The sequence below is a fragment of the Balaenoptera borealis genome (assembly GCF_965194805.1).
Source record: "Balaenoptera borealis genome assembly, chromosome: 6".
Taxonomy (NCBI): Eukaryota; Metazoa; Chordata; class Mammalia; order Artiodactyla; family Balaenopteridae; genus Balaenoptera; species Balaenoptera borealis.
The window spans coordinates 80,147,169-80,219,257 of record NC_138863.1 but is presented as its reverse complement, the minus strand read 5'-3'; the positions used below and the strand labels follow the sequence as shown (position 1 = coordinate 80,219,257).

General features: G+C 40.0%; 1 protein-coding gene across 2 annotated transcripts; it reads right to left on the bottom strand.

Moving 5' to 3' along the window:
• Positions 1-41,971: 41,971 nt before the first annotated feature.
• RND3 (Rho family GTPase 3) lies at positions 41,972-61,802 on the bottom strand. 2 transcript variants are annotated; one of them, XM_082396746.1, is made up of 5 exons: positions 61,397-61,800; positions 60,810-60,897; positions 48,690-48,799; positions 45,640-45,774; positions 41,972-44,004 (listed from the first exon to the last, which is right to left on the bottom strand). In XM_082396746.1, the coding sequence occupies exons 1-5, from the start codon at positions 61,544-61,546 to the stop codon at positions 43,753-43,755; spliced, it is 735 nt and encodes a 244-aa protein (XP_082252872.1). In that variant the 5' UTR covers positions 61,547-61,800; the 3' UTR covers positions 41,972-43,752. The 2 variants fall into 2 exon arrangements, with proteins under 2 accessions (XP_082252872.1, XP_082252873.1); XM_082396747.1 differs by lacking the exon at positions 45,640-45,774 and having other exon boundaries at positions 61,397-61,802.
• Between the last annotated feature and the right edge of the window lie 10,287 nt (positions 61,803-72,089).

Genomic DNA, 72,089 nt, shown 5'->3' with positions numbered 1-72,089 from the left:
CAACCAGAAGTATCACATGTCACTTAAATTCTCAATTCATTGGCCAAAGTAAATCTAGTAAATGTGCCCACTCCTAACTTCAAAAGAGCAGTGTGGTCTTAACATATGTCCCAACATTTGACTAAAACTGATGATTATTACACCCCAAAACACTCTTCCACAAAAGTTAATTGGAATCTCTACCTCTAAAGATAGAAAACCACTTGCAATTCTAAAGGCCATATTCTTCACCCACCTTCTACCTCTCAATATTCCAAAAAACTCAAGAATCAGCATTACCCAGCAACTTGACTTATGGTTGTTAAAACAGTTCAGAGGAAAGAGTGGCCACTGACACAGGGAAAGTTAAGGAAAAGAGAAAGAATATGAATTGGAACTTGAAGGAAGAGGATTTAGATTTCTTAAAAGGAAATGAAAAAAATATGGTGGAAATCACAGACATGAAATCACAGACAAGAGAGTGTGGGGAGCTGTGAGGAGAGAGTTTGCTTTGCTGTGTTGTATATACTTTGTCGTACAGTAATCAGCGACATAAGTCTGGAGTGGCAGTTTGGAAACAGATTGTGGAAGGCCACGATTAAGAATTTGGTCTTTGTTCTACAGAAAATGGTAGCCATTAAAGATTTTGAGACGAGGTGATGATTGCAATGTGAGAAGATAAATCTGTTCATGGAGAAGTTGATGGATTGGAAGAGGGAAGCCTGATAGAAGAAACTAATTAGTCTACTACTGCCATCATCAAGGGCTAGACAAGGATGGTGACAGCAGGAATGGTGGGGAAAAACAGCTGGGGAAAATTAACAGGGGAAGATTTTAATAGGATTGGTTGTATGACTAAAGGAAAGGAGAAAGGGAGAGTAACCAGGTCCATGCCTACTTATTCTTCTGGTTAACACTGCCAGGATTGACAGCAATCTCTCAATACACTCTGTGTGTGTGTGTGTGTGTGTGTGAGAGAGAGAGAGAGAGAGAGAGAGAGTTGGAGGAGGAACAGTGTGGGGGAATGGATGTCTGTGGATGCCCCATAAGACTTTCTTTTGCATCTAGCTGCATGCATTAACTTGGCCCTAGGTACCATTAAGAGAGATTCAGTGTCCAATAAACTGGGTAGTGTTATGATGATGGGTGCCTACTATTTTTAGGATAAATGGTGATTTTGCTTGTTAAATAGTATATATTGCTGAACTAGTAGGACCATTTTGTGATTTCAGTGTTTTACTCTTAAAAATCCTTCTCTTGGACTTTGCAATCCACATTGCCCTAAAACACAAACTAGGTTTGGCTTTTCAGTTAATTGGTGCCAACAAGCTCTTCTTGACGAGTTCAAATCATACCTTCGAACATTTTTATCCCCCTACACAGCCCCTCGATCAGACTTCCCTTGTAGAATCAGAGTCTGTGCCTTAAGTTTTACCATATTTTGCCTGCTGACACATTTCCAGCAACATAATATTAATATTTGTAAATATTTTCTTTTAGCTTATTCAAGAGGTTTTGCTCATGGCATTTTTCCAACTGACTGATTCAAAGGATCTACAGGGCCAGCTGTAATTTCTCCAAGTGACTCTACTTTTGTACTCCATCCTCTGCATTTGGCAACTTTGGGCTATAGCAGGTATTGCTGTTCATATAGGATTCAAAGATATGTGTTTTATTCCCAGTCTTCCTCCCTTTCTTTAAGAGCTGCCCACAGAAATAGAGACACAGATGTAGAGAACAAACGTATGGACACCAAAGGGGGAAAGTCGGGGAGGGGGGGGGGACGAACTGGGAGATTGGGATTGACATATATACACTAATACGTATAAAATAGATAACTAATAAGAACCTGCTGTATAAAACATAAATAAATAAAATAAAATAAAATAAAAAGAGCTGCCCACAGTCTGTGCTGCCAGCTATAAACCATGACTCAATATTTGTATTTTATACCTAAGGACTTGAGCTGTAGAGCTAGTTCACAGTGGATAGAGACCGTCACCAGGTTACTGAAGACATTTTTATCTGTAACTTTATTAAAGACACCATTGTGTCCAAGTCAATTATTTCTAAGAAAAAAGATAATTTTTTTTTTATCTCCTATGCTTTATTCTAGATATTGGGTTAATTTAATTTAATTTTTTGGAATTTTTGAATTTTATTTTATTTATTTTTTTATACAGCAGGTTCTTATTAGTTATCCATTTTATACATATTAGTGTACACATGTCAATCCCAATCTCCCAATTCATCCCACCACCACCACCCCCCCGCCACTTTCCCCCCTTGGTGTCCATAAGTTTGTTCTCTACATTCTGTGTCTCTATTGAAAGAAGATAATTTTTTAAAGTGTTTTTTTCTTTTTTTTTTTGCAATTGTTTGACCCCGCAAAAATCATAAGGCGCTAATGGACAGCCAACCCATCCCCATGGTGCCCTGAGTGAATACAAGTCAGCTTAGATATATGATGGACTAAAATCCCACTACTTAAGGCTCCAAGCATTGAGAGGAACAGCCATCAAATAAAGTGGTGTTTTAAAGAATTCCAATATTTTCTTCTTAAAAATAAATTGTTTAATACACATCTATCACTGAAAGTCAACACCAAATCAATTTTTTTTAACATCTTTATTGGAGTATAATTGCTTTACAATGGTGTGTTAGATTCTGTTGTATAACAAAGTGAATCAGCTGTAAGTATACATATATCCCCATATCCCCTCCCTCTTGCGTCTCCCCCCAACCCTCCCCAAATCAATTTTTAATCATAATCAGTACTATAGTATACTGAAAATGGTATCATACTGATGTAAGAGTGCTCTGATCATAAACAGCACTGAGAGTAAATAAATTATTATTCTCCAGAGTTTGGAGTCATATTTGTCCTGACTCCAGTGACTACAATTCTACCCACCACTCTTGGGTTCTCTAGCTTATAAGATGTCAAAGCACCATGCGACTTTAATAAAACAGTGTGGTGCAGCCGTAATAATAGATAAATAGATCACTGGAATAGAAAATAGAGTCCAAAAAAACATATCTATGAGAGAATTTGGTACATCATGATGGTAAGGAAAAGATGAATTATTCAATAAACAGAACACTTTGGGAGAAAAAATTATTGTGATCACACTTCAAACAATATACCAAGATAATTTTGGGATGAATTAAAAAACTAAGTGTAAAAAACCAAAACTAAAAAGCAATAGAAATAATGTGGAATGATTAACATATGATTGTACTTTCATTTCTATCTTGTACAATATTATTCAAGCATTAAAAATAAGATTTATCTATATGTGCTAATATGAAAGGACATCTATTTAAGTAAAAAATAATTTTCCTATAGTATAAATAGTGTTAATTCCTTTCATGTAATAAATGTGTGTATATATAAACACATATACATATATACTCATGTATGTACACACACATGCACACAAGGAAAGAAGTGGGGAAGGATAACCCTCACTGCTAACAGGAGACTGGTAAGGAAAGAGTTTGTGGGTGATTGGAATATTATCTAGTTTTCATCTATATTTTACCTCTATTGCCTACTCTAATTTTTTTTAATTAAGCAGAAATTTCAATTATCTGGAAATAAAATAATCCCTCCGAATAAAAATATAATATTTGCTATTGTTCTATGCTGATGAAATGAGACAAGGACATCGTCAGTTCCTTCCAAAAGCCCTCCCTGTGTCATTAGGTGAGCTATCATTTATCCATGCATCTGAGCAACAGCTTCCTAACTCATCTCCTGCCTGAGTCCAGCACCCATTATTCCCTCCCATCAGTCTTCATAGAGATGACATGTGGAGAGCAATGCTCCAGCCCCCAGCTGTGTCACCTTGGATGTCACTTCTGTGGATTCCCCTATCTAAATTGCTGTGCTGTTTTAAAACATTCTGTGTTTTTTCCTGATACCACATAGCACATTTCTTTATTTACTGTCTGCTTACTACTCTGTCCTGATCATGAGGACAGGCACCAGGTCTGTGTGGTTCCGTACAGAAACTTCATCGTCTGTCACAGTGCCTGGAATGAAGTAGATAAATAAATAATAAGTAAGTATTGAACGAATGAATGAATGAATGAATTGCATGAAAGAGCGAATTGCATGAATAAACAAATATGGATTAAATGAATGAATGAATAACTTATTTAAGACAGAAACCACCAGTTATAAAGTATATCCACCAAGGAGAAAATAGAAACCATAAATATCATCTACACATAACCAGAGAGGATTTAAACACAGGTACCCGGAGAAGAAGTGGGCAGTGAATGAACACTATCTCCTGATTTTCTTAGAGTCTTTTTGAACAAGAAGCATGCCAGGAAGCGCTAAGTGATAAAGGTCAGATTTGTTATTTACAGAGCTGCCTGCATTTTCCGGCTGCATTTCAGGTCAGGACTGGCAAGATAACAGGATACCCAGGAGAGTTCTTCTTTGATTCCGTAAATGAATGTTCTAAAAGAAACATACTGGTGAAAGACACAGCTCTCAGACCCTGGAAGGAGCATAATGCAGGACTGGCCTGAGGGAGGGAAAAAATCAATAGCTTTAACAGAGAATGAGACCAGCTTCTTTATAGCTAATGTTGGCAAAAGGAGAAGCCTCAGGGGCACTGATATTGGCACTGTCTCCATCAATTTCCTCTGGCTCTGCTTGATAGCAGATACCAGCAGGGCTTAGGGATGCACTGGGGTTAACCGAGCCAGGGATGGGTAACTGGGGAAGCCCAGCTGGCTTACAGAGATGATTTCTCCCTGCTCAGTTCCCTCCGCTCAGCCACTGGAAGCCCATGGGGCATCCACTAGGTAAGAGCCTGACCCTGGGAACATTAATTATATGCCTGAATTGAAATTAGGCGTCCAGTCAAGAGCTTTTCCTTCATCAGCCATTGTATTCTAGACACATAATGGAAAAGAAATTAAAAGATTTTAACAATTAAAATCCTACTGTTGAGGCTAGATCATCTCAAACCATGCAAAGAACTAGGCATAGTCCTCAATCCAATTGGTTAATGATGGACAAAGGTTTTAAACGTAAACTTTGTCCTTATCACAGGGGTCTGTGTTCTTTAAGGAAAAGAAAATGGTTTCCCATGACAGTATCCATTAATCAAAATCAATAACCATAAAAGCAATTTTTTTTTTTTTGAGTTAAGGGAGAAGAAACCATCTGGAAAGAGAAACTTGACTCCTCAGAAAGGAAACATCTTCAGCCCAGCTTGCAAACTAAATAATCCCTTTACCAGAAAAGTAAGGTTTTTTTTCTTTTTTTTTAAACAATGATATCATCCAGCGTTAGCCTGTGATATAGTCTTTCTGTTTGGGTTTTTTGGTTTGTTCATTTATTTATTTTTTAATACAGGCATCACTTTAGATTCCAGATTCTCCTTCCTAACTTTAATTATGGCATCTTTCTAAAATTACATTGTTGAGATGGGTGCTCTGACCCATCTCTTCTTGGTCCATCTTTTATAAATAACAAATTTTCATGACCATGCCACTCTCATCACTCTATCTTAACTACTTTGCCCCAATTTTGAGTTTCATGTGCAAATGACATTTACTCATCATTTACTTATAGATTTTAGTATTTATTTAATATATGCTACAGGCAATCTACAGTTATAGAAAAGTAACTTAGAGCAAGTTTGACTATAGGTTTTCGTATTTTAATTTAAGCTGAGAATCAGTAAGACTACCTTGACGTGAGAGGAGAAATGCCCTATTTTTTCATTTTCTAGCACGTAATAGGAAATGTAAGACCTAATTATAAATCAGAAGTCTCTCATTTTACTATTTATAGAGCAAACATTATTACTATTCATGCAACTTTAGTGTAGTTCTGTACCAGCATCTCTATCGGGTTCTTCGGATTTTTCATGGTCACTTGGAGACGACTAAGTGAAACTTGGAGGAAGTCAACCTGGTCCCAGTTCCAGAATCACAGATATCTGCTTCACCAAAGGGGAGAACTTTTGAGTTCTACCTGTGATCCCTACTGATGGCAAGAGAGTTTGAGCCCTACCTGTTTTAAAAGAAGGAATTGCAAAAATTATTCAGCTAACTTCCGTCATTTCTCTCTCATTCTCTTATAACTAAAAATGCATACTAGCATTTTTAAAATGCAGAGCATAAGCTCCCATGGCCTAAGAGACAGGATAGTGCAGTCCTGAAGCTGCTTGGGAATCAAGCAGGTTTGAGTTCAAATACCAAGCTCACAACACATTAGCTGTATAATTTTGCAAAAATACATAAATGCATAAAACAAATACATATATGCATATATATACATAGTAATTAAAGTCAACGGTTGCTATTAATCATTGATAATAGCAGTTATATTTGGATAGTAAGATTGAATGACTATATGAATTGAATGCATATATGTATTTCTCTTCTTTGAGCTTCAGTGTCCCCATTTGAAACCTAACTTAAAGGGTTGAAAAAATGCATGTAGAGCACTTGGCACCTAGTAGATGTTCAGTGATTATTATTTTTAATATATTTGATTTTTATTATATTGAAAAGTACAATGAAAAATAAAAACTTAATAAATATTTTCTAATAACAAAAAGACAATAAACTCCTTTCCTTTTCTGATGAATGTATTTGACCACAGACCATGTTGGCTAATCTGCACATTGAATAGAAGCATCAGTGCATTTTTTTTGTTTTCTAGGCAATTGTGGTTGAATAGTAATGAGTAGTTTAAATTATATTTCCTAATAAAATAATCTTGTGACTTTCTATGCTATAAAATTTGGAGGAATTATCCTTCATTCATGTGCTAAAACGGGCAAGACTTGCATCTTAAGAAGAAATCTAGTCTAACCTGCAGTTTCTTCTTCTACCCATCTTGGTGAGGAGGTGGATGGTCAGAAACCTTCAGACTTTCATTTATTTATTCATAAATGCTGGCCTCATTCATTCAGTAATATGTGAACTTTCATGAGAGAAAAAGTCCTCAAATTGCCTGATCTGCAAGTAGTATAAAATATTTGTTTGAGAGGGGTGATATCTAAAGGTAATTTTGTTACTGTTGTTTCAAGAATTGATTTTCCCTTTATTACACAATAACAATATATTTGTCAAAGGAAACATCAGAAATACAGATTTTAAAAGTCATTCAGGGACTTCCCTGGTGGTGCAGTGGTTAAGAATCCGCCTGACAATGCAGGGAACACGGGTTCAATCCCTGGTCCGGGAAGAGCCCACATGCTGCAGAGCAACCAAGCCCGTGTGCCACAGCTACTGACCCTGCGCTTTAGAGCCTGTGAGCCACAACTACTGAGCCCGCGTGCCACAGCTACTGAAGCCTGCATGCCTAGAGCCCGTGCTCTGCAACAAGAGAAACCACCGCAATGAGAAACCTGTCCACCGCAACGAAGAGTAGCCCCCGCTTGCTGCAACCAGAGAAAGCCGGCGCGCAGCAATGAAGACCCAACGCAGCCAAAAATAAATAAATAAATAAATAAAAATTTTTTAAAATTAAAAGAATTGTTAAAAAAAAAAGTCGTTCAATCCTACTATCTAAAATATAACTGCTATTAACAATGTTTAATAGCAACCACTGAATTTAATCACTGTGTATATGCATATATGTATTGGCTTTTTAAAAATGATATGTAGTTTGGAAACTTTCATTTTCCTTAAAAAATAAGAATCATTAGGACTCCTTCAATCACAAATGCCATATGGCTTAAAAGAGGGAATTTATTGGAGCTTGTACTGAAGGCTGAGGACTGAGACATGAATTAATCTAGTATAATCATTTGGCACTTTAGACAACCCTGTGAGGTGTATGCTGTCAAGGCAAAGGCAGATGTCCATTATGTAATACAAGGTAAATATTTGTACATGTGGTTGAAAATAAATATCTTCACATCAACAAATATGCTTTTATAACATTAAAAGGGAAGATTTTCTATTTTTTAGATGTTTCATGGTTTATTTAATCAATTTCTTATTGTTGAACATGTGTAGTAAGTAACATAGTGATTAAAAAGACAGACTCAAAAACTAGTTTATTTACATTGGGCAAGTTTTTTTTTTTTTTTTTTTTTTTAAACAACAGCTCCTGTTTATTTTTTTTAATTTTTATTTATTTATTTTATTTATGGCTGTGTTGGGTCTTCATTTCTGTGCGAGGGTTTTCTCTAGTTGCGGCAAGTGGGGGCCACTCTTCATCGCGGTGCGCGGGCCTCTCACTATCGCGGCCTCTCTTGTTGCGGAGCACAGGCTCCAGACGCGCAGGCTCAGCAATTGTGGCTCACGGGCCCAGTTGTTCCGCGGCATGTGGGATCTTCCCAGACCAGGGCTCGAACCCGTGTCCCCTGCATTGGCAGGCAGATTCTCAACCACTGCACCACCAGGGAAGCCCTGGGCAAGTTTTTTAACCTCAGTTCTCTCATCTGTAAAATGAGGATAATAATAGCACACACTTAATAGAGTTATTTTAAATTTGAAATGGATTAATTCATGTAAATTGTTCAGAGCAGCTCCTGGCATATAGTAAGTACTCAATGAAAAGTGGTGGTATTATTATTATAATTACTGCTACAGTTTAATGTCGGAGTGAAGAATATATTCCCATACATGAGGTAAGAAATTTAGCACAGTGTTTCTATCCTCTTTTCCTATTTGTTTATATAAGCTTAGATTTGGAATCTATAATAGCGTTTTAGATTTGGAATCCATATCTGTATTATTATGGTATTAATTTTTACCTTACAATTCCTTCACATATTTTGATAATATTTTAACATTTACATTTTGTTTTGTAACTAAACTTATAGCTGTGCTTTGTGTGTGTTTTTAAAATGCTTTAATGTTGAGAACGAGCACCACTTTATAACATGATTTCCTATTTAGCTCTTCATTTTATTTTTTCTCTCATAGTATATATTTAAGAAATGTTTTTCAAGAAAGATATATAGATGTTACATTTTCTGTTCCTACTCATATCTGAGTGTGCATTTCTGATTTCTTTACACATAAAGAACAATTTGACTAAGTATGAAATTCATGACTTAAAATTGTTTCCTTTCAAAACCTTTTAGATCTAATTCTGTTATTGTTGTTGCTGCTTTGGCATTCTATTATGCATATTGAAACTTGCTCATTTTTTGCTTCATTTGTAAGTAAGCCATCTTCCTTGAACTCTGTATGGTTTTACTTCACACTTTGGCCATGATGCATTTAGGCGTAAATCTTTTTCATTGGCCTTAGCTAGAGCATGGTGATACCCTTCAGTGTGGAGCTTCCTAAGGAAATTTTCTTCTATGATATTTTTCATTGTTTTTTCTATTCCTTTTTTTTTTTTTTTTGACATGCATCCTATTTTTCTGCCCTTTCCCTTCCACATAATTCACTGGGTTGGATATTTTCCGTTTGTCCCACAGATATAGTTTCTATCTTTTCCCCTATGTTCTATGTTCTGGGAGTCTGATCTTTATGACTGTATAACTGATTCTCCTGGCCCTCTGCCTTCCAGTTGTCGCTGGCCAATGGGAAGCATCTTCAGAAGATCAGAGGGCAGGAAAATTTGGATATTTATTTCCTCAGCTCTCTCCTCACTGGGTGAAGAAGGATGGGCAGTGCCTGAATCTTTCTAGCTCTAATCACAACTTCTACAGGCCTTCTTTTACTGCCTTCTCCAGGTTTCATTGCTTGCTGCTCCCTCACCCCTTCCAACCTGAGTATTGCTGGTTGTAGATGCTTCATCAGTATTTGTTGGTTTTCCTTAACCCTACCCATACCATTGCTCATAGTTCCTTCTTTAATGCTCAGTTAGTCTACTTGATTATCTATTTAATAATTTCCCACAAGAATGTTTTCTCCTTTACTTGTATAATCATTTTTCTCTAATTTTCCTCATATTTTTGTCCTCCTCTTCATCAGTGAAAGTTTCTCAGTTTTGTTGATCGATAATGGCTTTTTAATGCCTTCATTGGATATGGAGGTATTATGGATAATGAGGCATTAATCTACTATATGTATAATATATATTTAGTACACTTGCATTGATTACTTATTCAGTTTCTTTTTCACTTTATTTAGGTGCTTTAAAAAAAATCTCAACCTGTTTTCTTTTTAATAATTGTCAGTTCTTGCTTTGTAGAAGACATATTTTTCCTTGCTATTTTGTTAGGTTGCCAGATGTTTACTGACATTTTCCCCTTAAGGCTACAGACAATTATTTTCAAAGACAAGATCTTATTCTGAAACTTCTCGTCACTATTCCCTTCTCTTTTCAGCAGTTTTCCCCCCTCCTCATAGGCTCCAGTTTTCTTTCTCTACTTATCCTGGACTGAGGTGTCACAGTATAACCTGCTTGTACCTTTCCCCTCTTTCTTCTCAGCTATCCCTGGGTTGTACGTAATTTGCATACATGCAGAAAGACGCTGACAGCGAGGATGAGCCACCATGGAGAAGCACTCAGGGATGGATAGCGATAGTTGCCCAGTTCTTCGCTATTACAGGTCCTAAGACTTAAAGTAATGAACATGTATCAGGAGAGTTGTGAAGTATTTACCTACTTTTTTCAGGTGAACCCTTTTGTATAAAACAAAGCTGTGGATTATTGGGGAAGATGGCGGAAGAGTAAGACGCGGAGATCACCTTCCTTCCCACAGATACAGTAGAAATACATCTACACGTGGAACTGCTCCTACAGAACACCCACTGAACGCTGGCAGAAAACGTCCGACCTCCAAAAAGGCAAGAAACTCCCCCCGTACTTGGGTAGGGCAAAAGAAAAAAGAAATAACAGAGACAAAAGAATAGGGACGGGACCTGCACCAGTGGGAGGGAGCCATGAAGGAGGAAAGGTTTCCACACACTAGGAAGGCCCTTCGTGGGTGGAGATTGTGGGTGGCAGAGGGGGGAAGCTTCGGAGCCACGGAGGAGAGCGCAGCCACAGGGGTGCGGAGGGCAAAGCGGAGAGATTCCCGCACAGAGGCTCGGCGCCGAGCAGCACTCACCAGCCCGAGAGGCTTGTCTGCTCCCCCGCCGGGGCGGGCGGGGCTGGGAGCGGAGGCTCGGGCTTCGGTCGGATCGCAGGGAGAGGACTGGGGTTGGCGGCGTGAACACAGCCTGAAGGGGTTAGCGCACCACAGCTGGCTGGGAGGGAATCCGGAAAAAAGTCTGCAGCTGCCGAAGAGGCAAGAGACTTTTTCTTGCCTCTTTGTTTCCTGGTGTGCGAGGAGAGGGGATTCAGAGCGCCGCCTAAACGAGCTCCAGAGATGGGCGCGAGCCGAGGCTATCAGCGCAGATCCCACAGCAACAGGGGCGCAGAGGAAAGAACGGAGAGACTCCCGCACAGAGGCTCGGCGCCGAGCAGCGCTCACCAGCCCGAGAGGCTTGTCTGCTCCCCCGCCGGGGCGGGCGGGGCTGGGAGCGGAGGCTCGGGCTTTGGTCGGATCGCAGGGAGAGGACTGGGGTTGGCGGCGTGAACACAGCCTGAAGGAGTTAGCGCACCACAGCTGGCTGGGAGGGAGACCGGGAAAAAGTCTGCAGCTGCCGAAGAGGCAAGAGACTTTTTCTTGCCTCTTTGTTTCGCGGCGCGCAAGGAGAGGGGATTCAGAGCGCCGCCTACACGAACTCCAGAGACGGGCGCGAGCCGCAGCCATCAGCGCGGACCCCAGAGACGGGCGTGAGACGCTAAGGCTGCTGCTGCCACCACCAAAAAGCCTGTGTGCGAGCACAGGTCACTCTCCACACCGCCCCTCCCGGGAGCCCGTGCAGCCCGCCACTGCCAGCGTCCCGTGATCCAGGGACAACTTCCCCGGGAGAACGCACGGTGCGCCTCGGGCTGCTGCAACGTCACGACGCCTCTGACGCCGCAGGCTCGGCCCGCCTCCTCCGTACCCCTCCCTCCCCGCGGCCTGAGTGAGCCAGAGCCCCCGAAGCAGCTGCTCCTTTAACCCCGTTCTGTCTGGGCGGGGAACAGACGCCCTCAGGCGACCTACACGCAGAGGCGGTCTAAATCCAAAGGTGAACCCCAGGAGCTGTGCGAACAGAGAAGAGAAGGGGAAATCTCTCCCAGCAACCTCAGAAGCAGCGGATTAAAACTCCACAAACAACTTGATGTGCCTGCATCTGTTGAATACCTGAATAGACAACGAATCATCCCAAATTCAGGAGGTGGACTTTGGGAGCAGGATATATTAATTTTTCCCCTTTTCCTTTTATCGTGAGTGTATATGTATATGCTTCTGGGTGAGATTTTGTCTGTATAGCTTTGCTTTATAATAGCTTTATTTTACTTCACTATATTATATCCTCTTTCTTTCTTTCTTTCTATTTTTTCTCCCTTTTACTCTGAGCCATGTGGATGAAAGGCTCTTGGTGCTCCAGCCAGGCATCAGGGCCGTGCCTCTGAGGCAGGAGAGCCAACTTCAGGACACTGGTCCACAAGAGACCTCCCAGCTCCACGTAATACCAAATGGCAAAAATCTCTCAGAGATCTCCATCTCAACATCAAGACCCAGCTTCACTCAACGACCAGCAAGCTACAGTGCTGGACACCCTATGCCAAACAACTAGCAAGACAGGAACACAGCCCCATCCGTTAGCAGAGAGGCTGCCTAAAATCATAATAAGGCCACAGACACCCCAAAATACACCACCAGACGTGGACGTGCCCACCAGAAAGACAAGATCCAGCCTCATCCACCAGAACTCAGGCACTAGTTCCCTCCACCAGGAAGCCTACACAACCCACTGAACCAACCTTAGCCACTGGGGACAGATACCAAAAACAACGGGAACTACGAACCTGCAGCCTGTGAAAAGGAGACCCCAAACACAGTAAGATAAGCAAAATGAGACGACAGAAAAACACACAGCAGATGAAGGAGCAGGGTCAAAACACACCAGACCTAACAAATGAAGAGGAAATAGGTAGTCTACCTGAAAAAGAATTCAGAATAATGATAGTAAGGATGATCCAAAATCTTGGAAATAGAATAGACAAAATGCAAGAAACATTTAACAAGGATGTAGAAGAACTAAAGAGGAACCAAGCAACGATGAAAAACACAATAAATGAAATTAAAAATACTCTAGATGGGATCAATAGCAGAATAACTGAGGCAGAAGAACGGATAAGTGACCTGGAAGATAAAATTGTGGAATTAACTACTGCAGAGCAGGATAAAGAAAAAAGAATGAAAAGAACTGAGGACAGTCTCAGAGACCTCTGGGACAACATTAAACGCACCAACATTCGAATTATAGGGGTCCCAGAAGAAGAAGAGAAAAAGAAAGGAACTGAGAAAATATTTGAAGAGATTATAGTTGAAAACTTCCCTAATATGGGAAAGGAAATAGTTAATCAAGTCCTGGAAGCACAGAGAGTCCCATACAGGATAAACCCAAGGAGAAACACGCCAAGACACATATTAATCAAACTGTCAAAAATTAAATATAAAGAAAACATATTAAAAGCAGCAAGGGAAAAACAACAAATAACACACAAGGGAATCCCCATAAGGTTAACAGCTGATCTTTCAGCAGAAACTCTGCAAGCCAGAAGGGAGTGGCAGGATATACTTAAAGTGATGAAGGAGAAAAACCTACAACCAAGATTACTCTACCCAGCAAGGATCTCATTCAGATTTGATGGAGAAATTAAAACCTTTACAGACAAGCAAAAGCTGAGAGAGTTCAGCACCACCAAACCAGCTTTACAACAAATGCTAAAGGAACTTCTCTAGGCAGGAAACACAAGAGAAGGAAAACACTGACAATAACAAACACAACACAATTAACAAAATGGTAATAGGAACATACATATAGATAATTACCTTGAATGTAAATGGATTAAATGCTCCCACCAAAAGACACAGACTGGCTGAATGGATACAAAACCAAGACCCATATATATGCTGTCTACAAGAGACCCACTTCAGACCTAGAGACACATACAGACTGAAAGTGAGGGGATGGAAAAAGATATTCCATGCAAATGGAAATCAAAAGAAAGCTGGAGTAGCAATTCTCATATCAGACAAAATAGACTTTAAAATAAAGACTATTACAAGAGACAAAGAAGGACACTATATAATGATCAAGGGATCGATCCAAGAGGAAGGTATAACAATTGTAAATATTTATGCACCCAACATAGGAGCACCTCAATACATAAGGCAAATACTAACAGCCATAAAAGGAGAAATCGACAGCAACACAACCATAGTAGGGGACTTTAACACCCCACTTTCACCAATGGACAGATCATCCAAAATGAAAATAAATAAGGAAACACAAGCTTTAAATGATACATTAAACAAGATGGACTTAATTGATATTTATAGGACATTCCATCCAAAAACAACAGAATACACATTTTTCTCAAGTGCTCATGGAACATTCTCCAGGATAGATCATATCTTGGGTCACAAATCAAGCCTTGGTAAATTTAAAAAAATTGAAATCGTATCAAGTATCTTTTCCAACCACAACGCTATGAGACTAGATATCAATTACAGGAAAAGATCTGTAAAAAATACAAACACATGGAGGCTACACAATACACTACTTAATAACGAAGTGATCACTGAAGAAATCAAAGGGGAAATCAAAAAATACCTAGAAACAAATGACAATGGAGACACGACGACCCAAAACCTATGGGACACAGCAAAAGCAGTGCTAAGAGGGAAGTTTATAGCAATACAAGCCTACCTCAAGAAACAGGAAACATCTCGAATAAACAACCTAACCTTGCACCTGAAGCAATTAGAGAAAGAAGAACAAAAAAAACCCCAAAGCTAGCAGAAGGAAAGAAATCATAAAGATCAGATCAGAAATAAATGAAAAAGAAATGAAGGAAACAATAGCAAAAATCAATGAAACTAAAAGCTGGTTCTTTCAGAAGATAAACAAAATTGATAAACCATTAGCCAGACTCATCAAGAGAAAAAGGGAGAAGACTCAAATCAATAGAATTAGAAATGAAAAAGGAGAAGTAACCACTGACACTGCAGAAATACAAAAGATCATGAGAGATTACTACAAGCAACTCTATGCCAATAAAATGGACAACCTGGAAGAAATGGACAGATTCTTAGAAATGCACAACCTGCCGAGACTGAACCAGGAAGAAATAGAAAATATGAACAGACCAATCACAAGCACTGAAATTGAAACTGTGATTAAAAACCTTCCAACAAACAAAAGCCCAGGACCAGATGGCTTCACAGGTGAATTCTATCAAACATTTAGAGAAGAGCTAACACCTATCCTTCTCAAACTCTTCCAAAATATTGCAGAGGGAGGAACACTCCCAAACTCATTCTATGAGGCCACCATCACCCTGATACCAAAACCAGACAAAGATGTCACAAAGAAAGAAAACTACAGGCCAATATCACTGATGAACATAGATGTAAAAATCCTCAACAAAATACTAGCAAACCGAATCCAACAGCACATTAAAAGGATCATACACCATGATCAAGTGGGGTTTATCCCAGGAATGCAAGGATTCTTCAATATACGCAAATCAATCAACGTGATACACCATATTAACAAATTGAAGGAGGAAAACCATATGATCATCTCAATAGATGCAGAGAAAGCTTTCGACAAAATTCAACACCCATTTATGATAAAATCCCTGTAGAAAGTAGGCATAGAGGGAACTTTCCTCAACATAATAAAGGCCATATATGACAAACCCACAGCCAACATTGTCCTCAATGGTGAAAAACTGAAACCATTTCCACTAAGATCAGGAACAAGACAAGGTTGCCCACTCTCACCACTATTATTCAACATAGTTTTGGAAGTGTTAGCCACAGCAATCAGAGAAGACAAAGAAATAAAAGGAATCCAAATCGGAAAAGAAGAAGTAAAGCTGTCACTGTTTGCAGATGACATGATACTATACATAGAGAATCCTAAAGATGCTACCAGAAAACTCCTAGAGCTAATCAATGAATCTGGTAAAGTAGCAGGATACAAAATTAATGCACAGAAATCTCTTGCATTTCTATACACTAATGACGAAAAATCTGAAAGTGAAATTAAGAAAACACTCCCGTTTACCATTGCAACAAAAAGAATAAAATATCTAGGAATAAACCTACCTAAGGAGACAAAAGACCTGTATGCAGAATATTATAAGACACTGATGAAAGAAATTAAAGATGATACAAATAATGGAGAGATATACCATGTTCTTGGACTGGAAGAATCAACATTGTGAAAATGACTCTACTACCCAAAGCAATCTACAGATTCAATGCAATCCCTATCAAACTACCACTGGCATTTTTCACAGAACTAGAACAAAAAATTTCACAATTTGTATGGAAACACAAAAGACCCCGAATAGCCAAAGCAATCTTGAGAACGAAAAATGGAGCTGGGGGAATCAGGCTCCCTGACTTTAGACTATATTACAAAGCTACAGTAATCAAGACAGTTTGGTACTGGCACAAAAACAGAAATATAGATCAATGGAACAGGATAGAAAGCCCAGAGATAAACCCACGCACATATGGTCACCTTATCTTTGATAAAGGAGGCAAGCATATACAGTGGAGAAAAGACAGCCTCTTCAATAAGTGGTGCTGGGAAAATTGGACAGATACATGTAAAAGTATGAAATTAGAACACTCCCTGACACCATGCACAAAAATAAACTCAAAATGGATTAAAGACCTAAGTGTAAGGCCAGACACTATCAAACTCTTAGAGGAAAACATAGGCAGAACACTCTATGACACACATCAGAGCAAGATTCTTTTTGACCCAGCTCCTAGAGAAATGGAAATAAGAACACAAATAAACAAATGGGACCTAATGAAACTTCAAAGCTTTTGCACAGCAAAGGAAACCATAAACAAGAGGAAAAGACAACCATCAGAATGGGAGAAAATATTTGCAAATGAAGCAACTGACAAAGGATTAATCTCCAAGATTTACAAGCAGCTCATGCAGCTCAATAACAAAAAAATGAACAACTCAATCCAAAAATGGGCAGAAGGCCTAAATAGACATTTCTCCAAAGAAGATATACAGATTGCCAACAGACACATGAAAGAATGCTCAACATCATTAATCATTAGAGAAATGCAAATCAAAACTACAATGAGATATCATCTCACACCGGTCAGAATGGCCATCATCAAAAAATCTACAAACAATAAATGCTGGAGAGGGTGTGGAGGAAAGGGAACTCTCTTGCACTGTTGGTGGGAATGTAAATTGATACAGCCACTATGGAGAACAGTATGGAGGTTCCTTAAAAAACTACAAATAGAACTACCATACAACCCAGCAATCCCACTACTGGGCATATACCCTGAGAAAACCATAGTTCAAAAAGAGTCATGTACCAAAATGTTCGTTGCAGCTCTATTTACAATAGCCAGGACACGGAAGCAACCTAAGTGTCCATCGACAGATGAATGGATAAAGGAGATGTGGCACATATATACAATGGAATATTACTCAGCCATAAAAAGAAATGAAATGGAGGTATTTGTAATGAGGTGGATGGAGTTAGAGTCTGTCATACAGAGTGAAGTAAGTCAGAAAGAGAAAAACAAATACAGTATGCTAACACATATATATGGAATCTAAGGAAAAAAAAAAAAGGCCATGAAGAACCTAGTGGCAAGATGGGAATAAAGACACAGACCTACTAGAGAATGGACTTGAGGATATGGGGAGGGGGAGCGGTGAGATGTGACAGGGTGAGAGAGTGTCATGGACATATATACACTACCAAATGTAAAATAGATAGCTAGTGGGAAGCAGCCGCATAGCACAGGGAGATCAGCTGCGTGCTTTGTGACCACCTAGAGGGGTGGGATGGGGAGGGTGGGAGGGAGGGAGATGCAAGAGGGAAGAGATATGGGAACATATGTATATGTATAACTGATTCACTTTGTTATAAAGCAGAAACTAACACACCATTGTAAAGCAATTATACTTCAATAAAGATGTTTAAAAAAAAAACAAAACAAAAAAAACACAAAGCTGTGATATACCAAGAAGTAGTGTGTTACAATAATTAAGAAAATAGACTTTCTTGGTCTAACTGTCAACACCACAATTTACTAACTTTATGTGAGTCACTTAACTTCTCTGTGCTTCTGTTTTCTTCAACTGAAAAACAGGAAGAATAATAGTAACCGAACTTATAGGATTGTTTTGTAGATTAAGTGACTGGAAGAAGTAAAGTCTTAGAACCATGCCAGGCATACAGTAAATACCATACAACTGTTTGCCATTATTGCTGTAACTTGCACCCTGAGGAGGTTTTTCCTCAATCTGATTCCTTTATAATTAATGCCAATTATCTAAGATCTTAGTAGTGAGGCAGTTGTCAGTTATAGTTTTTGATGTTAAGTTTTCAGTTTCTTCTTTGCCTTCCAGGTACTTTAAGAAAAATGTATTGAGAAGTCTGGGAGTGATCTTCAGACTTTCTTGGAATAAGCTGGACCACCAATACCCTGTGTATCCAACCCATCATTTCTGGACACTGCAGAATTGGTTTTACTGAAATGGGTTCCAGAGTAATTTCTAGCCTTTTTAGATTGAGGCTGAAAAACGAAGTTTATAAAAGTCAACATTTCAATTTGGAACTTTGGAAGTGTCTTACCCTAAAAAAAGAGAAGTATTGGGTAGGACATATGTACTGTGTTGAAAGAAGGAAGAACACTACCCACGTGTGCTATGGTGAAACAGCTCCAGAAAATGTGGAACCAAGTTTCAAATCCTACCTGGTTGCTTTCAGTCTAACACTGCTTAAGGGAGCCCCAGACTTCTCAGAGGAAATTACAAAGGCAAAGATTATACTGGCTTTGGAAACACTCGAACAAGTAAGAATTCTTTTCCCCTTTTATACCCTTTGGTTTGCACAAGCTTATGCAGAATGATTATAAGAAAAGAAAAATAGATGAAAAATGGCCTCCAACTTCTACTGTTGATATTATCTATATATTTTTTAATCCATATTTTTATTTTGCAGTTTCTAACATTGTTTTTGCTTATATGAAATTCCAGCAAAAACATTAATTACATAATTTAAAAATCCCCAAAGCAATAGGAAGCAATATTAAAATATGAAGCAGCTCAATAAATAATAACTTGTTCACTAAGGTAGCCATATCAGTTCGTGTTTGACTTTTTAAAAATTTATTTATTTAAATTAATTAATTAATTAATTTATGGCTGTGCTGGGTCTTCGTTTCTGTGCGAGGGCTTTCTCTATTTGCGGCAAGTGGGGGCCACTCTTCATCGCGGTGCGCGGGCCTCTCATTATCGCGGCCTCTCTTGTTGCGGAGCACAGGCTCCAGACGCGCAGGCTCAGTAGTTGTGGCTCATGGGCCTAGTTGCTCCGCGGCATGTGGGATCTTCCCAGACCAGGGCTCGAACCCGTGTCCCCTGCATTGGCAGGCAGATTCTCAACCACTGCGCCACCAGGGAAGCCCCATGTTTGACTTTCTAAATCCAACTTTTCTTTTTGAATTTATTTATTTTATTTATTTATTTTTGGCTGCTTTGGGTGTTCATTGCTGCGCGCAGGCGTTCTCCAGTTGCCATGAGGGGCGGGGGAGCGGTACTCTTCATCTCTTCATTGTGGTGCTCGGGTTTCTCATTGCCGAGGCTTCTCTTGTTGCAGAGCACGGGCTGTAGGCGTGCGCGGGCTTCAGTAGTTGTGGCACATGGGCTCTAGAGCGCAGGCTCAGTAGTTGTGGTGCACAGGCTTGGTTGCTCCGCGGCATGTGGGATTTTCCCAGACCAGGGCTCAAACCTGTGTTCCCTGCATTGGCAGGTGGATTCTTAACCACCGCACCACCAGGGAAGCCCTCTTTAATCCAACTTTTAAATGTCATATCCTTTCTATTTGTATACATTTGCAGTATGAATCGTGATTTAAATTACTGGGAATTAATAAAAACTGCTATCAAAGAAGCTGTTGAGCTATTCAGTTACCCTTTATTGCACCAAACTAATGTCTTGCACTATCAGTACAGTGATATTTTAAACAGCGTCAACAATTTAAATGAGCCAGAGAATTGACTGAATGTGAATTACACGGGTCCAAAACAACAGGGACATAAATTATTTCTACAGTGGCATTTTACTTAAGTTATGTGATAATTATCTCAACTCTAAACAGGCATATTTAGTGTTCTACCAAAATAAATCAGTGATAGAAGGAATTTAGGAAGGAGCAATATATATGTGCTAAATCTGGCAGACCTACCTAGCACGTAGTGAAGAAAAGATTTGGCCATTGTCTAATTATTGTAATCTAATATGGAGAACAAAATTGAGGAATGTTTTAATTAACCAGAATATAAACAGATCTCTGCTTGGTTATGGCTGTGTAGATGAAAGCTCAGGGACATCTCTGAGCTGTGTTTTGTTTTTAATGGTAAACTTCTTGTGTCTTTGTGAAGAATCAACCTTAGTAATATACCCCGAATGTGGGTGTATATGTGTATGTTTTCCCTGAAGTAAAAAATATAAATACTGTGCTAAAGTTGTGGAAAGGAGAGGACCACACATGTAAATGAAAGAAACTTCAGAGACTAAAATAAAACTAATGGTGTACTTAAAGCTCTTTACGTGGCAATATGCACTTTGATGAGGATGATGGGAGAGTCGGGAACTTTTATGTCTGAGAAACTAGAAGGATAATCATGTCTTCAGCAAAAAGGCATGCATAAGCTCTGCTACAAGTTTCACCTCCAAATGAGTGGAAGGGCAGGTTTTATGTTCCGGAGTTTACCCATACAGGAAGCAATTGAGTTTCTAAAGATGAAAGCCTGTAAAAGGTCCTGGGAACTAGCCAAAGACAGCTAACATCACTGACAGGATATGATGAATGATAAAAAAAATATGTAAAGAATAGAGATATAATCTTTGGGTTGCTTGACTGATCTTTTACAAAGAAAGATTTTAAATATCGTTAAATGTATAAAATCTTGAATATTTCAATATCTAAGAATAAAGGTCTGTTTTTAGTGGTATTCATTATTTACCTATCAGAGAGCAATATGAATCACTTAGAAATGTAATTATCTTTAAAGAGATATTTTAAAATAAAAGTGACATTTTAGGTATAAACCTAAGACTGACTAGAGCATTTTGTGTAGAAGATGGAGTTGCATGTTGTGATTTACACTACTTTCATGTATATTTCAGTAATAGTGTTGCATAACTTAGTTAAAAACAGAAATTCCAACTTCTTCTTTGTCATTATTTTACAAAATCCTAGTTCTAAAATTCAATGTCAACAATTCAAAACACAAAGTAAGGTTTATGATTTATTTTCCTTCATGTGTTTCATGTGTCTTCAAATCCCCCAACCCCCTGAGTTTGCTATAATGAGGCATTCCTTTCTGCCTTCTTCCTGTTTCAAAATTTATCCTTTCTTCTTCCCTGTGAAAACAACCCATCTCTGACTAATTTTTAATTACTTGACTCTGCTAAGGAAGCTAAGAAACGGATTCAACCTAAATCAAATAGATGGTAATAATTTTTATGTCACTTTCCCAGTGAGAAGGGAAAAGCAGTTCCTGACATCTTGGAGCTGACCTGGTGCTCACAGCTAGATCTTGGAGTTCTCCTATTAATAATTTCAATAATAATTATAATAATTAATAACATCAATTATTTCACAGGACATCAACGTCAGACGAGGGTACTCTGGGATCATGATAGATCAAGGCAAAAACAAGACTACTTTGTAATAATGTTAGAACACGACAAAACATGAGCATTGTCAATGTCACAAAGTACCATCTACTACCTCCTTGCCCAGATAATATGAATGAGTATTGCTTATTCACCATGTCAGACTTAGTGTCCCTCTATTTTACCTTTTTTTTCTACTTAAAATTCATTAAGATATCCAACCATAGAATTCACCCCATATTCTGACAGCACTCAATCCAGAGCGAACTCTCTCCTCGCATTCTTCCTCAAGTCACCTGATACAAGTTCAGATCTTACAATAAATCACTCCTAACACTTTCTTGTTGAGATGCCCTATGGTTCTCTGGTTGCAATGAGAAATACACCCAACAGTGTTTGATATAGGTGTGGTTTTGGTCTTTTGTGTGAAGGACATTGACACCAGATAACAACCAAAGTTTAATAGCTTAGAAAATTCAAATCAGTGACTGAAGGTGAGGCTTTTCAAAAAGTGAACGGGCAATGCTTAAATCTTATTGATTAGGTAAGCTTTCTCCCCTAGCTGTAAGAAAGTGTTGCTTGAGTTCGTAAATCCATTTTCATTTATTAAATCATTCATTCATTCAATCATACATTCTTTTTTTTTTTTTTTGGCTGCGCCATGCAGCATGTGGGATCTTAGTTCCCCAACCAGGGATTGAACCTGTGCCCCCTTCAGTGGAAGCGCAGAGCCCTAACCACTGGACTGCCAGGGAATTCCCCATCCATTCTTTCATTAAACAGATTATTTGCTGAGTACATACACTATGCCAGGAAATGTGTTAGAATCAAGGGATAAGAAAAATCAAAGTGCTTACACTCATCAAACTTACAGGTTAGGTCTGACAATAATTAGATAATTATTTGCAAGTGCAAAGAATGAAGAGGATTTTTGCATTATACACTTAGACATTTCCTCTGTCACCCTGAACTTAAAACTGTTCTAATCAGATACATATTCCTATTTTGTGCCATTTATTCAACACATGGGGGATAAACAGATCAGTTTATTCACTACTGTGTTAAAGAACCTAAGGAAAAAAAGGCTCTCCTTGCTACTGTAACTGACATCTTGCAGTAAATATTAAACATTAACTATGATTTAAGGTACAATTTTTAAGTCTTTTCTGATTTGATTACCTAACTCTAATACCAAGAGTTTAAATTCCTTTCCCTACCAGTGGAAAGCAAGATGGATCTCTTAACCTCATCAGCATAACAAGATATGCAGTGGGATAAAAATGAGTCTAGGTTACAGCCATAACCTTGTCTAGTGAATTGCTAGACACACAGCTGAAGAGCTATTGATAATGATATATTCCCATGGGAACAGTGGGAGAATTTTCCTAGCCATGGATTTGGCATCACCTGAGGGGTCAGACACTGAGTTAAGTATGTGCCATGCTGTCTCTCTTAATCTTTACTCATGCATATATTTATTAATTCAAGTATCCATTCATCAAGCTAAATTTTTTGAGCATCTACTATTTCCAGGCACCGGGCTAGGTACTGGGGACATACATTAATCAAAGAATCACAGATATAAACATAAGGTTACAAGGTGTGATAAGGGCTAAGGAGGAGGGGGCATACAGTACTATGGGAGTATCTGATGGGGAAAATGAAAGTAACACCGTTGGATGGGTTAAGAAGAGCTTTCCTGGGATGGTGCTAATTATACTAAGAGCTAAAATAAGTTAAGATGTTCAGGACGAACCTGTGTTATAGGTATTATCATAACCACGTCTTACAAAAGAGAACTGAGTCTCATCCATATCTAGCAATGGAGAAGTGGGTGAGTCAGGATTTGAAACCACGTCTCTGAGATTTTTACAGTCCAACACATATCCACCACATTGAGCAGCTCTGTGCATCCTTCCATTAGAATGTTCCTGCTCTGCTGGAACTCTGTGTACACATCTGCCTTCTCAATTAGACTATGATATCCTAGAGGGCAGAAGCTGTACCTTACATGACACACAGTTCCAGATACATGTGTCACTCTCAAAAGGTTGCCTAGATGATAATCAACACGTTCAGTGTAATTTTGTTCATTTTAAAAGACCTTTTTGGCAGAGAAAGGATTTTGGAGATTTTATGTATCGTAAGAAACAAATGTCCATGGAATTTTGAATTGATGCTGTTTCCTTCTTTTCTTTTCTCTCGATTATAAAGATATTTACTGAAAGTCATTCTCTGGAAATTATGGCTGCTCTTAAAGCTGTATAATTTTATTTAAATAGCCTTGGTGGCCTATAGCTGTTTGAAGGCTTCCCTCTTTGTTCGATTTACTAGGAAAATCAAGGCTAAAATTGTGGTTTATTCTAAAGCAATTTCAGATCTGTGTGATATAGGTCTTGATCCAATTTATTTTCCTTTCCTCATTTTTTTTTTTTTTTTGGTGTATCTATTTGTTATCTTGTTTTGAATACATCTTATATGTCACCTCTAATCCTTGGAATATGGCAAGATACAAATGAATAAACAAAAATTATTTTAAAAGGCCTCACAAAGGAAATTAGATTTAGAGAATGAACTTCCATAAATCTAGTTCCATTATTCTTCTCCTATGTGTTTTTTTTCTTTTTTTTTTTTTTTAAATCTTTATTGGAGTATAATTGCTTCACAATACTGTGTTAGTTTCTGGAGTACAACAAAGTGAATAAGCCATATGCATACACATGTCCTCATATCCCCTCTCTCTTGAGCCTCCCTCCCATCCTCCCTATCCCACCCCTCTAGGTCATTGCAAAGCACCCAGCTGATCTCCTTGTGCTTTGCCGCTGCTTCCTACTAGCTATTTTACATTCAGTAGTGTATATATGATGCTACTCTCACTTCACCCCAGCTTTCCCCTCCCACCTTGTGTCCTCAAGTCCATTCTCTATGTCTACATCTTTATTCTTGTCCTGTAACTAAGTTCATCAGTACCATTTTTTTTTTTTTTTTAGATTCCATATATATGCATTAGCATACGGTATTTGTTTTTCTCTTTCTGACTTACTTCACTCTGTATGACAGAGTCTAGGTCCATCCATCTCACTACAAATAACTCAATTTCATTTCTTTTTATGGCTGAGTAATATTCCACTGTATATATGTGTCACATCCTCTTTATCCATTCATCTGTCAATGGACATTTAGGTTGGTTCCATGTCCTGGCTGTTGTAAATAGTGCTGCAATGAACATTGTGGTACATGTGTCTTTTTGAATTATGGTTTTCTCAGGGTATATGCCCAGTAGTAGGATTGCTGGGTTGTATGGTAGCTCTATTTTTAGTTTTTTAAGGCACCTCCTTACTGTTCTCCCTAGTGGCTGTATCAATTTACATTCCCACCAACCGTGAAAGAGGGTTCCCTTCTTATCACACCCTTTCCAGAATTTATTGTTTCTAGATTTTCTGATAATGGCCATTCTGACCAGCCTGAGGTGATACCTCATTGTAGTTTCGATTTGCATTTCTCTATAATTGGTGATGTTGAACATCTTTTCATGTACCTCTTGGCCATCTGTATGTCTTCTTTGGTGAAATGTCTATTTAGGTCTTCTGCTCATTTTTTAATTGGATTATTTGTTTTTCTGATATTGAGCTCCATGAGCTGTTTGTATATTTGGGAGATTAATCCTTTGTCTGTTGTTTCATTTGCAAATATTTTCTCCCATTCTAAAGGTTGCTTTTGGCTTGTTTATGGTTTCCTTTGCTGTGAAAAAAGGTTTTAAGTTTAATTAAGTCCCATTTGTTTATTTTTCTTTTTATTTCCATTACTCTAGGAGGTGGGTCAAAAAAGATCTTGCTGTGGTTTATGTCAAAGAATGTTTTTCCTATGTTTTCCCCTCAGAGTTTTATAGTGTCCGGTCTTACATTTAGGTCTCAAATACATTTTGAGTTTATTTTTGTGTATGGTGTTAGTTAGTGTTCTAATTTCGTTCTTTTACATGTAGCTGTCCAGTTTTCCCAACACCACTTATTGAAGAGGCTGGCTGTCTTTTCTCCATTGTATGTTCCTGCCTCCTTTGTTTTAAATTAGGTGCCCATATGTGCGTGCGTTTATCTCTGGGATTTCTATCCTGTTCCATTGACCTATATTTCTGTTTTTGTGCTAGTACCATACTGTCTTGATTACTGTAGCTTTGTGGTATAGTTTGAAGTCAGGGAGCCTGATTCCTCCAACTGTTTTTCTTTCTCAAGATTGCTTTGGCTATTTGGGGTCTTTTGTGTTTCTATACAAATGGTAACGTTTTTGTTCTAATTCTGTGAAGAATGCCATTGGTAGTTTGATAGGGATTGCATTGAATCTGTAGATTGCTTTGGGTAGTATAGTCATTTTCACAATATTCATTCTTCCAATCCAAGAACATGGTATAGCTCTCCAACTGTTTATGTCATCTTTGATTTCTTTCATCAGTGTTTTATAGTTTTCTGAGTACAAGACTTTTGCCTCCTTAGGCAGGTTTATTCCTAGGTATTTTATTCTTTTTGTTGCAATGGTAAATGGGAGTGTTTCCTTAATTTCTCTTTCTGGTTTTTCGTTGTTGGTGTATAGGAATGTTGGAGATTTCTGTGCATTAATTTTGAATCCTGCAGCCTTACCAAATTCACTGATTAGTTCTAGTAGTTTTCTGGTGGCATCTTTAGGATTTTCTGTGTATAGTATCATGTCATTGGCAAACAGTGACATTTTTACTTCTTCTTTTCCAATTTGTATTCCTTTTAATTTTTTTTCTTCTTTGAGTGCTGTGGCTAGGACTTGCAAAACTATGCTGAATAAGAGTGGTGAGAGTGGACATCCTTGTCTTGTTCCTGATCTTAGTGGAAATGCTTTCAGTTTTTCAAGCATCATTGAAACCCAAGCTTGCTGTGGGTTTGTCATATATGGCCTTTATTATGTTGAGGTAGGTTCCCTCTATGCCCATTTTCTGGAGAGTTTTTATCATAAATGGGTGTTGAATTTTGTCAAAAGCTTTTTCTGCATCTATTGAGATAATCATATGGTTTTTATTCCTTGATTTGTTAATGTGGTGTATCACATTGATTTGCGTTTATTGAAGAATCCTTGCATCCCTGGGATAAATCCCACTTGATCATGGTGTATGATCCTTTTAATATGCTGTTGGATTCTGTTTGCTAGTATTTTGTTCAGGAGTTTTGCATCTATGTTCATCACTGATATTGGTCGATAATTTTCTTTTTTTGTGATATCTTTTTCTGGTTTTGGTATCAGGGTGATGGTGGCTTTGTAGAATGAATTTGGGAGTGTTTCTCCCTCTGCAATTTTTTGAAAGAGTTTGAGAAGGATTGGTGTTAGCTCTTCTCTAAATGTTTGATAGAATTCATCTGTGAAGCCATCTGGTCCTGGACTTCTGTTTGTTGGAAGATTTTTAATTACTGTTTCAATTTCATTGCCTGTGATAGGTCTATTTATATTTTCTAATTCTTCCTGGTTCAGTCTTGGAAAATTGTACATTTCCAAGAATTTGTCCATTTTTTCATGGTTGTCCATTTTATTGGCATATAGTTGTTTGTAGTAGTGTCTTATAATCCTTTGTATTTCTGCAGTGTCAGTTGTGTTTTCTCCTTTTTCATTCCTAATTTTATTGATTTGCATCCTCTCTCTTTTTTTCTTGATGAGTCTGGCTAAGGGTTTATCAATTTTGTTTATCTTCTCAAAGAACCAGCTTTCGGTTTTATTGATCTTTGCTATTGTTTTCTTCATTTCTATTTCATTTATTTCTGCTCTGATCTTTATGATTTCTTTCCTTCTACTGACTTTGGGTTTTCTTTGTTCTTCTTTCTCTAGTTGTTTTAAGCGTAGGGTTAGATTGTTTATTTGAAATTTTTCTTGTTTCTTGAGGTGAGATTGAATTGCTATAAACTTCCCTCTTATAACTGCTTTTGCTGAGTCCCACAGGTTTTGCGTCTTTGTGTATTTGTTGTCATTTGTTTCTATGTATTTTTTAATTTCTTCTTTGACTTCTTCAGTGATCTCTTGGGTATTTAGTAGTGCACTGTTTAGCCTCCATGTATTTGTGTTTTTTACAGTTTTTTTCCTGTAATTGATTTCCAGTCTCATAGCATGTGGTCAGAAAAGATGCTTGATATGATTCCAATTTTCTTAAATTTTCCGAGGCTTGATTTGTGACCCAAGATGTGATCTATCCAGGAGAATGTTCCATGTGCAATTGAGAAGAAAGTGTATTCTGCCACTTTTGGGTGGAATGTTCTATAAATATCAATTAAATTTATCTGGTCTATTGCGTCATTTAAAACTTGTGTTTCCTTATTTATTTTCTGTTTGGATGATCTGTCCATTGGTGTAAGTGGGGTGTTAAAATCCCCTACTGTTATTGTGTTACTGTCAATTTCTCCTTTCATGGTTTTTAGCATTTGCCTTATGTATTGAGGTGCTCCTATGTTGGGTGCATAAACATTTATAATTGTTATATCTTCTTCTTGGATTGATCCTTTGATCATTATGTAGGGTCCCTCCTTATCTCTTGTAACAGTCTTTTTTTTTAAAATTTATTTTTATTTGTTTATTTAGTTAGTTAGTTAGTTGTGGCTGTGTTGGGTCTTTGTTGCTGCATGCAGGCTTTCTCTAGTTGCAGTGAGTGGGGGCTATTCTTTGTTGTGGTGTGTGGACTTCTCATGGCGGTGGCTTCTCTTGTTACAGAGCATGGGCTCTAGGCATGCGGGCTTCAGTAGTTGTGGCACCTGGGCTCAGTAGTTGTGGCTTGCAGGCTCTAGAGTGCAGGCTCAGTAGTTGTGGTACATGGACTTAGTTGCTCAGTGGCATGTGGGATCTTCCTGGACCAGGGCTCAAACCCATGTACCCTGCATTTGCAGGCGGATTCTTAACCACTGCATCACCAGGGAAGTCCCTCTTGTAATAGTCTTTATTTTAAATTCTATTTTATCTGATACAAGTATTGCTACTCCAGCTTTCTTTTGATTTCCATTTGCATGGAATATTTTCCATCTCTTCACTTTCAGTCTGTATGTGTCCCTAGGTCTGAAGTGGGTCTCTTGTAGACAGCATACATATGGGTCTTGTTTTTGTATCCATTTAGCCAGTCTGTGTCTTTTGGTTGGGGCATTTAATACATTTACATTCAAGCTTATTACCAATATGTATGTTCCTGTTACCATTTTCTTAATTGTTTTGGGTGTGTTTTTGAGGGTCTTTTTCTTCTCTTATGCTCCCACCTAGAGAAGTTTCTTTAGCATTTGTTGTAAATCTGGTTTGGTGGTGCTGAATCCTCTTAGTTTTGCTTGTCTGAAAAGCTTTTGATTTTCCATCGAATCTGAATGAGATCCTTGCTGGGTAGAGTAATCTTGGCTGTAGGTTTTTCTCTTTCATCACTTTAACTATATCCTGCTACTCCCTTCTGACCTGCAGAGTTTCTGCTGAAAAATCAGCTGATAACCTTATGGGGATTCCTTTGTATTTTATTTTTTGTTTTTCCCTTGCTGCTTTTAATATTTTTTTCTTTGAATTTAATTTTTGTTAGTTTGATTAATATGTGTCTTGGTGTGTTTTTCCTAGGGTTTATCCTGTATGGGACTCTCTGTGCTTCCTGTACTTGGGTGACTATTTCCTTTCCCATGTTAGATAAGTTTTCAACTATGATCTCTTCAAATATTTTCTCAGAAACTTTCTCTTTCTCTTCTTCTTCTGAGACCCCTATAATTTGAATGTTGGTGCATTTAGTGTTGTCCCAGAGGTCTCTGAGATTGTCTTCAATTCATTTCATTCTTCTTTCTTTATTCTGCCCCTTGGCAGTTATTTCCACCATTTTGTCTTCCAGCTCACTTATTCCTTCTTCTGCCTCAGTTATTCCATTATTGATTCCTTCTAGTGTATTTTTCATTTCAGTTATTGTGTTGTTCATCTCTGTTTGTTCTTTAGTTCTTCTAGATCTTTGTTAAACATTTCTTGTGTTTTCTCAGTCCATGCCTCCATTCTATTTTTGAGATTCTGGATCATCTTTACTATCATTACTCTGAATTCTTTTTCAGGTAGATTGTTTATTTCCTCTTCATTTATTTGGTGTTGTAGGTTTTTACCTTGCTCCTTCATATGTGACCTATTGTTTTGCTGTCTCATTTTTAGATTTTTTTATGAGTGGGATTGTGTTCCTCTCTTACTGGTTGTTTGGCCTGAGGCTTCCAACACTGGAATTTGTAGGCTGTTGGGTAGAGCTGGGTCTTGGTGCTGTGATGAGGACCTCTGTGAGACCTCATTTCGATGAATATTCCCTGAGATCTGAGGTTCTCTGTTAGTCCAGTGGTTCGGACTCAGAGCTTCCACTGCAGGAGCTTCACCCGACCCCTGGCTCATGAACCAAGATCCCCCAGGCTGCGTGGGGTGGCAAAAAAAAAAAAAAAAGAAAGAAAAGAAAAGAGAACAATAACAAAGTAAAAAATGAAATTAGACTAGGAAACTAATATATATGTTGGAAAGAGTATAAAAATTAAAATATAGATAACTCACTAACTGGGAGGTACAGCAGTACCACAATAGTAAAAAAAAAAGAGGAGAAGGGAAAAGGAAAAAAAAAGAAAGAAAGAAAAAAAGGGGGGGGGAAGGCCTTGGCTGTGAAGGGCTGGGCCTAAGCAAGGGTGAGGTTTGGGCAGTGGGCGGGACCTATGCTCAGGACTCATAGGGCTGGAAAAGGCCCTGTGGGGGGTGGGGCTTAGGCTCAAGGAACAGAACAGGCCCAGGCGTGCCCCCCACCCCTGTCTCAGAGGGCAGGGGACCTCACCTGGGAGCCCAGCAGGCTTCCTGGGCTCAAGTGGGAGGGGCAAATGCCCTCCTCTCCTCTTCTGCTCCTTCTGGAGGACCCTTCCCACCTGCTTCTCCTGATCTCCTTGGACTCAGGGGTGCCGATCCTTTCTGGCCTCTACTTCTCCTCCCCCCTCAGTCCCCCCATGTCCTACCGGTTCACTTGGGGGCTCCCCCATCTCCTTGGGCAACAGGGTCCCCCACCAGAGGCCGGCAGGCACCCTAGTTGTGGGGAGATGCTAACTCGGCATCTTCCTACACCGCCATCTTGACTCTGCCCCATTCTCCTATGATTTTTTAATTTTAATCTTTGTATCTGGGCAAAATTAAGGAAAGATATTCAAGGGAAAAGAAAACAGAACAGAGGCTCTGAAGGGGGTACATCGAGGTGGAGCCATAGAAGGAGTTAAGTGGTGGTGATGATGATGATGGTGATGGAGACTCAGAGAATAATTGTCTGGATATTTTCTGCAGGACCTTTGTACCAAGAGTAAATAGTTCTGTCGTCTGGTTCCTGATTCACTGCCAAGTGCCAAGATTGAATTGGTAAGTAAAGGTAATAAAACGTGGAGGATACAGGTATTAAGACTGGTGAATGAGCAAAGTAAAATAGGAAAAAAGGCAAAGCTACAATCCTAGGTGAGTGTGGGTGGGAGAGAAGATGGGCATTTCATGGAGTCAGTGTTCTAGAGGACTTATGTCTCATTTTAGAAAAATAAGAATACATTCGTAGGTTCCTTATGAAATTAATTTATTTCAAGAGCATATGTCTACAGAGCAAGCTTTGTGGCTAGGATTTCCACATCTTAAAAGTTCACCTACATCGCAATCATCACATAAGTAGCAATCTAGTAAGAGCCTAAACTTATTTTCTCCAAAGTCCTCAGGCACTTTAAATCTTAAACTGATTATCATCAATTTTCAAAATAGTCTCTTAGGATAGTTACATAACTAGGTCTTCTAAAACTGAATGACACCTAGTGAAGAAAAACCAAAACAAACCCTGATCTAAGGTTAGTTTTTAAAGCAGATGCTAGATTTTGGCCAAACTCCTCCACAACGGGAGATTTAAAAAGGCTGTATGCTGTTAACACAAAGGAATTCTCTTAGAATCTCCAAACACAAGAGACAGTCCTACCAGTTTAACACAGAGAAGAGAATTTGAGTTTCGTGTGAATATTACACCTGGGCTAATTTCACTGTTTAGTTTTATACAGAGATCTAAACATCTGAAAAGAAGAAAAAGTCAGGACTTTCTTCAGTTTATTTTATATTGATGTGTGAGCAAATATTGACACTACAGAGGATTTGGTTTGACTCGCTAACAAGCCCAAATGGAACCACTCTCTTAAAGGGGACATGTCAGCTAATGGTTTCCACCAAATCAGGTTGCTCATAAGACCAGAAGGATCAAGGAGATAGGAGAGAAAACAGTGGGTAAATCAACTCAGGGAAATTCCTCTGTGTTATTAGTTCAATCAACCATTAAATCAATACTTAGTGAACGTGTATAAAAGATGCTGTGGAGGGATCCAAAGGAGAATACTCACTGGCCATACCCAGGCAACGTCAGTCAGGACTCTAGTCTTTCATTTTAGTAATGGCTTTAATAATTTTAATAACAATTTAAATCCCTTACCAATTGCAACATAAATTGCTTATATTCTTGGAAGAAGTGTGCTACTCTTTACTCTGGTCATGATGGGGAGATTCATAATTCCCTTCCATCTTTAATATACTGTCTTATCCTATACTACAATATAATTCAATGATTCTAATTCTTATAGAACATTAAGTGGGCCCATTTTTAAATCTATCCAAGTGTATTTCACTGCTAAAATACATCTTGTTAAAGAAGGCCTATGTTTTTAGTGTATAATAATTTATTTCATTGTTTATTGAACAAATACATATTGGGTACTCATTTTACACTAGATACTGTGTTAGGTGCGGGGGATATGACACCTAGGGCTCATGGATCTTACAGTTGAATGGTCTTTATTACAGCAATTCACTTGACAAAGTTTGGGGAGCTTCACCACGGAATTCAGATTTAGAGAACTATGTTCTCTAGACGCTAGTTCCACTTTTCTTTAAAAAATTTTTAAAATTTCTTTAACTTATAAAAAGAGACTATAATCTTCATTTAGCCTCAGCAGTACACTAAGGTGCTATGAGAATGTCATCAGGAGAAGTAAAAGTATGGTGAGTGATACACAGTAACTCAAGCAACTACATTGGGTTAAAAGAACAAGAACTATGAGACAGTGAGAAAAAAGCAGGGAGGATGAAAAATTACAGATAAGCGAGCCAGGAAAAAAAGTCACTACTGTGTAATCATCTGTTACTTAAGGATGTGGTCCCTGTGGTTTCAGATAGACTTGTTTGAGGCATGTTTTCCTTCAGGGTTGGCAGGGTTATAGGCAGGGATTGGAGGACAAAGAAAGAGAAATCTTTTAGGGGAACAAACACAGAAGGAACTGTACTATGAAGTCTCCTAGCTCCTGAACATTGCCACCTGTCTCCTGGACTAGCTTGTTGGCAGCTGTAGAAGTTACATGCATTTTGAAGAAACAAACCAAAAACATTTTGATGATATTTTCCCATGAGAACAATGGCAGAATTTTACTAGCAGAGGATATGGCATCACCCAAAAGGCCCCTCAGTGTGGTAGATATGTGGTAGATATATTCATATTAGAATATTCTCATTTTTCTTAGGTCTGTTTTATAATGAGGTTTACTCTGGGCCCTTCTACTCCCTCTTCTGTTTGAGAGGCCTGATTCCAGTGTCATGATTTGCACTGTCCCTCTGAAAATGTAGTTCCATTGAACTAAGCGTGAGCCATTTTCATGTCTCTTAATCTTTATTCATGTGTGTACAGTTGACCCCTGAACCCTCAGGGGTTGGGAGTCATGTTAGGGGTGCCCACCAGCTGAGTCAAAAATCCTGAATAACTTAACAGTTGACCATCCCTATCTCAGTTCCGCATCTGCAGATTCAACCAACTGCAGACCTTGTAGCACTATAGCAATTTACTGAAAAACAAACAAACAAACAATAAAAAAACTGCATATAAGTGGATCCACACAGTTAAAATCCATGCTGTTCAAGGGTCAACTGTATTCATGCTTTTAATTATTCATTCATCAACTAAATTTATTGAGCATTTATTAGGTTCCAAATGCTGAACTAGGTAAAGACACACATTAACCAAAGAATTATAGACAAAAATATAAGTTTACAGCTGTGATTAGTGCTAAGAAGGAGGGGCACATGGTGCTATGAGAGTGTGTGATAGGGAAAGTGACATTGTTGCCAGAGTTAAGAATAGCTTTCCTGATACAGTGCTAATCATGCAAAGATCTAAGAGAAGTAGATGAATAAGCTCTAGAGATCAACATTGTACCTCTAGTCAACAGTACTACATTGTAGACCTAAAGATGTGGTAAGAAGTGGATCTCATCCTAAGTGTTCATTTCACAATAAAAGAGAAATAAAAGAGAAAGAAAGAAAGAAAGAAAGAAAGAAAGAAAGAAGAGGAAGGAAGAAAATTAAGATATTTTTGGCAAACCTATGTTTAGGTATTATTATATCCCTCTCCTAGGAGAGAGAATTGAGTCTCAGCTATATCTAGCAATGGAGAAGTGGATGAGCCAGTGTTTGAACCTGAGTCTCTGTGCATATCTACCACACTGAGGTGCATATGCTGAGCTCATGATGCCACCAATCACGATGCTGAGGGCTAGAAGGGATCTTGCTGTGGGAAGTCTTCATCAGCCTCCCCTCCAGACAGGTGGAAGCTTGTTTGAGGACTCCAGTGCTTCCCTCAATGTCCTTCTGATACTAAGTGTTTCCCATTAGCAAGTTCTTCTTTGAAGAAAAGTATATTCTAATTATATTTTCTGTTAGCTTCTATTATTTATTTCCTAAGCAAAAATGAAAAATGTTGACCACACTCTCTCACAGTTGAATAATAACAGCAGAGCAACAAAGCTGAATTCCATGAACCACCTTTGAAAAGCAAGTCTTGTTACTTCATTTTCTTATCCTGAAATGACATGGATTACTTGAAAGCAGTAATGAGGTTACTTTTCATATTTAGAATATTCTCATTTTTCTTAGGTTTGTTTTATAATGAGGTCTACTCTGGGACCTTCTACTCCCTCTTCTGTTTGAGAGGCCTGATTCCAGTGTCATGATTTGCATTGTCCCTCCGAAAATGTAGTGCAAGGTGAGGTCCAGTTTTCCTGAAGACTTTCTTCCTTATTGTTACCTCCCACTCCAAGAATGAATATATTTTCTTAAACATAATTGCTTACTTTTTTCATGTATTCACTTGGGGTCATATTAAAAATGTCCTAGATTCTTTTCTTATTTTCTCAAATACAGTTAATTATGTTCCATATTCTATTTTTATAGTTTTCCATCCTCCCCTCCCCAGGTCTATGTTTAACTCAGCACATGTTCTTGCTGAGTTTTAATCTCTTGGCTTTAGATGAGCATAGCCCTCGTTTGTTCTCTTCCTTTCTCCTGGGGTGGGCTAGTATCAGCAGAGAAAATATGGAATATTAACTTTGCAGTTCATTCAATAAACACATATTTATTGAAAGCCTATTGTGTGTCAGAAATCAGCCCAGATGTTTGGTTATAGTGATGAGTAAGACAGATATGACCCCCTTACACTGTGATACATCCTATGATACGGGAAGTATCATAGATCCAGATAACAGGAACATCTAACCCAACTTGTAATGTCAATGGGAATATACTTGGATCAGTAATATCAGAGTTGAGATTTGAAGGGTCAGAATGAGTTTGCCAGACAACCGTGGCCAGCCATGGAAAGAGAGAAGAGTCTTTCTGGCAGAAAGAGCAGCATATGTGAAAGTCAGAGAATATAGCAGTGACATGCTTTTCTCTTTTTTTCCTAATTTTCATGCAAACTAAAGAATGCAGAAGATCATACATTAATAATTTACTATTTTGTTTGGGAGAAAAAAAGCTTATAGCTTATATATGTAGTATTACATAAATAATTTCCTTGTAGAATTATTGCCTATAAGCTTTGGGATCAGATTATGACCCATTTGGAGGGTCCATTTGGATGGTCCATTTGGAGGGACAATGGGTCCATGAACTGTGAGAGTCATTGATTTAGGAGAATTTTAAAAAGATTCTTAGCACTGGAAAGGACCACAGGAGGGGAGGGAACCAGTGGCTGGGAAGAGAGAAAATGTCCTAAAAAATGAGACTCAATGGATGAGCCGGGAGCAACGGGGGCCGGACCTTATAAGCTATGTAAAGATGGCAGAATATGATCATAAAAGTAATGGGGAGCCACAGTTTCAAGCTGATTTCTGTTGTTTCACCAGGGAGGGTAGCAGGCATTGTATTCTATCCATCCCTTCTTCTCCTATAGCTTCCTTTGCTCTCCATTAAACTAGATATAGTAGAAATAAAAATAAATTAAAATGATACTTTCTCCTATCCCAGTTTTATGAGAAACGACACCATTGATAAGTTTAGAGGGGGAGGTTTGATTGGAATAGACCCATGTTTAAATTATCACCGAAAGGATTTCTAATTGTGGGCAGCCCTTCAATGGAGTAACACATACAAAACAGCAGAGATCTGGGGTCTGCTGTCTAGAAGCTTACTATGTACTACTCTGCCTGTGGTCTCTCACGAACTACTATTATTTCTCTACCTTTCTTCAACCTATTTTGTGTCGTTAGGGAACTGGAAATCCAACCCAATTTTTCTCTTGAGTGATGTCAAGAGATGCCAAGGAAATTGGCAACATTCTATCCAGAAAGCTATTTTCTTCCCACCTTGGCAGGACATCAGAGAGTGACAAAAGTAGCCATGATATGAAAGGGCCACCTAAGTGTTGGTTCCCCTTGGCTGACAGCTTCGTTTCAGAATCTTGCTTTGCCAACCATATCCCAACCCGTGCAGCTGGAAGATTTACTTCAATAAATCTAGATAATTCTTTAAGAATAGAGGCAACCTATTCCTTTTCTTCCAGACACCCATTTCTTTATAATTAAGTCAACATTATAGGTATTTCCCACCATCTTCTATTTAAAGCTGTGGAGAGAATGAGTAACTCCTGCCTAAGGTGGGTTTAACAGACCCTGGGGTGAGCATTTTGAGAGTCTCACACAGAAAATTGGCTTGGTATGAGAAGGAAAGTTGGCACTTTCATTATCCCTTATTATGGACTTAAGGATTTGGATTTGGATTTGAACTGCTGTATTCTGTTCTTTAGGACAGCTCAGCTGTTACCGCTGTTCTGCTCTTGAAGTTAATTGGTCCTACCGTATATATCAGTATTCCTCTTTGTCTAGAGACACACTCACACCATAGTGCTTATGTCTTTATTAAGAAAACATGTCACTCCTTTTGTTATTGATTATGAAAAAGAAATACCCTCTATCTTCTGCACATGAGATCAGGAGAACACCTGAGCCTTCTCCCTTTTAATTTCAGGAAAAGTATGAGTTTGCATTTGGAGGACAAATAGAGACATTGCCTTCACCGACAGAACTGGACAGGTTGTTGCTCTCCATCGAGTTACAGAGGGAAAAAATAGCAACCATTTGCAATGTGATCTCTCCTTTTTTGTCCTCTAATACTTCTCAGACTCTGTCTTTGAGATTTAGGACGTGAGCAGAGGACTTCAGTAACAATAATAATTACAGAGAGAGGAGAAGACTGTTTATACTTCCCCAAAGTTACTTATCACTCTGAATTGTGGTTTTATTTGTCTTTGACTTTCTCACCCATTAGACTGGCATTCATAAGGACAAGGACAGGGTCTAATTCACCCTTCTCTATGCCCAGCACAGAACTCAGTGTCTGACACATGGAAAGTACTCAAAAATTATTTGTTGACTACATCAATGACTGGGTCCACAGAAGCAAAGGGCATCACTTAAACAATGATCTCCATTGTATTATTTTTCACTCTCGGAGAAGTTCTGTTGCATTTGCCAGCAGCGCCACAAGTGGATTTGGAAGAAACCATATACTCTAGTTCAACCAAATGGGAGATTCACAGTGGCTGGACCTCCTCATGCAATGGTCTGCTCACCGGTCAAGGTCTGGGAGAACAGCCACTCAGGAGGCCCACTGGTCTCTGCCATTAGCCTCCTTCTAGAGACCTCAGGCAAGTCCCTGAGTGTAGCTGGTCTTCCATTTCTCTTGTTTGTAGACCAGAGGAGTTGGACACAGGAACTTCTAACCTGGAGAGCACAGATTCACAGATGAATACCATGGCAAGCCTGCGAGCTTCCTGAGATTGTGTGTGACATGTTATGGTTTTATGGATATGTGTACTTACACATTTTTTTGAGAGAAAGGGTTGATAGCGTTCATCAAGTTTTTTTTAAGAAAAATAACTTTTAAAAAAGGTTAATTCAAAAAAAAAAATTTAAAAAAAGGTTAAGAAACTCCTGAATAGCTAAATTTTGATATCCCTTTCCCCTATACAATTTCTATACTTCTAAGAAAACTTCTAAAATTCCTTCAGCCACAGCATTTTTTTTCCTCTCTGATTGTTCATTTGCCCCTAATCATTCACTGCCTCATGATACTTTAACTATCTATGTATGTCCAGGTTAAACTTCATCTACATTGTTTGAATCTGGAGCTCAGTCTTTTATTTCTCCAAATGCCCACAATAAATGGTGATTGAAAATTTTTGTAGATTTATTTTATCCCAGAACACTGACTGTTTCCCCTCAAAACCTCTATGTCTTCCAGGATCAGGGCTATAAATATCATCATCCAAAAGGAGTTCAAGAGAGAGTAGAGGGATCATTTGCTAAGACCATCCATATAAGAGGCTAGTGGGGTGAGATGCCTAGTCCAGGAACTTCTGGAGACACTGAGTGAAGAGAGAGTGAAGATGTCTGACACTCACTAGGAATGGCAGGTAGGCAATTCCTAAAAGGAGTAGTTTGGGTCTGTGGTAGCAACTCCACAAGCCAAGGCCATCGCCTCGTCATCTAAAGAAGTCAGATGTAAGGCATGAAGGAAGAGGACAGTTTTGGTTAGCCTACCTGTATCAGTTTCCTATCGCTTCTGTAACAAATTGCCACAGACTTAGTGGCTTAAAACAACATAGATTTATTATCTTATAATTCTTGAGGTGAGAAGTCTAAAATAGGTCTTCAGGGCTGCGTTCCTTCTGGAGGCTCCAGGGAAGAATCCCTTACCTTGACCCTTCCAGCTTCCAGAGGCTAACTACATCCTTTGGCTAATGGCCCACTTCCTCTGTGTTCAAGGCCAGCAGCACAACATCTTCAAATCTCTTGCTCTGTCCCTCTGCTGAGTCTTTCATCATGTTGCCACTGTCTGACTCTGAGTCCTCCTGCATACCTCTCGAAAGGATTAGTAATTACCTGGGGCCAACCTGGATAAGCTAAAACAATCTCCCCATCTCAAGATCTTTAACCGATCATAAAGGCAAAGTCCCTTTGATAAGGTACCAGATAAGGTAACATTCACAGTTACTGGAGATTAAGAGGCAGGCTTGCTTGGCGAGCCATTATTTAGCCCATCATTATACCTTATGTTTGCTTGCATCTATTTATTTATTATGCTACAGCTTTGTAGGAAGGGTCATGTTCACGGATATTATGTGCAAAGGGAAATTACTTGGCTAAGTACATGAACAAGCAGTAAGAAAAGAGGGAAGAACTATGTGCCTGGAGCTGAAGGGAACCTAAAATTTTTAACAAAGGAACCTAAGGAATGAAGGAGTCTTCTCTCATCAGCAATTTGCCATATCTTCCACTTCTATATCATTCATGTGGAAGACTGGTAAATTGGGAGGATTTAGAAATAATAATTATAGTATTGTATTATATATATATACTTTTTAATTAATTTATTTATTTTTGGCTGCATTGGGTCCTTGATTCTGCGTGCAGACTCTCTCCAGTTGTGGTGAGCCGGGGCCACCCTTCGCTGCGGTGCGTGGGATTCTCATTGCGGTGGCTTCTCTTGCTGAGGAGCACAGGCTCTAGGTGGGCGGGCGGGCTTCAGCAGTTGTGGCGCACAGGCTCAGCAGTTGTGGCGCACAGGCTCAGCCACTCCACGGCATGTGGGATCCTCCAGGACCAGGGCTCGAACCCGTGTCCCCTGCATTGGCAGGCGGACTCCTAACCACTGCGCCACCAGGGAAGTCCCTATATTATATACTGTAATAATATTATAATACAGTTGACCTTTGAACAGCGTGGAGGTTGGAGCTCCCATCCTTGGTGCAGTTGAAAAATCAAATACAACTCACAGTTGGCTCTCAACATCCACGGCTCCCCCGTATCTGTGGTTCCATATCCTTGGATTCAACCAACCATGGATTGTGTAGTAATGTAGTCCCCTATTGGACTTCTAACCAAGCACAAAGATCTGAAGTCCTTATACAAATTCTACGTTGATGATGGGCATCCATCATTCACATTCACATTGCTCTTCCATAGTCACCATAAATGGACCTCAGCCATTAGGATGCACTTGAAAATTCCTTTTGCACCATCATATCATAGCATTATAAGTGTGGTGTAACGTGTGGCTATTTCATTGGCACCTGGCTACATATTGGAATGTTTTCCACCAGCCAGTATCTATGACTCAGTTAATATCCATGGAGGTCACACCTGGACATGGTACATCATGGTTTACTTGTGACTGTCTCTAATCTATTATGAACTCCCTGGGACAGAGATTTTGCTTTGGTCATGATTATGGCCAAGCCTAGAAACATGGCAGGCAAATCGTAGGCAGTCAATAAATATGTGGTCAATGGAAGGACAAAAATAAAAACTAGGAGATTTAGAACAGAATGCTAATGTCAAAATAACCCATAAAAAAGGACATGCAGCTTTAAGAGTTTCAGGAGTCATAACGGATGAGGCGATTCTTTTTTTATTGCTTCTAATACAAAATAACTCCCTGGGTTATTTCTAAATTTGCAATTAAGGCACATTTAGAAATAACCAGAATCTTCTAAGCAACTATTCCTGTTCCTGAAAAAGATTAATAGAAGAGAGACACAATTAAACTCTTAGTCAGAATTTGAAAATCACTTTTTGGTATTTAAAGAGGCATTAATCATGATCATTAATCAATAGAAAAGAATGTTCACAGAATGCTTAGAAGAAATGTTTGCTGAAGCAAAATGTCAGAGGAGAAAAGGAAGGCATACATGCCTAGGGCTGAAGACCAACTTTTTTCTTTTTGGTTTAACAAAGCTGCTGGAAAAGAACAATTCACCAGAGGGAAACATTACTGTACAACCTATAAAATACCACCAAGGTCAGCAGAAACCAGCTGTTGGGTTTTTTCTCCTGTGTCGGTCATTGTTGAGAAACGAGTTTCTTGCAAGCCTGATTTAGATATTATGCCTAAGAAGTTACTCAACACCAAAGATTAAGAAAGTACTTTTATTTCCTTTACTACATGCCGACAAGAATGAGTTATAAATATTTTCGGTAATTCTGTGCTTTTTAAAATTTTTTATAAGACTCTCCGTAACGTCAATGCTCTTTAACTCATTCACTTGTGCTAGATCCTCGGTTTTCCCTCTGCTTTGTGTTTCCGAGAATTATTCCCAAGCAAGTCACTGTACCTCAGACTTTGAAAGCCATTTTAAAAAAAGCATGGATGCAGTTTTTATATGAAGGGACTTAGCTGTGTAGAAGTAGCTGAGTTTTTCTAAATAGCTGTGAGATACTCCACGTGGAGTATCTTTGGACATTTCTGTAAAACTTGCATGTAAGAGTCTTAGCTAAAGACAGGGTTTATGGGCACCCAGCCCTCTCTTGATCCTAAGCTATTCTATGCTGACTTTATAGCGTTCAGGTCACTGGGGAAGCCTGTATTGTGTTGTCCTGTGTTATTTAGAGATGCTGCTACAATAAACAAGGTCATTTTTGCTTTCCTCTTTTTTTTTTGTGCTGCTTTCCCTTAATTGTTGCAATAGCCGGGTCCTGGGTCACCTATACAGTAGGCTTCTGCGAACAACAGCACGTGTTGCAAGGTGGATGCTGGTTTAGGAAGTGTAGCTTGGGGCTCCAGCGGGCAGAGTAGCAAACTAGGCTCATTATCAGAATTAAACCTGTGACCTGAGACTGCATCATACTGTTTTATTACTAAAGTGTTGAAGGAAAGTTCCACATCTCCTACGAATTAATCCTAGGCAGTGTCATGGCTCTTTTCTGTTTATGGTCAAATCACTTAGTCTAATTACACTCCATTTCTTTCTTGGGACCTGAAATCATCATGAAAACCTTTTATATACACAGATTTATCTTCCCCTAAGAAACTCTGACTTCTGCCAGAAATCAAAAAATTCCAAGGCCTACTCATCCAGGAAATGTTAGGTCAGATCTTGCAATCACCTCTATTAAAGAAAACTAAACAGCTACATCAGGAAGTAGGTAATAAAAGGCAGATCACATTTAGACAAAGACATGGTTACTTTTTTATTTGAAGAAAAAAAAAGTATGTTTTAATAAATACTGCAGAAACATTGACCAAACAAACATACAAAGTGACTTCAACATTTAAAAAACTGCAACGAAAGTTCTGCTTTATAACAGTTATAACTTATTTTCTTTTTACAATATTTAAATACAGAAAGCACTTGCCAGCTATTTCATAATACTGCCCAAAGCATAATGCTGCATCAATCAAAGCATAGCATGTTGGTAAAATGTCTGTATTTCGTGGGAAATGACTGGAATGGTATTTTCTTGCAGAGACAAAACAAAGTGCTCGTAAGACACAGACTGAATGTTGTAATTACCTTAATCTCCTCTCCTGCCACAACTGAATGGGAGCACAGCTTCAACACTTCAAAAATGAAGCTTTATCATTGGAAAGAAAGCTCGTTTTCAACAAGCGCCAACAATAAAAAGGTCAGATCTGGTTTCTTCTCTGAAAGAAGCTCTAAAAGTAACTGGTCAAAAAATACCTGTAAACTATTTTAAATGCTGACTCTTTTATGTAACGATAGAGATAAAGTATCAAACACGGGCCTTGGTGGAATCTGGTTAAGTGAGGTTTAGCAATCACTCTCTAGAAATGCCCTAGGATAGTGTCAGGACTGACATTACGTAATTTTCCTCTAAGGATTCTCGAAAGCTTGGATCAGAGGGTCCTTCTGTATCATGTTCACTGAAAGAAAGTGAAATAAACAAACTGATCATCAGATATTGCCAACTTGGGAGCTTCATCCCAAAATAGGTTTTTTGCTTTGTACTTTTGGTATCTTAATTCCAGACAGCTTAACTCACAAACTGTGCTTTCTGCTACTAACCTTCATTCGTTATCTCTTCAGGTGAAAATAGTACCTACATTTTTTTCCCCCTTGGACCATTCCATGATGTCAAACCAAGACACCTTTTATTTGACTTTGCATTTTTATCAACGATGGCAAAAAAAAAAAAAAAAAATCACACACTCTCTTTTCTAAACAGCACACAAAAATATCACATTGAGCAATTTACCACTTTTTAATGACAATCACAAGGATGAAAAGAACCATCAGACTGAATAAAAATTGACACTTTTTCTAGCTGACCTATTCGATCTTGGTAGTGCTGGTCTGCATATCTTGCAAGACTGCAAAAGCCTTTCTTGAGAACCATCGCGCTCAGCTATCTTCAGGATGGCAAGATTTCAAAGCCTCACCAACTTTTCCTCTGGATATCCCATGGGTCCTGATACAATTTCCATTTTAATGATGAGCTAGGAGGAAATTAGATCACATCCTCTAGAAAACTAAATGCTAAGGTCACAGTGCCAGTTCCCCAATGAGGACGGTGTATTAATATATACTTTTTGTAAAGGAGATTAAAACACTTAAAAATTAAATCAAAGTAGAGATCCATGAATAGATTGTAACAAAGAAAACAAAAACGCAAGCACCATTCAGAGCGTGGTTTTTCTTCTTGGAGGTACTCGCACTCCTCCTCCTCAACCTCTAGCCCATCTGAATCTCTCTTTTTTGGCATACTTTTCAAGTCACACTTCAAAACTCTTCAATGAACTCACTTCTCATCGCTTGTTCTACATGCCGAACCTAAGGACAGGATTCCAAAAAGATGAGCATCCTTCCAAATGCCTCCTAAGCCTCCAGAATACGTGACTTTGGCTGTGCACTTTGCTCAGACTTCACCTTTTTTTTGTTGTTGTTGGTGGTGTTTTCCACACTAGGTTTCCTTGTCCTCATTAAAGATAACCAGAGATTCACATCACAGTGCAACTCTTGGCTTTGTCCTTTCGTAAGTCCGTAGCCACTGCGGAGAGTTCTGGTCTGCTGGGCATGTGTGAAATCCGCTTTGTCGCCCTCTGTGATTTGTTCCGCTTAACGTTTTTATTTGTCTTGTTTACACATGCCAAGGTGGCCACATGAAAAATGTCTCTGACGCTATTTTCTGACTGTAAAGCTGAGCATTCGATGTAAGTAGCTGCTCCGATCTGTTTGGCCATATTTGCCCCCTGAGAAGCAAAAAAACGGGCTGTGATCACCAATAAGTCTTCGGGGAAGTGTGTCTTCTAACACCACGAAATAATTGCATAGCAAAATGTTTCTAATGTTAACTGAATTTTCTAAGTATTGACAAAAAACAATTTTTTTACATTTGAACTGCCTTATTTATTATTTCATAAATATTTGCAGCCAAGACCCAATCCTAAGATGTCCAATTACCATCACTCAGTAGACACTGCTTGACTTCCCAGAGGTGCTAAAGGCTGATCTAATGTCATTGAGTCATCAATAAACAAGGGCCACGATCATGAAGTAGTTAGTATGGGTGATTCTAAGAATTACCCAGAGAATCTTACTATTGGAAGAGAGTAAAAAAGCTGAAGACCATGAATGTAAATGCTCTGGCAGGGTGATCTGGTCCCTTGAGCCTGTTCCAGCACCTCATGGGGCACTCAATTTCTCTTTTCTTGAGCGTAAATGGCACTCAAGACTAATAGACAAGCTGTTCAAAAAACAGGGGTAAGAGAATTTAGAATCAGTTTTGAAACGTATATGATTATGTCTTAGGGACAAAATAAATTGAGGAAAGGAATAATACTGTTCTAGCATCTACAACTTACTTAGGGGACACAAAATATGTAATTTCTAAATGTGGACCAGACAACCAGTGGACACAATAATAAGCATGTGTGCATCAAAATGACTTATTTAAATAGCCAGATTTTTGTTAATTGGAATGAAGGACAAAGAAGACCACAGTATGAATGGTCAAACGATGAATACTAAATAAAATTCTAGCTGTTTCAACATGAACTCTCTTTAGAATCTGGTTGTAAGTTTTAAGAGAATGAACTTCTGAAACCAATTCTCCTCCTTTCTAAATGCTTGAGGGAAATGCGTGCAGAAATGATGAAACTCTAAAAGACAGTTTTCTGGAGTGCTCCATTTTACTGACAATGGCCTTTTTAAAGTATTGTATTGTGTTGCTGAGTGTAAAATAAGATTAACTTTAAGAGTAATACTTTAAGAGTATTACTGATTTTGACCACATTCTCTCTTAAATCTATTTCACTTTAAACCCAGTGAGAGTTGCAGAGATACAGAGGGTTGACTATGAGCCACTGTTTCTGCACTCAAGTGATCAAATATCATGTGAGTCCCCTACCGAATGACAGAGCATTTCACATTTTAAAGGATTTTTTTTCCAAACGTGTCTTATATACACACACACACATGAATCCTTACACAGTCAACTGCTAAATAAATACTGGAAAGCTTTTTGAGAGAGTCCAGAATCAAAGTATCACCACAATTTCAGCCAAACCTTTTCCCAGATCACTTTGGTGCTCACTTGGCAGTTTTTACATTAATCTGAGCAATGGGCTTCCAGGAAGGGGCTGGGATAGTTGCTGTGAAGGCAGAGAGGCACAGAAACGCCAGCCCTTCTCATCTGTGTTTACAGATGGTCACGACCTGGACACATGGTGTTCATTCTGCATCTTAGGAAAAAAAGGGGCTAGCGCCTGGCCTTGACCCCTGGTTGAGCCTTTAGAAAAGCAGCTACTTTTCATTTTATTTACTATGAATGATGTTCCATTTCTGACATTCTAACATCTATGTGTGCCCCCTGACTACATACGTACCTGGTCATAGGACACTGGGGTCTGCCTGTGGTTTGAGAGCTCTACTAATGTACTGACATCTGTCCGAAGATCAGATTTGCAGCCGACCAAGAGCATTTTGGTGTTGGGACAAAACTCCTGGATTTCACCTTTCCACTATGGGGGGGAAAAGAAGATGAAAAATTAACAAAGTGCTGGCATCCATAAAGTGGAAAACAAGTTCTCCACTGGCAGGCATTGGAAATGGGACTCAAAAAGGACATTTAAAAGAAATTGTCACTTCAGATGAAGAAGCAAACTTGCATTTATCTTCTACATAGATATTAAATGTTACTGCTTTTTAAAGTGGATCCATTAGGGAACCATATTCTTCTTCTCTGTGACTCATTAACTGTTCCTACTGCAAGAGACTTGTTGGGTGTTGTGAGAAAGTAACTAAGGCAATTTCTTAATTATTGTGGTATCTCTGAAAGATAAAAGTGCCTTAAGAATAATTATATATTCTAACAAGTGACTACATCCTCGGATATGTTGAGCTGGTACGTCCCAGCATGGAAGACCGGGAATAAGGCAGAGCCAACACAAGCACAGATATACGTTCACTAATCCCACCTAGAAAGACTGAGCAGCCACCGTGTGCTGAAATCTCTATTGAGATTTCAGAGACTGGAGATAGAGTTAATTAATAGGACAGAATGTCCTGCCTTTAAGGAGCTTCCATTGGTGTGGCTGAATCAACAAAGACCATGACATTTGCAAAGGCCCATCTCAGGTTATCAGGGAGGCATCTGGTCCCATGGCTCATATGCCCTTGAGTTAGTCTTAAATTACGTAAGTTATTAATTTAGTCTACTTTGGCTAGTTGTTTCATGACCCAACAAGAACTCTTAGAACCTCCAGAAATGCCTGGCGGGGAATTCCAATTGTCCTCTTAAAGAGCAAATGCATGACTTTTTGTGGTTTCACTTCCTCAAGCTTGAGATGACCATCAGGGTGAGAGTCAGGAGTTCAGAGTGTTCACAGGAGAGCTCAGCTCAGGGGCCGAGATCGGGAATCTGCGCCTGCCTCTGCCTGCCCACATTCACAAATACGTATTCAGTGCTCTGCTAAATACTGTGGTGGTTACAGGGATGATTAAGATGTAGCTGAGTCTTCCAGAAAGGAATTCACAAGAGAGTGGGGGTGATGAAGTCATGTCTATAATACTAGATAAAAGTGACATCCTGCAGGAGTAATTTAAAAGACCTCTAGAGGAGACATCTCCAGATCTAGAACTGTGGGCAATGAACTCTAGTCCAAAGTACACCCGTGGATTGAAGGGCATGATACATACTTTCCATAAGAGCCTAATTTATCCACCAACTCCTCCCTCCCGCCCTCCCCCTCCCTCCCCCTCCCTCTCCCACCCTCCCTCCCTTCCTTCCTTCCAGCACTATTTAGAGGCATCTATCATGTGCTAGATGACACTGGAGTAAGAACTAGAAGGTGAATTGAAAAAAAGAATAAGATCTCTCCAGCTCTAAGTCACTGTAAACTCTTTGATATTCAAGGACTTAAAGGATTCAATTAATCAAGACAAACCATAGCAGGGATTATCATGAGCCCTAAACTTCACACAAATGTAAAACACACTCATTAATATCTCTAAGGCCAAAGTCACTACACATTTGGTCTTAGCAGACAAAAGCAAAATAAAACAGGAGCAAGGTTTTTCATCATAAGTTATGCATAACCCGATACTACATCAAGTAAGAACTCCAGTAAATAAGCAGTCTCTTTTATCTACAGACAAGCAAGAGACAAGTTATGTTGTTCTTCAGCTGTGTGATGGCTCTGGCCTGCCCCGTGTCTAGCAATTATTCACAAGCACCGAAGGCAGGAAAGGCGTATTCCTGCCAGAATCTGACAGTCGCATTATTTGTGTTAGATACAAACATGACTCAAAATTGAAAGCTAAAAAGAGCCCTTAATCTTTTAAGAAATTCATATTTCATTGAACTAACTGTATTTGTCATGTTTAGTAAAGAGATGGGGTAGGGGGGATGATTAACCTTCAAATCCCAATTTCATAATGACACACAAGGCCAGCAGTCAAACATGATAGGGAAAAATAAACTAATAAAGACACAAAAAATACGAGGACACTGCCTTGCTCTTAAGCACATCCTCTGACTAAGCCTGAGTGCATGGAGAAGAAGGGGGCTCTAGGGAAGGTCTGATTCCGAAACCCCACAGCACTCAGGCCAGGACTGAGAAGTCAGCTAGAGGCTAATACACGCTGGTCCTTGGACGGGCATATGCCTTTCTCTAACTACCTGGAGGCTTAGTCCTAGGTTGGCAGAGCCCAAGGAATTCTCCTCCCCCCACTCAGCCTCCCCAGGACCTGTGACCCACCTGCCATAGGGTGCCTTCCTCCCGACCTCCTCTGGGTTCCATCCAGAGCTTCCTCAGATTCCTTCCCCACCTACAGAACCTCACTACCTTTGCCTCCAGAAAGTAGCTATGTGATATCATCTGTGACATGTGTACACGACTGTGTTTACTAGTATCTGACATCACCTGGTCTAATGTCTGTAAACACACCCCTATTACGCCCCTATTTATTCTATTTCTGTTTCTAATAAATAACATCACTACTGAAATACAGCTTCTTTACTAAAACAGCTATTACTGCATTCATTTCAATCCCTGAATTGAGGTCAAAAGTAAACCTGTAAAGTAAAGCACAAGCTACAGGGTGAATGAAGGACGGAAAGAAGGAAGACACACTTAGCAGTAATGGAGTATCAGTATTTTTAGCTGCCCCACTGCCACCCAAAGGATCAACACAGAGGCTCTTAAAAGGGTATTTTGTTTCTTAAAATGAAATAAAATGTTAAGCAGGTTCATCATCAAAACTTGGGACACGTAAGAGTGGAAACCCTGTTATAACGTGAGAGTGTCCTTTTCAGTGTTTTAGTTACAAGACATACAGCAGGGAATTAACTGCAGTGTTTGAGCTCCCAGCCAACCACGTTTCTACTTTATATCTGGGCCAGTACTGATCTGTGCCATCACTCCCCAGCACTTGCCTTTTTCAGGACACTGTCCAGGGTCTCTGGTCTACTGATGTCAAAGCAAATCAGCACGGCATCTGAATCTGGGTAAGAGAGGGGCCGGACGTTGTCATAGTAAGGAGAACCTGAGAAGAAACAAAGAAACACAAGTTTTCAGATGAATATCCCCTTTGCCTGTCATGCATGAACTCTGCCCTTTTGAGTTGAATCCTTGGATGGTCACAGGGCTCCCATCTCCTCTAGTTCTTGGAAAAGAAAGCAAACAAAAGCCGAGTAGTACTATATTCATTTCTACTAGAAGACAAGGAAACCTCACTTGTATCTGACTTAAATTCGAGGGGAGGAGCCAGGATCTTATGTTGAAATCTGCACAGTTCAAAGAGTAGAGCCCAAAGGCACCTAGGTGAAGGGCAGAAGCAGCTGGAACCAGATGGTCTGGAGTGCAAATCCACCTCCACCACTGCAAGACGGGGGCAGGTGGCTTCAGGTCTCTGTGCCTCCGATTCTTCACTCATGAAAGGAAGATGACAACAGTACCTACCTGGGATTCAATAAACCTGGGCAGTGCCTGTCACTTAGTAACGGATCAAGAAGTCTTAACTAAGGCTATGGCTGTGCTATTGCTATCGAAAGCTGAGTGGTAGCAAGCACAGTCACTGGAGCTACTTCTTGGGAAAGAGCCCGATATTCAAGATCACTCTGTTAGTACAATGGAGAATGGGGGAGGGAGGAAAAGGGTGGGTTCAGCCACACAAAGAGAACCATCGTGAGCCACATCAGCACCACCCTATCTCCAAGTTACAAGTTTGTATAAGCCATGACCTTTGAGCTTGCTTACTTAAACTTATCCCCAAACTCTGTATTGACTCTCTTCCTGTTACAACCAAAAAATGTAATAAATGCCATACTGGATCCTGTCACTTTTTTACACTTTTCCATCTCTGGTAGTGACATCAAGGCATGATCCAAGGATCTGAGCCTGAGTTAAATACAGGGTTCCCTAAAGGTTCAAGTTACCAGCCAATTAATTTAACCACAGAACCCCCTCTGGTCGTTTAGGAAATTTCTTCTCTTCTTTTAAAAATCCCAAAGGATGGGCAATTGCATGAGGCCAGTTATTATAAAATGGTGTGCCTATAAAATTAAATAACGGCCTGCCATGCTATTTATTTTTTGAAAAATCATTTTCAGTATACTGACATTTCACAAGCACAACATGAAATCGTTTTACTAGGAATGTATACATATACGTATACATATATAAAATTTGACTCCAGAATAGAGAAAATCTAAGCCACCAGTCTTTTTGAAACCCAATTTCATTTTGACATCACCTTCCATTTCTAGCAGAAAAACATGACATGTTGTCCCCTGATAAATCAAAACCTCCTAAGTCAAAGTCAGGGAAAGAGAAAGACTAAAGCAGCTTGTCAAATAATCCTTTATATTTCTATCAAAACAAAATTTTTCGGGAGGCTGCTCCTGAGATCTCAAAGTTACTGCCCGTAGTTAGGGTGAATCACCCTCTTTTCTCAGGATATTGTGGGTCCCTAGCATTCACTAAGCAATCCCAGGAACGCTGTGGTCTTTCAGCAGCCGCTTTAGGGATGGAAAGTGACAACTTCAAGCCAGGTGTGTCTACCAAGCCAGAAGGAAGCGAAATGTTCTAGGAATCAGGAAGAAAAGTGTGAACAAATATAGACCAACTAAGCCAGAATCTGTCCTGAGCTACAGCAGCTCCCTGCCCACATCTGGAATCAGGACCCTGATGGAGGAGAGACTGACAACAAAAAGATACTTTCCAAAAGCTTAAAGCGTTTAACGTTTTAAAAAAAAAAAAAAAAAAAAAAAAAAGCCATTTAAAATAGTAAGGCCTATAAGAATAGGCTGTTTCTGAAAGCTTGTTTCTGAAAGGCTGTTTTCTGAAAATGACACGCTATGGCTGCTGCCTTCTCAGCCACTCAAAAAAAAAAAAAAAAAAATCTGAGGTTACAAGAAAAATTCACAAATAGTTCATTAACGTCAACATTTTTGAGAGGATCAGAAATGAGATGGCTTATCACTCTACGTGGATACACTGGCATTTCCGTATTTGTTCCGTGAAGTTCAGACTTTCTGAATTGCAGCTTCTGTTTCCGTGTCCGAAGTCTAACCTGGACACAGCTTCTGCTGTAATTATTGGGGAATCTCGTTTTCCAAACATGGAATCAGAAAATTCCAGATCATAGAGTGGAAATCCAAATACCAGACACATACATGAGGATTTCCTCTCCTCTTCCAAGTTAGCAGGAGATGACCTGACCCCAAATCTAGAAGGTCACAGTGTTCCAACAACTCAGGATGTCAGAAGCCTAACTAGGCTTCAGAGATCTCCCTTCTTGGAAATCACTCCCATTGGGAAGAAAACTATCTCGCCGTGGATACTTTCCAGTCTCCAGCAGACCTGAACTTTGGAGGACAGCCTTCTCCAGGTGCCTTATTCCTTCAGGACATAATCTGTGACTAAGATGAAAGTAAGTACACATTGCTAATCTCTGATCTAAGACTACTCTACATAACAGTGAAAACCATCTTTTCCAGACACAAAATTAAGGAAAGACAGCTGGAGAATTACAAGGGTGCTAAAATAGAGTAATTAAAATTCGAACTACTGGGAAAATCCAGAGGAATGGTTTTAACTTCCAAGCCACCACGTGGCTAGAGAGAATAATCCTCCCTTAGTGTCCTGGGCTTCTCTCCCTCTCCCATTTTATGGCCACAAAGGGGATGTGGCTTTGTCTTCAGCCCTCTGTCACTGCTGGAGACTCCTGCTTCCTAGAATCAAGGGAACTGCCTTCTGTACTTAGTGGGTGTACCCAAATATCTGCAAAATGTTAAGTACTGGCCTGACTTTAAAATGAAATGGAGTTTGCAACTGAAACCAAATTCTTATGGAGGTTTGATTCTGCTTTTGTTTTTATTTGGTTTAATGTTTTGAATGAAAATACATATTAAATATATATATATATTAAGGTTCATGAGAAACATGCCACCTTGCTTGTTGAGGTACAGAGGTAATTTTTAAGAGCTTTAACAAGATCTAATTAGGAGTGATACTTTGATCTGTCTTATTACTTTTGCTAATGAACAGCGCTTTTAGATCCACAAGAGTGTCCAAAGGTAGTAATAAAACTGATCTCCACATTTATTAGTTATAAGCATAATTTGCTTAACCACTAACCACAAGAGTAATTTGTCATTAAACGTAACAAGACCACTTATTCATTATATTTTTTGATAGGGCATGGTTAAAACTTTGAATAGAAAAATCCATGGTCTGAATTTTTTCATAGTAAACTGATAGAGAATGATAAAAGAACTTGTCCTACCAGGAAGAATCTAACAATCATCAGCTAAGCAAGACCTTCGGGCGGGGTGTGGGAGGGTGTGGGACCCGGGGGGAGGGTAAATCCAGTGTAACTTGCAAGTGTTTACTCTGCATTTAAGCACTTGGAATTCTTGCCTATAAAGCCCAAGCTACCGCACAAAGCAAGGAAGAAAAGCAAAGCTTGAGGGTGCACGGTGTGATCACAGGCATGCGGGAGCTAACTCGTCAGCCAAGAAAAAATAAAGAGGAATTCCAGGAATGCCCCTATGAAGTGAGAAGCAATACAGGCAGGGAGAAGTGACACCAAAGGAAGAAGCAGAAAGCAAGTCGATGAGACAGGAACAATACCTGCCCCTCACTCCTCCATCCCTCCAGAAAAGCCTTACAGCATTCTGTTAAGTCAAACAGTAAAATATTAACTTCTACAGATTTTTTTTTTTAAAGATGCATGTGAAAAGCTTCCAAGGTAACTATAGAGCTAAACACAAGGCAAGAAAGAACACTGAATAATTGTGTATTATGTAGAAAAGAACTGAACTTTAACTGCAGTATATAGTAGGTACTGACATACATATAGTATGTACTCTAGTGCCCAAGAAAGTACTAGATCTAAAGTCAGTTAGTCTAGGTACTGAGCTTTGCTTGTCAAATAAAACTCTTTCTCACCATGTGGAATAGGCTTTCTTGCACATGGTAGTTCTCAGATGCAGCATTTCTCTTACACTTTGTGTAACTTTAAGCACCCAGCACTATTCCAAGGTCCTTTCTATTTAACCATCAGATCATCAAAAGGAAAATTTCAAAAAATTCCACACTGTAAAGAAATGATGACACCACATATGCAAAATGTGTGCTCCCAAACCCCACAAAGAACAAGCTTTGCTTGGGTGGAGACTGGAATAGTGCCATGTGAGGTTCTCTGAGTCCTTCGAGTTTGGCAAACATCAGCAAAGTTCCAAAAGGTTTCTGAAACTGTTCAGGTCTACCCATCTTTGTCTTCAAGATCATTAATTCTGGGTGAGAGCAGTCTTTCCAGCCCAAGAATGGTCACAAAGTGCCTCACCCAGAAACTACTTCTGCAGACACATACCTGTCCGCTTAAGTCATCTCTTCACAAAGACAGAACACACCATATATGTACATAAGTAAATGTAAGAAGATTCATGCCCAAAAGGGAGGCTTTAGGGAACCTTTTGCAAAACGAGTTCGAACACTGGGAGGCTTTATAGGAGCTTGAGAACTGAAAACTTTAGTTGACTATTTCATAAATACAACTTCTTTTACTTGAACCTTAAATTGAACAACTTCTCTTTCTCCCATAAGAAATTCCTACCTAGAACAATAAAATCAGGGATACTGCATATTTTGGGGAGAGAAAGTATGTTAACTTTTGGTATTTTTAGTGATCACCAAGAGAACACCTGTACCCAACAGCAGTTACCATGTGGATGATCTGCCCAGTTATTACAAGATTCCATTTCGTCATGCCATCTCCACTCAGAGTGAAAGCTCCAAATCAGCAATCATCTCAGGAATGTGAATCAAGTCGAGGCAGAACTCTGGGTCTGGCCCAATATAAGACTGTTGAACTCTTTTTCCAAGCAGTCTGCACTACAGGCACCAGGCCCTCAAATATGCAACAAGTATTGCCAGGAAGGATATTTTATTTGTTTCTTCTATAGGTTCAGCTTAACAGAAATTATAAACAGATTTTATGAAAATTTGGGGGCACTTCTCTGTTGCTATTAAGAAAAGAATCAATATTTTCAATTTCCGGGAACAATGCAGATACGTAGTTGTATAGAAAGTCAAAGAGGTAGAAATAAGACTACTTTTGAGCTTTAAATAAAGGTTTAGGGTTAAACTCCCAATCTTACTGAGATACTTTAAAAATATAAGAATCAAAACATTTTACTTAAAGTGGAACTACAGTTAAGTCACAGAACCTTAGGGATAAGAGTAGATACGTATACATCTAAAAAAATTACAGTATCATTCAGTAATAACCCATGAGTGAATCTGCCCTGCCACATACTATGTCATCAGGCTCATGTTTCAAAGCTAATGTGCACAACACCTGGTCGGACTTCTGAGGCAGCTTATGTTCATGCCAGTGAAATTTCTGTTATGTCAAGGGTGTCTCTGAGTAACGTTGGCAATATATTGTAACTGAGAAGAAATTTAAAGGGCATCAGAAAATGGTTGAGACACAAGTAATTCATTTGGCATGGACCATCAGACACCATGAGCTAGCTGGAGGAACTATTGGTCCTTGGTGTCACATCTACATGCAAAAGAACTGGATTAATGAGAAAACATCTGGTTATTTCAGGTGGCATCAGAATGATAAATCTGGATGCCTCACTGAAAATGTGCAACTTAGCAAGAAACTAGATTGGAAAAAACCCAGCACTAAATGGGGTTTAAACTAAAGAGAGACAGAGATCTAGACACAGATATAAACTTAGAAAGGGAATTTATATCTTCCTCCTTTTTTTGATCTATAGTTTCAACGGAAATCATTGCACAGTGGACAATTCTCCAAATGTAGTTTTATGTATTTCTTACTAGAAATCACTATCCAAACCCAGGGCTGTTTTGCCTTTAACCCACATCTCTTACAGAGTTTCAGGGTGAAAACTCAAGAGTTGAACCTGGCTTTGGAACTCTAAGCTCCTAGAGCTCATTACTACCTTATGATCTAACTGATTTTGTGCAATTTTGCCCTTGATATTCACAACACAAGCACCCATGCTTCTTTGGCTTCTTCATAAATTCTTGCCCTCCCCCTTTCTCTAACAAGGTTAAGTTAAAATTCTTCAACTTTCAGAATCTTGTTCTCCCTGATAGTCATTCAACTGTAAGCATGTTTCCAAGTGGGAGGGATGTTAAAGAGTTCTTAAGAACTGAGTCACCTTCGAGAGATGAGGAAGAAATTGTGGTGGGTTTCGATGAGTCACAAGTCAGGGGGCTTGGGCTGGCCCTGCAGGCTTCAACAGTTTTTTGGATCTTCTTGCTAAGTGAATCCAGCTTTAGAACCTCCAGGCCCAGCCTCCTATAAACAAGTACTAGACAGTGAGTACCTTGAGGGCAGGCACTGTCCTAGCCAGGCTTGTCCCTGCTCCCACAGCCTTTAGCAGAGTTCATGCACACCGAATGCCCTAAAAAATGTTTACTAGTTTCAATCATTTCTATAAGTCTTGCCTTGATGTGTTAATTTACATGTTAAATCACAAAAAAGGGACCAGTGATCCTTTTGATGCTGCTTTTCTGGATTATTGACTAACCTCCACATTGCTGAAACATTTCCATCCCTGTTAAGAAATATTTCAAGAGTGCTTGTCACTGAGACTATTCTTCAAACCTGATGTATGATCTATAAATACAACAATATATTGATAGGTAGACTTATGGTTATAGAGGAGTTTGTCCTCAAAGTCAGGCCATGAGTAATTAAGATTTTCCTCTCTTCCCTAAGAATACTACATTCTCTGTTAATACTGCTAAAAACTAGTACAGGAAGTGCTAACTTTAGCACTCGTGGCCTAAAAGAACCTTGTATCAGGACAGGATTCAAAAGCGTGTTTATGAGGCAACAGCATAGTTATTGTGGGGGAATATTAGCAGCTGAATTGAGTATTTTAAAACTAACAATATGCCTTAAATAAAATGTGCATTAACTTGCCCTGGTTAAAAGCTGAAATGAATGATTATTACTCCCTAAATCACATGTGCTGAAATTACACTGCAATCAAATCACTTAGGAAAAGATATGGTGATCCTTATATGACAAAGTTTCTATTATTAGTAGACACTGGCTTTATGCTACAAATTGCTTCTATGCTTGGCAAATCTGGCAGATTCTGAAGCACAAGACTACTTTGGTCTCACTTATCACTTCAAAATGTTGAAACCATTACCCATTGTTTTGCAGAAACTCACTGAGTGAATTTGAAAAATCAATAGGAGCATTTCTGCAACTTTTAATCAAAATGCTCATCTTATTATCAATGAAAGGGAATAGGAAATATTTCTCATTAAAATCAAGAAATCATAGACCTGTATCTAAAGACTATCTTTTAGAGGAGTCACAGTGCAGTTATTTATAAGAGGGTTTTGTTTCTTTTTTTTTAAAATTTTTATTGGAGTGTAGTTGATTTATAATGCTGTGTTAATTTCAGGTGTACAGCAAAGTGAACCAGTTGCATATATACATATACCCACTCTTTTAGATTCTTTTCCCCTATAGGCCATTACAGAGTATTGAGTAGAGTTCCCTGTGCTATACAGTAGGTCCTTGTTGATTATCTATTTTATATATAGTAGTGTGTATATGTCAATCCCAATCTCCCAATTTATCCCTCCCCATCCCACTTTCCCCCACGTAACCATAAGTTTGTTTTCTACATCTGTGACTCTATTTCTGTTTTGTAAATAAGTTCATTTGTACCATTTTTTTAGATTCCACACATACGTGATATCATATGACATTTGTCTATCTCTGTCTGACTTCACTCAGTATGACAATCTCTAGGTCCATCTATGTTGCTGCAAATGGCATTATTTCGTTCTTTTTTATGGCTGAGTAATACTCCATTGTATACATGTACATCTTCTTTATCCATTCCTCTGTCGATGGACTCTGAGGTTGTTTCCATGTCCTGGCTATTGTAAACAGTGTTGCAATGAACATTGGGGTGCATGTATCTTTTCCAATTTTGTTTCCTTTTAGGGGGCTGGAATAACTTTAAGCAGCCATAAGAAATCGACTGGCAAAGTGCCATTTGTGGCTGCTTCTTTAATTGGTGTGTGCCTTGGGGGCGGCGGGAAAAGTTTCCTGCCTGAGGATCTAGAAGATCTATCAGCATTAGGGATGCCTAACAAGGGAAATCCACAGCAATCAGATGCAAAGGGCACCTGGGTTCAAGAATCTGACAAAATTGGCTCATTATAGGTTGCATGTGAGCTACACTAAGTGGGGAGAGCTTCCTTCCCCCCACTCTCTGCCTTACCTGGACTGTATGCGTCTTAGGGGCAGGACCATATTTTAATTAACTCTGTATCTCTAAGGCCTGAAAGAAGCCCTGCACATAGTAGATGCAGAAAGGAAGAGGGAAAGAGAGAGAGAAAAAAATGAGACTATACATTACTGTGCCTCAGAAAGTAGGGAATGAATTATCTTTTCTCTTGGTGCAACGAGGTCCCACAAATCCTAATTCCACTTGATGTTCTTTCCTACACCCAAACTGGCAGAGTTCTGCCTGTGCATAATCGTATGCTGCTGGGGGGAAAAGGAGACCCCCTTATGAGAAGCTGTCCAAGTACAGAAACCGGATATGAGAACAGCTTCTATCTCCTAATGTCTGCTAGGAGGCTAAGCAGGATGTGAATGCCATTCAAAGGACAAAGTTTATGCCATCTCTCTCCCTATGTAGGAGAAGTTACATGCCTCATTTTCCCTCTAACTTTCACAAAGTTCTAGAAGGGGAAAAAAAAATCTGACATTTAGGACTTTAGACACTTGGCTTGGATCTTTTCTCCAGAGTTAAATTGATAGCAGTTGGAAAAAATAAATGTATCAAGAGGCATCAGGCACACACAATTATTTTCACAACCCAAACTAAACAAATGTCTTAGTGGGCAAAGAAAATGTCAAATGTTTGTCAAAAAATAATCCTGTTCAGAAATTTGCCATGAAAAGCTTGAGATGAAATGAAAAACGGTTAAAGATACGTGAAGTGATTAGTTGCTGATGCAACAGTTCTTGCTAGATGTATTTCACTCATGAATGATAAACCATTTTTGGTGGAAACAGTCTACTCCTAGAATCCAGGCAATGCTTCATGACTGTGTTTAATTAACTCACATTTCACCTCACAAACAACATAATGGGATTCTAAATAATTCCCTTATGCCTTTTTCCCATTATGTATAAAACTCAATCTAAATTTGAACTAAGATTTCATTACTGGATAATTTTGCTGTGTGATATTTTCTTAATCACAGTCTTCTCAAACCTTTATATTTTAGTTAAATATGCATAGGTTTTGTTTCATTAAACAAAAATAGAAGTGATTATTTCACTACAGACTTCATTTCAGGTGATTATCTTTAATTTGATGAAAGGCAATATTTATAAAGTTGCCATTCTTTGTGCACAGGTAATTCAGTGGTAATAAATGTCAGGGAATCTCATCTCCTTGGAAACGACGCATATGATTATTCATTTGTTCATTCAACAGATTTTATTGGGTGACTACTGTGTGCAAGGCACGATGCTATGTGTGCAGAGACCACAAACTGTAGTTTGGATTAAATACTTGAAAATATACGAAGTGATATTTATCTGCACATGTGAAGCAGAGCCTCCAACTATAAACTGCCCACATTTTGTTTTCTAGGCTTTGTTAAACATGTGCCTTTTCTCTTCTTTAAAAAAAAAAAAAAGTCAATTTGGCTCTTTGGGCACGTAATTTAAAATCTCCACTGGTGGTCCTGTGACACTTGAAGCTTGAGAGGGGATGCACAACCCAATATTCCTATAAGCCCACCCATGCCCCCTCCCTGCCCAAATGTGTCTCCTTCTTAAATCCACCAGAAAGCAGTGGCTCTGTTCAGAGCCTGGCTTGCTTTGTAGGTCGTGAAAACTGCAGGATGGGATGGCAGATCCACTGGGACTAAGAGCTGAAGCCAACCAACATCCCTGGAAACAAAAAGACTTGCCTGTCTGGTGATCTAAAGCCAAGAAGTATACAGCTGGGAGAGATCCTGCACATTATGTGGTTCTGTATCCTTTTTTTTTAGATGATGAAATGAGACTCAGGGAGGTAGAGGATCTGCACACAGAAGTCTGTGGTAACCAGTAGCTAAGATCTAAACATAGCTTTGTATCAACGACTGGATCAGACTCACAGACCCCATATCTAAATAATTCTTACCACGCATTAGGTCCAAACAGGCTGGGGGAGGGGAGTGAGAATCGGTGTTAATTATTGGTACCATACCAGCTGTCCTGCCCACTAGGCGTAACAAATACCATGATATGTCTGGGAATTTGAGACCATTAAGTACTAGGCTGTGTACAAATCTGATGATGGAAACTACTGAAATAAGAAAATACTAGAATTCCGTCTATCACCACCTTCCCTATAGTTTCGAGAGTGTGTGCAATCCTCAGTACAAAACACGGTGAGGTCCCCGTTCTGCTACCCTTGGCGAGGCTCCAGGAGGAGCCTGACTCTCCAGGGAGAAACAAAATCTGCATATCTTACGGCAGCCCTCGGAGCATCTGGCACCAACCGTGAGAGGCGCTCGAGCGAGACTTCTCACTTGCCTTTGTGCCCGCACTGCCTCCGGCGACCCTGTCAGTCAAGGTCTCTTCCTTGTGCTCTCTAATCCCCTGCGTCCCTTGGGGGCTCCCGAGGTTAAAGTCGAGGGCTGTGGGAAGCTCGCGCAGCCCAGAAGCACCTCCACGAGGCCACTCCCAGCTGAGCGCAGGTTCACCTCGCGGGCCTCCCCGCCCGGCAGCAAAGCCTGCGTGCTGGCACTTGCGTGCTCCTCCTCCCTACTTTCACCCGGGATTTGGCTCGGTTCACCCGCGGCAGCCCAGCTCCCTGCTAAACTTCCAGACCTAAGCTCAGGGGCCTTCACCCGGCCTTCCCACGGGCTCCTCCTCCTCCTCCAGAGGCTACGCCCTTCCTGGGAACTGCACTCCGCCGCCAGGCACCGCGGGCTGGGGCGGCGGGTGCCTGGGTTCCAGCCGGAGGTTCCCGGGGATGCTCCCGCCCCCACCGCGCCTGGCCCAGCCCGAACCCCTAACGGCCGCGCGGGGAAGCCTTCCCCTCCGCGGTGTAACCGGCCCTCCCTACCATCGCGCGCCAGGTTGGTGCGTGGGCGCGTGGGAAGGCGATAACCCGGCCTTGAACCCCAGACCCTTGAAAATAATTCACCATGCCAATAATTCAACTGGACGGGAAGGTCAAAGGCGAATAGGACGGCCCGCCTTGTAGACTGGAGGAGGGTGATGCAATGGGTCAGGAGGGAATGGCGTGGGCCGGGGGACACCAAGTGATCACGGGGGCGGGGGGGGCTCGGATCTGCCGGTCGGCACCGAGGCGGCGCGGGCGGGCGGCCGGCACCTCGGAGAGGAGGCCCGGCGACCGCCCGCCGGGTGCTGCCCGCGCCGCCAGCGCATTCCAGGCAGTAGGCGTCACGAGCGCCAGGGCCGCTCGCGCTCACTTTACTCTCTCCCCAAGCGCGGAATCCGCCTGTAACTGCGTTGCTTTGGGGATTTTCTCCCACCTCCCACCACCCTCTCCGCGCTCCCCGCCTACCCACCAAGCAGCAGGTTAGATCCTGGAGGGGCGCACTCGCATCCGAGAGCCAGTTGATTCCAAGGCGGCACACGCATCCCCCCAACATTTGGCCTTCCCGGCCGCCCCGAGACGACTCGGGCACAGCTCCGCGGCCACCCGGCTACAAGCATTTTCTACCACTGGGTCACCCCTCGGGCAAAGAGCACCCTTCTCTTCCCACGGCTTTCCCCCGACCCAGTGTCGTTCCCCCACCCCCACTCAGAAGGGACACAATTTTCACCCAGCAGGGAATCCCTCGTAAGAAGCAAAGTTAAAGGAGCGGCGCAGAGCGAGCGCTGGTGGCGCGCTGGCCCGTGCTGAGAGCGTGCCAGGCGCGGAGTCCCGCTACCCGCCGCGCACCCCTGAGCGGCTGGAAACCCGCCCGAGCGCCACGCGGTCCGATGACTCTCTTACCCGAAGTGTCCCACAGGCTCAACTCTATTCTTTGTGTGTCGATTTCAAAACTGGCCGTGTAATTCTCAAACACCGTAGGGACGTAATTCTGGACAAGATGGACAGGGGGAAAAAAGAGGGCAAAGAGGTTATCTTAAAATGCACGACACCCGCAGAACACCCTCTGATAATCGCCTCCTCACTCTCCAATGGAAAAACGAAACCCCAAAACCCGCACCCACCAGATATCACACTGAACACGCGGACCCTTTCCGAAACCCCTAACTTCCCTCTCGCCCCACCCGGATCCTCCAAGACCGGAGGATCCAAATCTCCCAACCCCAGATTCTGCACACAGGACCGAACAAGTTTCAGAAGCTAACAGCAGAATGTGCGGGCGCATCCCAACCCCTCAACGCTTCCAGCCCACTTTCCCTTTCCGGGCAGTCTAACCAGGGGGAAAGTAGTAAATGGTGAGAAAGACGGCTGAAAAAAAGAAAAACGGGTCAAGGGGGGAGAGTCAGGGGAAACCCACCTCGACGCGGGGATCCCCCGGGCCGGGCGCCCCCCCCCCCCACCTCCTCGCAGCCCCGGCCGGCCACACTCACCTCGGGGAAGCAGTCTTTGGCGAAGACGTGCAGCAGGGCGGTTTTCCCACACTGACTGTCTCCCACCACTACTATCTTGCATTTCACGTTCTGATTAGGATCCATGATAGATTTACTGGATAATTTCTGGCTGGCTCTTCTCTCCTTCATTGATCTTGCCTTATTTTCTCTTGAAACAGAAATTTTCACTTAAGAGGAAAAAATATATGTATTTCTCTTTCTATAAAAAGCAGATATATAAAAATAAATCGCAAGGCTGGTGGGAACCCCTGAAGCGCCGCGCAGACGAGGAGAGCTAGAGAAGCAGGCTCATTACTCTCCTCCGACAAGTTTTATGCCTGACTCCGCACGGCGCTTCCCAAGTCCAATTCCGATCCGACTGCTTTGTTTCACGCTCTCTGCGCGGCTTTATACGCCCAGCCTTCCAATCCTCTTTCTCAATGAGAGAAGGAAACTGATCCGCCTCCTCCCTTTTATGGAGCCTGGGAGCGAGCGCCGGCTGGCTCCTCGCAGAACACGTAGACAATGCGCCCTCTAGGGTGACCATGCGGGATCGATTTCCAGACCAAGGCTCTGCGACGACTTGAAGACCCCAATGACGCTTTGCTGAAAGATGGGACTGTACAAGTCAAGGAGGAGGTGGGAAACTGAATTGTCTGTGCATATTGACTTTTATCAGAATTTCTTGAAAAAGCGTTTTCATAGGGGCTGATCTACGGAAGCCTCATGAACATTTATGAAAGCAAAAACATTTCCTGCCCAACACAGAAGGGTGGGGAAGGGTTAAGTGGCTGTATTTTCTTAGAAAGTGTTTTGTATCAGGTATATAGGCCATGGAACAATAGCTAAGCCGGGTTACTTCCGATGCCGGAACTGGCTTGCCTGGGTCACAGCAATAGACTGGCTTCTGAAACCAGTGAGTTCCAGTGACTCAGGAGGAGAGAGAAAGGTTTTGAGGAGAGGGAAAGGGAGGTGGGAGGGGAGAAGAAAGAAAAGTGGAAGGTGCTCATAGCTGAGTGACCAAAGCCACTGGAAACTCAATCCTACTGCACTAGGGACCTACACACACAAGGTCAGCCATTGCCCCTGTCAGTGAGAAGAGGGGGTAGGAGGGATTCTGATCCTGACCTTTAATTCCTTTATCTGTAGCTTCCCTTCCTCTGAAATCAAAGCACCCTAGGCTGGACCCAGAAAATAGAAATTTGCTTAGCTGAAAAGTGCAGGTACAACCCTTCGCTCCCTCTCCACTTCGCCTCCACATCCACCCCCCTACCCACCCACCTGAAAGTCTCAGAGAGGACTAAAAATGGCCACACGTTTGTTCTCTCTTCCCTATAAAAAGTCCTTCTTTTCTCATCTTCATTTCCTGTGCTTCAAGTGATCAGGAGGTTGCACCTATTTTTAAAATTTTGTATTGAGGTATAGTTGATTTACAGTATCATATGTTTCAGGTGTACAATACAGTGAATCACAATTTTTAAAGATTATACTCCATTTATAGTTACTATAAGATATTGGCTATATTCCCTGTGCTGTGCACTGTATCCTTGTAGCTTATTCATTTTATACATATAAGTTGTTATCTCTTAATCCCCTACCCCCATCTTGCCCCTCACCACTTCCCTCTCCCCACTGGTAACCACTAGTTCCTTCTCTATATCTGTGGGTCTGTTTCTTATGTTATATTCACTAGTTTGTTTTATTTTTTAGATTTCACATATAAGTGATATCACAGAGTATCTGTCTTTCTCTCTGACTTATTTCACTCAGCATAATGCCCTCCAAGTCCATCCATGTTGTTGCAAATGACAAAATTTACAGAGGTTTCACCTATTAAATTGTATTAAGGACATTGGCCAAAAAAAACCCCACAAAACCGTATAGGTTCCCCCATGGACACTTCTACGTTTGTAAATGAGAAGAAGATGAGATGAAAAACCAGAAAGTACAGTATGGGGAGTGAAAAGACACAATGATAGATGGTTAAAAGCATACATGTAAGTATCAACCCTAGGACCATGAAGACTCAGGGATCTAAGGATGGTCTCCTCTTCCTTTCAGAGTAGAGAAAACTGGAGCCACTCAAAGGAAGACTGACTCAGTGTGTAGGGCTGTGTTCATACACACACAGGGCTGACTCACAGAAAAAGGGAGCGCTGGCCCTGCTCAGGTTACTAAAGCAGCACGGGCCAAAGTTTGCTCTGCAGAAAGTGTGCTCACAAAAAGCGTCCTGTATCCCAATTAGTGATGGAGACACTGTGCCCGTATCACCCCTTGAAGATGTGCCAAGCACTTTGACATATTACAAACAGTAAAAAGCTCTATAGAAAGGTAGCATACCTAATGTAGTTTAACCCAGCATTCCTCAAAACTACTTAAGCACAGGAAACTTTGATCTAATTATTTACTTGTTTGAGAAGCAATAGACATAGTGGTTGGGGGCAGGAAATCACAAAGAAGTGTATTTGTGTGACCTTGGATAAGTTACTTAACCTCTCTAAGCCTCAATTTCACCATCTGTAAAATGAGAGTCATAATAGTAATGATGAGGAAATGCAAGTGAAGTTTGCAGGATAGTTACTGGCACATTAAAGAATCCTCCACCTACTTTATATTTCACACGTAACTCTTATTTTCACTTCTCAGAACTGTTGAACATATCTTGGGAAATTCTGGCCTCATTAGTGGACTCACTAATTGGCGCTAAGAGAATAGATCCACCCTTTTTTTTTTTTTCCTCAGAATTTTAACGTAGGAAGTTGCTCCTTTCTGGAAATATGATTTGACCTTCCACATTCCTGAATTGATATAGTTTATGTGGTTAAGCTGCTCTAACTAGCAATAGTTACGAATTATTAGTATTTGGCTGACAATGAATAAGATGACCATGCAATTTATCATATAAGCTGGGACACTTTTGAGAGCAAAAGGGGGTACCACTAATGGTCAGAACAACAACAGGGTCTGGCCCAGGCAAAATGAGAGACCTAATCACTTTAATGAAGAATCTGGAATCACAGACTATTTTTGGAAATCAGGTGACCTGAATCTCCAGGAATCTGCCAGTTGCTGAGTGAAATTATTTAATTAATTAATTATATTTATTTATTTAAATAAATTTATTTTATTTATTTTATTTTTGGCTGCGTTGGTTCTTCATTGCTGAGCACAGGCTTTCTCTAGTTGCGGGGAGCGGGGGCTACTCCTCGTTGTGGTGTGTGGGCTTCTCATTGCGGTGGCTTCTCTTGTTGTGGATCACCGTCTCTAGAGCACAGGCTCAGTAGTTGTGGCGCAAGGGCTTAGTTGCTCCTCAGCATGTGGGATCTTCCCGGACCAGGGATCGAACCCGTGTCCCCTGCATGGGCAGGCAGAGTCTTAACTACTGCACCACCAGGCGAGTCCCTGCTGAGTGAAATTTAATGGCTGTATAATAGGGTAGAAAACCAACTGCCTGAAGTCACCAGGCTTTGAATCCTTTTAGGGTAAGAATTCTTTCCTTGTCTTCTTTGAGTCTCTGCTACTCACTGTGTAGTAGATAGTCAATATATTTTAAAAATTCATTTAGCATTTAGTTCAACAAATATTTATTAAGCACCTGCTATATGCCAGGCACTGTTCTAGAAACTGTAGATATAACAGTAAACAAGCCAGCCTGCTTGCTGCTCTCACAAAGTACATATGGCAGACAAGAGATAGACAATAAAGAAGTAAGCAAGTACACAAATAAGAATGAATGTGCCGGGGCTTCCCTGGTGGCGCAGTGGTTGAGAATCTGCCTGCCAATGCAGGGGACACGGGTTCGAGCCCTGGTCTGGGAGGATCCCACATGCCACGGAGCAGCTGGGCTCGTGAGCCACAATTACTGAGCCTGCGCGTCTGGAGCCTGTGCTCCGCAACGAGAGGCCGCAATAGTGAGAGGCCCGCGCAACGCGATGAAGAGTGGTCCCCGCTTGCCACAACTAGATAAAGCCCTCGCACAGAAACGAAGACCCAACACAGCAATCAATCAATCAATCAATAAAATAAATAAATAAATAAATAAGAACGTGAATTTCTAAAAAAAAAAAAGAATGAATGTGCCAAGTTCTATGAAGACAAAACAGGATGGCATGATGAAGCGTAGGAAGGTGGGGATTAGACCCAGTGGCCTGGCAATGCCTCTCTAAGGAGGATGGGTCTTCAATGGTGAGAACAAATCAACCTTGAGAAGGTCCACTGGAAGGCAAGGGAACAGACGGTGAAAAAGTTATATGCAGAGAAGAACTCAGCAGGTGGAAGGAACAGAAGGAAGGCTGGAGTCAGTAGGCCCACTGAAGGAGGGAGAAAATAGATAAGAGAGCAGAAGAAAGAGGGCAGGAGCTAATAAATGGGCCTTGGAGATAGGTTCATAGAATTTGGATTTCATTCTAAGGGCAATAGGTAGTCAGACACAGGAAGGCTTGAAGCAGGGTAATGACTTGATTATTTGAATGAATGGCTCCAGTTCTAAGTTTGCAGCTGTCACTCCACTAACTATGACTTTGATGAAACTGCTTATCTTCAATGAGATTTTCAGATCTAAATGATACCTAAAGTCCTAGAAAAGACTAAAATTTTAGATTGCAATGAAAAGGTTTTCCCTAAGGAAAACATTCATTTGGAAGGAGTGCAGCCCCATCTAGGGAATCATACATTACCTAATGTCCCGTCTTTTGTTATTCTTCTTGTTTCCTATTACTCTCTCCTTTCTCTAATTACACCTAAGTTCAAGAGAAGAGAAAAAATAGCAAACATTTCAATATGGATTGGTTACTACATCGTGTGCATTCAGCATTCAGCTGCCCTAAGAAGTCTGAACTTAAGAATTCTTTCCTCTGTGGTTAACAACCCTTTACTTACTAGAGGGAAGCACCCCCTCCCATAGAAACTGCATCCCCTCTGACACAAAACATGTTGATTCCAGGCCTGGAGAGAGGGCTAACTGAGAGAGAATAGCCATCTAGGGATGGCACAGACCTGATAAACAACTACAGCTCTGTGTTCTTTCTATGAGCACCGGCCTACAAGTCAGGACATTGGCTTTTAGTCCCAGCTAAACTAAAGCACTGTCTGACCTTGGGCAAACACTGACTGAATTCTTTTCCTTAGTTTCATCCTTACAACACAATGATAATATCTGCTTCCTTTAAGTCCCACAATAAGGCTGCTTAGAAGATCACATGCCCTCTACTTTCGAACACTCTTTAGAAACACACGTCAGGCGTCCCCTCCCCCTCCCTTCTCAGGTTCAGTGTATTTAGGGAGGTCTGGGCTCACAGCGGAATATTGTAAGGCATAATCCTAATTGTTTATTCATGGTTGCCTGCCTCTCCTCAGACGCCAGCAGAAGTGTTTGAAGGAGCAAGTGTGCCTTGAGGAGAAAGCCCTGGTCTCTTATATGCATCGTCAACGGAGCAGAGAGATAACATTAAAAACAGAAAATGTGCATGATGCTTTCATAGACGTTATGTCAGAAAATATGGATATGAGTCATAGGCATTCTCTTTGAGAATTTAAGAGATGGTGCATATGAAGTAGCTTCAAATACATGAAGTTCAATATAAAATAACAGCAGGAAAAAAAATTTAAAAATAAAATAAAATAACAGCAGGGTGTAAACTTGTGACCTGCTCTGTAGTGAAGGGTGCCACTTTCACAACTGTCCCTTTTTTGAGATGGCTAACTCAGCTGGCCTTATATAACATCAACCAAATAGGAGGCGATTTTTTTTTGGAGAAAGAGGAATTGAGGAAAGAAGGCTCATAAAAGTCAATGGATTGAACTTGTTGTTTGGGAAGAATCTGTTCTCTTGGAGAGGAACCTTTTATTTTCTTTTAAAATTATGGCTGATTGTCCTGTCAAGGGCATTGCAATAAGCTGTGTAGGCTGTTTGGTAAGGGTACTTTGGTCTGGGTTGCAGAATTTGGTCCTGTTTTTCCTCATTAATGCTGACTGCTAATATGATTTACTGCTGCTGTGCGGACTTAGCCCTCACCCTTTAGCTGACAGGAAATGACACAGCTGTGTGAATGTGGAATAATAAGTCATTGCCCAACTGATCATCCTTTTCTCTGTTTACAGCAAATTTGACAAAGAATTTGTTGCGTACTTTAGAAACGCAGGTCCATAATTTTGGCTCTGTATATCAAAGGGTGCATATAACCATTTCCAACTGCCTCTTCCAAACTTCGGTGTCATTGATTCCTAATGACATTTCTTTTATAATTCAGGATTTCCTAGGGGGTAGAACAAACAATCAAACAAAAGATTAACATTTGTAGAATTAATACAGGATGATAAGACTTATTGATACTACTAAACATCCAAATATACTCTATATCAATTTGTCAGTGCAATTTGAAAACTGTTTAAGGAACTTCCCTAAGAAAAAACTTCAAAGAATGAGTTCTTTAGAAATTGTTGTCTTTGAAAAACATTAGTACATTCAAAAGATAAACCATTTTCAGTGTTTTAGGAGTAGTCAAAGAAAAGCAAAGATTATTACTGAACACTAATCAGGCCATCTTTCAGAGACTACCAGAGCTTCATTGCCAACCTGATGAAATATACAGAGCTGAGTTACTATGGCAATGTCCATGGTCAAGGGGCATTCAATATTTTATTTTATTTTACTTTTTAAATTAATTTTTATTGGAGTATAGTTGCTTTACAATGTTGTGTTAGCTTCTACTGGCATTCAGTATTCTAAGACTGAAAAGATGGAGTCACAGATGCCCTATCAAATTTCTGGAAAAATCCTTGGTGAAAATTCTTGTCACTTATGTTGAAATACTGGAAGAAAGAAAATGTGAAAACTTCTTTGAGGTTAGCATTTGTTTACTGAAAAGGCAGTAGTTGTTAGATCAAACGTATAAACAAAACACTCAGTAACCACTACTTTATTATTTCTGAACTCAAAATGAGGAAACAGGAAATAATTGACTAGAACAACTTGAAATGAGTCATTAGCTTAGGCAAAGACAAAGACAGACAGTAGATTTTAAAGTTAAATAACCTCAGTTTGCTGATATTACTCTTGAGACCAGCAGCTCTCAATTTATGTTTAGGCAGAGGGCTACTATTTTGGTAAATAAAACCAACCAACCAACAAAAAAATTCACAGATGTTCCCTGGAGGACTGTGCCCAGAACTAGAAGTCAAGTTGCAACAATTTTGATAACAAATCTATAAAGAGATGTCTAGGTCTGGTACTCTGTGTATAATATTTACTTAAAAATTGAGTGCCTTAGACGGGATTACATTAGATCTTGAATCATGCATGATCCATGAACAAGGACTATAATGGATGACTAGTGATTCCAGACCCAGAATTTGAGAATCACTGCTCCAGACCAGTTTTTAGGGTCAAAAGATGTTTCCTTTTGACAACTGATTTGACTTCAGCAGAGTGGATTTAGTACTTCAGATCATAAGCTCAACTGGAGAGGCAGTGCTTACCAAAGAGTTTATGACTGTTAAAGACTGTAAAAAATATGACAATATCAATTCTCTCTTCTTTTTTGTTGCAGAAATGAGAGCAAAATTGTTGCATTTGCTTTCATTGAATTATTTGTTATGTCTTATGTTCTTATCCTAGAAGATCCTTTCAGTTAAATATTCTTTATTTCCAGGGTGTAAGTTAAAACCCCAAATCTTCTTCTTTCCTTTGAAGGAAACCTCTTTGAGGGAAGAGGGCATCCTGGAAAATATACCCCAAATGCTCAAAACAGTACTCAAGAATATCTAAGATAATGCAGATCCGGATAAGGTCTTGCAACCACCGATTTTTGAAAACATATATAAAGGAGAAGAAAATTATTCTTTTATCCCTGGCCAACAAGAATCTTGCCTTCTATAAACATCTTCTAGTCTTGAGGGGCCTCTGGGTCCTCCTTCTCCCCTCTAACTTTCAAGGAACCCTCTCTGAAAGGCACCGCTTTTTACCAATGCTGGTTATTACACACTGAGTGCTTTGAATGTGATTATGAACTGACTGTTAGCACCTTCAAACTGTCCACATAAGTAGAGGTCAAATGACTCACCACAATCTGATCCTGGCTCTTATCCAAGACTTTTCTGTAGGTCACATCACTGTCACCAAACCACTACAGACTGGCTATAGGTTAAAAGAATGTGTAAGCATTAGGATGCAATGTCTGGTAACTAGCAAGATACGTAAGTTGTGTGTGGAAAAAAACAAAAAACAAAAAGAAAAACAAACCCCTGTCCTGTTCTTTAAAGGCGTAGAGGAGGTCCTAATTCATCGATAATATAATTCACCTTAATTTTAACTCAGAGCAAAAAGCTACCATCAGCACATTGTATGTAGCCATTGATCTTACTAAATATTTACTGAGGATTTATGCCAGGACACTTTGTTTTGGCTTACAGCCTCCATGCTGCTTCTGAAAATGCCCCATGGTGCTTCCACACTGCCACAGCAACGCTACGGAATCAATCCAATGGCTGCTCTCAGGAGTACACCATGTCATCGAGTCCCACATATAGATGTCTAGATTCATGTTAGATGAGGTCGCTAAAGGCTCTTAACACACTGGCACCAGGGCACTTAACGGTGGTTCATATATAATTAAAACAGACATTTGAAACCAAATTTTGAAGTACATCATAAATCTTGGCATGATGAGAAAAGAAGAAAATTAGGGAAAATATGAATGTATTTCTTTTTATTAAAAAACATGAATTAGAAAGAAAGGCTAATATTAGCATCCTAAAGAGAGGCTTATTTATTATAATGTACAATGGAAGGCATTCAACTTTGACTCATTTTCCCAAAACAGCTGACTAGCTGTTGCCCAATTAATACATTTTGGAAACTTTCCAGAAATGATCCTTTCCAAATACATTTACGAATTCACAGTTTTACTCCCCGCCTCCCCGCCGAGTTCTCAGTTTGTATTTTCAGCAGCCTTGGTGAGGGCTACCTGGCCTACACTTCTCAGTTTGAGGGCCTGGGAAGTCAGGTCAAAAGAGTTGGAGGAAAGAGAATCAGCAGACTTTGCAGTTCTCTGGAGCTTACCTACTGAGTCATCCATGGACTTCAAGACCTCTTGGGGCCTCCCAATTTGACTGGTGCTGACAGGATTTCTCACAGCGCTCTGAAACACACCAAGGTGAATGACTAGCGACTATGGGAACAGCAACTCTAGCCATGAAAATCTCTTTCTGTAATAGTCCAAAATGTCTGGGTGCAAGGATAAAAGAGGAAGTCTTTCTGAGGGTCAATGGTTTGGGTAATTCCAGGCCCCCAATATCCACTGTTCCCACACACACAGCCCTGCAAAGCTTTTACTACCATGAGGAAAGTCAGTTTGTATTAAAATATAAACAGAGCATTAGACGGCAGACCCAGTCTCCAAAGGAAATCTGGGAGACAAGCATGGTCTCTAGGTTTTCTAAAATTACACAGGAGTAAAAACAATGAGGTTATAGTTTGGAGGGCAAAATTTTGCTTACATCGTGAAAATATAAATGACCCTCACATTTATTTTTAAAGCCCAATAAAATTACTATGCTTAAACTCAATGCAAATGAACGGTTGCGTTCGCCTCATGGTTCAATTCAATGATGCACTGCATTCCCCTCTCTGGTCTTAAAACCTCTATGGAGAAGTGGCTGGAAGAAACTGAAATGCAGTTCCTTGCGATGAAACTCTTTCTCAGTTGTGAGCCAGCCCTAGAGGCTTATGGGCTCAGGCACAGTTACTCACTCTTTCCTTTCTGGTCTAAATCTAGTTCGAGTATCTATCAGAGAAAGTCTTAAAGGGACTGAGGGAGACTGAAGGGTGTAAGCACTGATGGGCCACTGACTTTGACTTTGAAAATGGTGGGTAATTGTAAGTGTGAGAGGCATCCAGATATAATGACTTCATATGGCGTTGGGAATATGGATATTTTGGTTACCACTAACTAGCCTGGTGATCATGGGCAAATATTTAACCTCTCTGGGTGTCAAGTTCTCCACCTGTAAAATTAGAGAGTTGACCTAGATGATGTCTGAGATCTTGGACAGCTTTAAGGTGCATGGCCTATGACTCAGATTGTTTTTTAGATCAGTGGGAAGAACTATGTCCCCATTGCCCGCCTTCCTTTCCATCAGACTACAGCACTTGGCTCCCAATGTAGGGCTACAGATTCAATTTCTTTAACATAGATACTCTTATTCAGGTTATATATTTCTCCTTGTATACATTTTGGAAATAATCTTTCTCAAGGAATTTGTCCATTTCATCTGTGTTGTCAAAATTGTTGGCACAGAGCTGTCCATAGTATTTTCTTCTTCTTCTTCTTAATCTCCTATTCTTCTATAGGATCTGTGGTGATAGTCCTTCTTTCATTCTTGATTTTGGTATTTTCTTTTTTCTACCTTTTGTTTTTGATTAGTTTTGACAGAGGCTTCACTTGTATTAACTTTTCAGAGGAACCAACTTTTGATTCTTCCAAATGTTAATTTTATTATTATTTGAGATTCATTTCATTGACTTCTGCTCTCTTTATTTTTTTAAAATTTTTAAAAACTTTAATTTATTTTTATTTATTTATTATTATTATTATTTCCTTGGCTGCATTGGGTCTTCATTGCTGTGTGCATGCTTCTCATTGCGGTGCCTTCTCTTGTTGCCGAGCACAGGCTCTAGGCACACGGGCTCAATGGT

What these genes read in the sequence shown, in the direction of transcription:
- RND3 (XM_082396746.1), bottom strand. Translation starts at nt 61,546, where the DNA reads ATGAAGGAGAGAAGAGCCAGCCAGAAATTATCCAGTAAATCTATCATG. An exon ending in GAGCCTGTGGGACACTTCGG is followed by an intron (nt 48,800 to 60,809) that starts GTAAGAGAGTCA and finishes GTTTCTTCTCAG; the next exon opens with GTTCTCCTTACTATGACAAC. An exon ending in CCCCAGTGTCCTATGACCAG is followed by an intron (nt 44,005 to 45,639) that starts GTACGTATGTAG and finishes TTTGCTTCTCAG; the next exon opens with GGGGCAAATATGGCCAAACA.